This window comes from Mesoplodon densirostris, chromosome 3 (assembly GCF_025265405.1).
Source record: "Mesoplodon densirostris isolate mMesDen1 chromosome 3, mMesDen1 primary haplotype, whole genome shotgun sequence".
Lineage (NCBI taxonomy): Eukaryota > Metazoa > Chordata > Mammalia > Artiodactyla > Ziphiidae > Mesoplodon > Mesoplodon densirostris.
The window spans coordinates 1,000,261-1,070,128 of record NC_082663.1 but is presented as its reverse complement, the minus strand read 5'-3'; the positions used below and the strand labels follow the sequence as shown (position 1 = coordinate 1,070,128).

Below are 69,868 nucleotides of genomic sequence, written 5' to 3'. Positions count from 1 at the left end.
ACCCCCGCAACCCTCCTACTCACTAGCCTATGAAATTACCCAGCCCTATAAAAACTGACAACCCCGTACCCTGGCTCTTTTGGTTTCTTGTTTCTCTCACCTTCCATCGATGGAGTGTGTTTCTCCCTGAATAAACCTTCTTTCCCTTTACTACGGCTCGCTCTTGAATTCCTTCCTGTGCGAAGCCAAGAATCCCCACTCGGCGGCCGTCGCCGGGACTCAGATGTGACCTGGGAGGTGACCATCCTCTCACGCCTCACTCTCTTACCTGCAACACTTTGACCTCAGCTGTGCCAACTTCTTACCCTGCCTCAGCCCCCGGGGCTTGGCCAGGTCCTGGGTGCCCCAGGGGCAGCAGGGGTGCCCTGCTTGGTTCTTTCTCCTTGAGGGTCACAGAGGTCCACGTGGGCCATGGGCCCTGGGGGTTGGGGAGGTCATGTGGAAGCCAGGACCCCACCCAGGGGAGGGGGCACCCACTAGGCCTCCCCCCACATCCCAGAGAACGCTCTGGAAGGGTCAGGAAAGAGGGGCCCTGACGCTTGAGGGTGACTGGGCCAGGAGGTTGCGGGTGAGGACGGGCGTCACTCTATGGCCAATGGGTAGAAGCACCTCCCAGGGAGGCTGTGGCAGGGGGGTGGACACCTGGCAGAGGTCAGTCTCCTCGGGCCAGGCCCTGCGGCTTCCTGGCAGAAAGAGGAAGGAAGAGGGTTTGCTTCTCCGACTTTGGCACCTTCTCACTGCATGGACGCTTAGAGCAGAGGCACCGGGGTCTGGCGCTGCAACTGTCATAGTTGTTACCGGGGCCCCCTTGCTGTCCCCTCACCGTGCTCTGCGGCTCACTCCCCTCTGCTCATGGGGGACCTCGGGGCCCCCACGAGTGCTGTCACTCCCTTCCTCTCACCTCGATCCCCTCAAACCCAGCCCCCAAGGGAGTGCCCTCCTGGCCCAGTGCTGGGGGGTGACCCCGCTGCCGCTCCGTCTCCCCCTCCTTCTTCCTCTCCGGGGCTGCGTCTCCTCTCTGGACACCGCCGTCCACTCCCCCGCGTTCCGCCTGCGTCCTGGAGCCACGCCAGACATCTGGGCATCCCTTCCATGCTTGGTGGAGAGGAAACAAACTGGCTTTGAGGATCTGAAAGAAACCGCTGCCAAAGTAAACCTTAGTGTCCTCCACAGTGACAAATACCACGGTTGGTTCCTCAGACAGCCGCGATTCGAACGTAAACGTGTGGGTCCCAAAGACGCCGTGGGGTGGTCCACGGTCAACCGAAGAAGAGCTTGCAACACCAAACGGTACCATGTCCACAGAGTTTATTTTCTACTGAATCTCCTATTACTGGAAACTTTCTTTACTCCTAGGCTAAAAAAAAAATTTTTTTTTAAGGATTAAGATAGAAAGATTTAAGTTGGAGCCTAAGAAACTTGTTACATAGAGCTTGAGGGACTGACAAAAAAAGAAGAGGGAAAAGGCAAGGATGCTACAAGGGTAAATCTGCAACTCTGTCCTGCCTGCAGATTTTACTGAGAGCTTTCTATCTCAAGGTAGGATACGATTCCAAGGAAAGAAATCATTTCTGGAAAAAGGACCTTTTGAAAAATGTTTGACTAGTTCACATTCTCACAGTGTGTCTTTACATTTGGACTTTGGATAAACTAGAGGAGTGGCTGTGTAACGTACCTGTGTCCCCAGGGGTCCCGTCACAGGACACCTGACAAGGGACTCCACCTCCGAAGCCCTCGGGGCGGGACTGTCCTCTTCTCTCCAAGCCCTAACCCTGAAGACTCTATAGCTTAGACAGCAGGCCCAGACATCTGGGAATTCACTGGAATTCAAATTCACTGGGCATTCTTTCTGTTTGCTTGTTTTGTTTTGGTTTTTTAAGTTGATATGTTGTGTTTTCACTTTTATTCAGTTCAAGGAATTTTTTTTTTTTTTTTTTTTTTTTTTTTTGCCACACAGCATGCGGGACCTACTTCCCCAACCAGGGATCGAACTCGCTCCCCCTGCAGTGGAAGCCTGGAGTCTTAACCACTAGACTGCCAGGGAAGTCCCTGGGCACCCTTTTTGGGTGTGAGGAGACCCATCCCATCGCCCAGTGTGGGAGCTGCAAGGAACTGCATTTTCACACTTCGCGCCTGTGAAGTACGACCGTGGCTGCAGAAATACCTGGGGGAGCAGACACAAGGGCTGCACGGGGTTCCTGTGTTTTTACCCGCGTTCGCTTCATAGGGTGGGTCTTGTCCCCATCACACCTGTTGGGATCCTACAGGAATTCTTCGTGGTTGCTTAGCCACATGGGACGTACGTCCTTAACCCCAGGTCGTGCTGTGCACCCGCGATGCCCTCCCCCACCTCGGAAGAGGAGCTGGATGCCAGGAACGAGGAAGTGGCCCTAAACCATTTGGTTGAAGTCACTTCATGAATCATAATGACGGCTGAGAACAATAAGCCGCATTGTGAACACTGCATGAGTTCACCTCAAATATACTGTGTCGCTGTATGCAGCCTTTCCCCGGATTTCTTTTTAAACAGGGAAGACAGAAGACCTTACTGCCCACCCACGTGTGATTCAATGTCTGTTTGTCTCGGTTGGTTTCATATGCGGGAGGTGGGTCCCTCTGGTCGTATCAGGGGCCTACCCTCACCCCCAGCCCCTCCCCCAGCTCACTCCCCCGGGGACAGGACAGGCACGAGGCTGGACCATTTACTTAGTGGTTACCTCCGTAACCCTCCTGACAACCATCAGAGAGGCGACAAGATCTGGACACAGCCAGTCCCAGGGACTCCAGTGAGAAAGGGGTGGAGTTAGAATCCAGGCTTAGAAGCGGCCACCTTCAGCCCGTGTCGACTTCAACTTCTCACAAAAGCACAGCATGCCTGTGAGAGTCACACGTATGAGCTAATAGTGTAAACTAAAAGTCCACATCACATTTAGAGACAGGAAACAACCTGCAATTTAAAATAATAATAATAATTTGAATAATATTATAAAAAGACGACAGAGCATCGGCGTAATTTGTTCCAGAGAGGCTATGGTGTGGACAGAGACCCACAGTCACGAACACTGAGCAGCAGCTGAACCAAACGCAGGCTATGATGTTCCACCTCGTGGAAGAAGTCCACGCGGTTGGCACAGTGAGCGAGGAACAGCCGGACTTCAGGTTTAGGTGAGGAAGCGGCTCACGCTTTTCATGCCGATGCTGACAGTGAGATCATTCATTACGAACTTCCTGCGAGCCCACCTTTTGCTAAGGCTGGACATAAAGACGCTGTTTGCAATGACCCTTGAGACACGCCGTCTCACTGACCCCCTTAACTTGTCCAAGGTTCCCCTCATGGCAAAGGCCACCCTGAACCCCAACTCTCGGGCAGCCCCTGGGGGGCAGCCTTTGTTCCGGTGCCCTTGGTCAGCAGGCACGTTCATATGTCTAAGTCATGTCACCGTGCACAGGTGCTGGGGATGTATGTCCAGAGAAATGTGTGTGTGTTACACAGGAATAAACCCAAACTGTGAAAATGAAGAATGCAGGGCACATGGTCAGAGTGGGACCCATGGAGCTGCATGTGAATGTGGAGGAAGTCCTTTGCTCAAAGAGAAGGTGGGGAGATGCCCACGTCAAAACACACCACCTCTCCTGTAAGAATTGGGACTCTCTGCTAAACACACAAAGTTGGCAGTGCGTTTCCCCAGTAATCCAGTCAGTAGCAAAAATCACATCCAACTTTCCACAAAACCCTGTTTGCCGTCCAGGACCCAACTCTCAGAGAACTAGGACTGATTCCCTAACCTTCATGAAGCAGTTGACGCTTTGTGTTTTCCCGGCCACATCAAAACAAACTCTACCGAGAACTCAGGGATGTGCTCCTGTCCACCCCAAATCCCCGCTTCTCTGTGAAAAGAGCACTGACTCTGGCAGATGAGCACTGATGAAGACCATGGGGGCTTCAGAGCCCAGGCCATGCCAGGCGCCCTTCCACGCCCTTCCAAGCCCCTCACCTGCGCTCACTCGGTGCTTCACAAAAACCCTGCAGACAGGTTCAGCTCCATCCTTAGTTTGCAGGTGAGGAAGGAAAGTGAGGCAGACAGAGGCGGTCCCCCCCAAGGTCACGGCAGAACCCACGTTCCTGACCCCACTCTGCTGTCTTGCTGTGTCACAGAATGTAACTCCCATGACTAAAAAATACTCTGGACTTGGGTCAACTTGTCCCAACGGTGAGATCGCCATTGGTTACAAGAGGGTTTCCAGGATAACCCTTTAATGCTGAGCCCAGAGGAAAGGGGAATTGCTGGGACCATGGTCAGAAAACAGCCCTGCTCATATCAGACAAGTTTGCCCTATCACGGGGATTGGCACAGCTGAACGGTATGAAAGTATTTCCTTTACAGCTTGAAAAATACAACGGCAAAAGAATTGGGTTCATTTTGGGTTTTCAATGCCTGTTCTAACTGGGGGTCATTTGGGACTTCCCTGGTGTTCCAGTGGTTAGGACTCTGTGCTTCCACTGCTGGGGGCGCAGGTTCCATCCCTGGTCAGGGAACTAAGATCTCACATGCCACGTGGCGAGGCCAGAAAAATGGGGGTCATTCTAAAAATACACGATGAAGTGAAATATATGCTGTTCAACTAGGACTAAACACACTTTCCGGGAACCAAGGGCTGCACGCCCAGTTCTGAGCGCAAAGTCCTGACTCAGAAGCCCTTCCTCAAACCCAGGAGCTACTTTCCACCCCTTGTCTTAAGAGATACACCCTCCTTATTGAGTCGCTAAAATCAAGTGGCTTATAAAAGCCCTATGCTCCGATACAAGTTCCCGGCCTTATCAATTTAAGTGCAGAAAATAGGCACAGGGCTCCTGTTATGACGGACACCCCAAGGTCAAGGAGCCGGATCAGGTAATTCTCTGCAGCCTCTCTTCTCGGAGACCAAGTGCTCCTGCTCAGGAGGGTGCCCCTGTTTGCTGAAGCAAGAACCACTTGTACAAAGTGAGCCCCGGGGCTGCCGCAGCCGGGGCGCCAGTGCACTGGCGGGGACATGAAGAGGACAGGTGTGCAGGCAGGGCTGTGTGCAGGTGTGTGAACAGGTGCAGGTGTGCTTGCAGGTACAGGCTGTGAGCAGCACACCCCCGGGTGCCCATGGCTCCACGGCCCAACCCATCCACACCTGCCATGCCTGCTCACTTCCAGGCATGAGTGAGGGATGTGGCACCAGCCGGCTATGTAAGAGGTCTTGCCAGAGATCCGGTGCCCAGCCCTCATGTCCGCAAGAGAGGACTACAGGGAGGGAGGGGGCAGGCCACCCCCCGCCGCCTGGCACCACATGCTGCAGACACCACGGGGCCTGGAGCGGATGAGGTTCTCACCTCCTCACTCACCACTTTCCTCCTGGACCTCTTTCCAGACTTTCCCAAATGCCCTCTCCTCCTTGGAAACCTCCATGACCTTCCAGTAGGAGCTACTGCTCCCTTCCTCAAGCTTCTGGGCCTTTCCAGCCCCTCTTTTCCCCCAGGCACCTGCTGGGCCCACCTGCGTAGGTGTTATCCCCCAGCTCGGGGCAAACCCACATCCTTGCCCCAACCTCCCGGCCAGAGCTTGGGATGTACGAAGGGTTAGTCAATCATGAATATGAAGATTTAAGCCACTACACCCATCTAGAAGAAAGTTTTTACTTCTCTAAATGAGTCTATTTTCTCTCTCTCTCTCTCTCTTTTTCAAACGATAATGTGATACAACCAAAATGTCTCAGGACCTTAGAGCGAAGGTGGCACCTTTGAGAAACATCTCCTGAATCCCTACGATGTTCTAGAGCTTTGAGGTGAATAAAAAGGTCCGGGAGATGTCAGACCACCAAGGGCAGGAGGCCCTCCTGACAGGAGAGCAGGGTGGGCTTTAGGGAGTGAAATGGTGTGGGAAGGGGTGGAGAGGGGCCAGGCCAAAAGGCCCTGTAGAAATTGGGATGAGAGACAACAAGGAGATTGAAGAGGAAGCAGGAGATAGGCGTATTCAGAGGGGTTTAAAGGGGCCTCTTAAATCTAGTTCAGTGCACAAAGATCAATACCTAAGTCTATTTTGTCGATGCAAAAAGATCAATAACATATCTCCTTGGGCTTTGCTTAGGTTTTGTGGGGTTTTTTGTTTGTTTTTGTTTTGTTTGTTTTGGTTTTGCGTGGGCTTTTTTCAGTCCAAGCATCCCTAGTGGCCTATATATTCATTAGGATTAAGTTTACTTGCAAGCAACAGAAAAATCCAAAACAATAACCACTTAAAGATAGAAGCTTACTTCTCACAACCATGAAGGCCAGCGGTAGCCACCCAGGGTTGGGAGCATCCTCCACATGGTCCGGGACTTGGGTTCCTTCTCTCCGATTGGTCTGCTAGGATGCCTTCCACTCCCAAAGTTGTTTCATGGCTCAAGATGGATGCTGTAGCTCCAGCCATTACATTCCCCTTCCAGCCAGCAGAAAGGCACCCTTGCTTAAGGGCACTTCCCAGAAGTTCCACAAACCTTGTGCTTTTGTCCCATCTGCTGCGGGAACTTAGTCATATGACCACAACTAACTGGCAGGTAGGTTAGGAAATGCAGTCTTTATCCTGGGTGGCCATGCTTCCCTGTGAGACGTGCATAGTCCATCACGATGGAGGTGCAGATGGGTGTGGCCTGGCCTCCACCCGCCTCCTCACGGTGAGCCCCCTCCTTCAGGAATATGCCCCTCTTCCGAAAAGTGAGGCCTCTGTTTGCAACTTGGTAAGAATAATTCGACACAGTATTTCTCAATGCCAACTGGAAACAATTACTGTAAGCAATTTTTTTCATAAAAGATCACTCCTTTGAGAACATATTTTCATATTTGTGCTTTCTTTTGACATTTTGGGAAGCAAAATTACATGCAAACATTTGTTCTGCAAACCCAGTGTGTGAAGAAGCTCGGCCTCTGAGTTCCAAAACCTGTTTAGTTTGCACAGAGGCCCACGGAAGAGCATCATCTCAGCGCATGTTCCACTCCGAGGATCGTTTTCTTAATGCCACAGAAAAGGGAACACTGCTAAGGGGACACTGCTAAGAGAGGGGCCGTGGGATGATGAGACTTTAACCCCCTGGGGCCCCTTACACCTGCATCTCTGTGTAAGTGGCTTCAGATCACCAGCATTACCCCAAGTGGGTTGTAAGTGCTTACCTGAATATTAAATGACAGTCAAAAATTACACATAGGGGCTTCCCTGGTGGCGCAGTGGTTGAGAGTCCGCCTGCCGATGCAGGGGACACAGGTTCGTGCCCCGGTCCGGGAAGATCCCACATGCCGCGGAGTGGCTGGGCCCGTGAGCCATGGCCGCTGAGCCTGCGCGTCCGGAGCCTGTGCTCCGCAACGGGAGAGGCCACAGCAGTGAGAGGCCCACGTACTGCAAAAAAAAAAAAAAAAAAATTACACATAAAATATAGAAAAATGTCAAGTATCTAGATCCTTACTTGATGTCCAATGTCTGTATCTTTGAGGAAAATGGTTTTGTCTGGAATCCAAGTGTTATAAAAATAGGACCTCTCTCTGGAAGGCCACCTGCAGAGATGGATGACCACAGGGCAAGTCCATCCTGACATGCGAGCTGAAGGAACGACGCCTGGAAACATGGCTGCGGCCTTCACTGGTCCTGACTTGGATCTTGACCTCAGTCTCTGTGCCTCCATTTTTCTATCTATAAAATGGCCCTACTTTGGCCCGAATGTGAGGGGAAGGGGGAGGGGAGGGAGGGAAAAAGAGGTCGGGAGAGAAGAGGGAGACTGGCGGAGGTGCTGACGGGGGTGGACGAGGTCAGGGGAGAGTGGACAGAGACTCCAGGGGCGTCTGGGAGCCCAGACAGTAAGGTGGAGGAGGGGCGTGGCCAGCAGCAAGATGCCCTGGAGCGTCCAGACGCCGACGGACCAGGACCCAGCAGTGTAGGCCCCGGGACCGGCCATGGGAGGGTGAGGAGCCGGGTTGGCAGCAGATCCGGGGCGGCCGGGGATGTGGCCGCACCAGCCCTCAGAGAGGACAGACACCTCGGGCCCCTCTGCTGTCCTGCCACCTCCAGAGGGTTCTGGGCCCTCCCCGGTGCCAGAGAGCAGCCCGTGCTGAGGGCACCGAACCAACACAGGCAAGACAGTGACGCTGCTCAGGCCACCAGCTCCGACGCCGGCAACGAGACTTCCGTGGGCGCATCCTCGCCTCTGCCAGGTCTGAGGAGGAGGAAGGGCTCTGAGATCCTCCAACGAGAGGCCAGACCTCACCTGTGTGTGCTGCTGGGTTAGCCCATGCTCGCAGAGATGCAGGAGTGAGCTCCTCCAGAACCTAGGAGACACCGACGCAGCCAGGTTTTCTTGAAGGGACCACGTAACGTAAATTCCTGAGCATGCAAAAGCAATATTTTCTTTGTGCTTCTACGCTGGATTGTGCACCTTGAACCTAAATTGAGTACAGAGAAGATGATGCTCTTCACCGTGTACTGGACAAACCCTGCGTAATAACGCTCAACTGGCTGACGCTCATCAACATTATATTTTGATAGGTTGAAGTCCCCACATAGGTAATATTTTCTTTCTTTTTCTTCCTCCAAATTGCATCAGAGTTGGGTTGAATAAGAAAACACGACGGGGGATACTTCGTGGCCTTAGAAACACGCTCACACACACGGTGCCCACGTCGACACCTGTCCCCTGCCCTGGGGAGGGCCCCGGGGGAAGGACTCAGGCCCTGCAGCCCCGTCCCCACGGCTCACGGGGGCACTGCAGCCAGGACCCCTCCCCACCTCGAACCCTCCGAGGACTGGACGGGCAGCGGGTGCCCGGAGCCAGAAAATCCTCAGTGAACTCGGTGCTTGGGTATTTTATGGCCAAACGCGTACAGAAAACTCTCCCAAAGGGATCAGCAAGGAAATGTAACAAGGAGAGTGGCGGGCATGCAGTGAGACGAGGCCCCAGTGCAAGTGGGGCCAAGAGGCCCACAGAAGAACTTGCTCCAGGGCCGGTGCAGCTTGTGATTTCCTGAGCCATCCTTTGCAGACGCCACCAGGTTGCTTCTGGACGGGGGCGTTTTGGCTGAGCTGCTTCCACCAAGGTGATAACCCCCAGCCGACGGGAAAGGGAGCCCTGAGCCCTGACCTCTGTGGGGTGATGGAGGGGACAGAGGCTGTATTTTATCGTTAACATCTATTCACGGATTTTGCCAAGATTGCCCAAGATGAGCTGGCCATAGTGGGCTGGGTCATGCTCCCAAAAAAAGATGTGTTTCAGTCCCGACCTCTGGTACCTGTGGAAAGTGCGCGACCTTATTTGGAAACAGTGTCTCTGCAGATGTGATTAAAGTCAGACCTGCAGAAGAGACCCTCCTGGATTGAGAGCAGGCCTCCACCCAATGACTGGCGTCCTCTGAAGAGAGAGAAGAGGGCGACTGGAGACCCACAGACACGGCCCTAGAGCTATTACAGAAACTGAATTTCAGTTAAAAACACTCCCAGAAAGAAAACTGCACACCCAGATGGCTTCATGGGAAATTCTACCAAATATTTAAAGAAGAGATAGTGCCAGCTCCACACACACTCCTCCAGAAATTTCAAGAGAACTGAACAACTGCTTCTAAAGGCTAACATCACTCTGATTCCAAATCCAGACACGGATGTTATAGGAAAGGAAGCAACATCCTGCATGAATACAGATGCAAATTTGCTTTTAAAGTGTTTGCAAATAGAATCCAACAACGTAAACAAAGGATAATACATCAAGCCTAAGTGGGAAAAGACAGGGATGTCCATGGTCACCACTTCTATTCAAAAGTATACTCAAGGGCTTCCCTGGTGGCGCAGTGGTTGAGAGTCCACCTGCTGATGCAGGGGACACGGGTTCGTGCCCCGGTCCGGGAAGATCCCACATGCCACGGAGCGGCTGGGCCCATGAGCCATGGCCGCTGAGCCTGCGCATATGGAGCCTGTGCTCCGCAACGGGAGAGGCCACAACAGTGAGAGGCCCGCGTACCACAAAAAGGAAAAAAAAAAAGTATACTCAAGGCTCCAACCAGTAAGAAAGAAAGAAAAGACATCCAAATTAGAAAGGGAAGGAGTAAAACTGTTGTTATTTGCAGAGAACGTGACTTTCTATCAAGAAAATACAGATACTAGAACTTGCAAGTGAATCTACTTCGTTCACGACATGAAATCTGTATTAGAAATAAATTGTATTCTTATATACTAGCAGTGAACAATCAAAAATGGACATTTTTAAACAAGGATTTACTGTATAGCACAGGGAACTATATTCAATATCTTGCAATAAGCTATTGATATAATGAAAAAGAATCTGAAAATATATATTATATATACACACATAAGTGAATCACTTTGCTGTACACCTGAAACTAACACAATATTGTAAATCAACTATACTTCAATTAAAGAAAAAAATTAAAAGGGGCATTTTTAAAGTATTGTGTACAGTAGCACCAAAAATTTAAATACTTACTGATAAATCTGAAAAAAGATATACAAGATTATAACTGAAAACTACAAAACGTTGCTGAGAGAAATTAAAGCAAACCTAAATAAATTGAGAGATAAACCATGTTCATGGATCAAAAGACTCAATATTGTTAAGGTGCTATTTTTCCCAAAACTGATGTATAAAAGCAACATATTCCTAACCAAAATGGCAGAAGGAATTTCCTGTGTAAATTCACAAACTGATTCTAAGATTCACATGGAAATGGAAAGGACCTAGAATAGCTGGAATAACTTTCAAAAAGAAAAACTAAGTTTGAGGACCAATGCTGACTGATGTTAAGACACATTATAAGGCTTTAGTAATCAACATGGTGTAGAATTGGCATCAAAATGGATAAATAGATCAATGGGCAGAATAGACAGTTCAGAAACAGAAGCACATATATGTAGTCAGTTAACTCCTGACAAAGGGACAAAGGCAATTCCGTGGTAAAAGGATGGTCTTTACAATAAATGGTCTGGAACTATGTATGCCATGGGCAAAATATTAAAAAGCCTTATATATATATATATATCTCACATCAAATAAAAAATGTGTTCACAATGGATTATATACCTAAATGTAAAATATGAAATTATAAAACTTCTTGAAGAAAACAGGAGAAAGTAATTTATGAACTTGGCTTAAGCAAGAATATTTTTAGATATAACACTAAAAAGGAGGATTCGCTTAAAAACTGATAGATTAAAAAACAACCATGAAAGACAGAACTCAAAATAAATATAAATATGATCAAGTGGGGGTTTATCCAGAAAAACAAGGTTGGTTTAAAATTGGAATATCAACCAATTTAATTCAACATATTAACAGGATTAAGGAGGAAAAACTATATGATAGATCTTTGACAAAATGGCAAAAACGCTCAGCAAACTGGGAATAGAAAGGAACTTCCTCAACTTTATTCAAGGTGGCTGTGAAAACCCACAGCTAAGGTCGATACAGAATCCCTTCCCTAAGATTGTTAACAAGGCACCACCTCTGCTCAGCATCGTGTACTGACGTCCTAACAAGTGAAATGAGAGAAAATAAGAACAATCGAAGACACACATGTTAAGGAGGCAAAAGTAAAACTACCTTTATTCACAGGCAGCATGACTGTGAATAGGGAAAAGCCTAAGTAATCTACAAACATACCATCAGAATGAATAAATGAATTTAGCAAGGTTGAAGCATACAAAGTAAATACACAAAATTCAGTTGTACTGCTCTATATTAGCAACAAACCTCTAGAGATTGAAATTAAAAATCAGTTCCGGGGGCTTCCCTGGTGGCGCAGTGGTTGGGAGTCCGCCTGCCGATGCAGGAGACAGGGTTCGTGCCCCGGTCCAGGAGGATCCCACATGCCGTGGAGCGGCTAGGCCCGTGAGCCATGGCCACTGAGCCTGAACGTCCGGAGCCTGTGCTCCGCAGCGGGAGAGGCCACAACAGTGAGAGGCTGCGTACCGCAAAAAAAAAAAAAAAAAAAAAATCAGTCCCGGGACTTCCCTGGTGGCACAGTGGTTAAGAATCCGCCTGCCAATACAGGGGACACAGGTTCGAGCCCTTGTCCGGGAATATCCCACATGCCGTGGAGCAACTAAGCCAGAGAACCACAACTACTGAGCCTGCACTCTAGAGCTCACGAGCCACAACTACCAAGCCCATGTGCCACAATTACTGAAGCCCGCGTGCCTAGAGCCCATGCTCCGCAACAAGAGAAGCCACCACAATGAGAAGCCCAACGAAGCAGCAACGAAGACCCAACACAACCATAAATAAATAAATAAATAAATAAATAAATAAATAAATAAAAACAGTCCCATCAGCCCCATTTGGGAATTCCCTGGCTGTCCAGTGGTTGGGACTCTGCACTCTCACTGCTGGGGCCCAGGTTCAATCCCTGGTCGGGGAACTAAGATCCCACAAGCTGAGCAGCACAGTTAAGAGGAAAAAAAAAACAGTCCCATTTACAACAGCATCAAAACATAAAACAATTAGGGGCAGAATTAGAAAAACATAGGTAAGACCTATAAGTGATAAGCAAAATCATGAAACATTGCTGAGAAAAATTAAAGAAAACCTAAATCAATGACATATATACCATGCTCAGAGATAGATAACAATATTACTAAGATGTTGATTTTTCCAAATTAATCAGTAGATTCCACACAATCTCATTAAAAATCCCAGCAGATGTTTTTGAGATATTAACAAATTGATTCTAAAATTTCTATGGGAAGTGAAAGGATCTGGAAGAGGAACACAGCTGGAGGACTTACATTATCTAATTTCAAGGTTTAACACAAAGCTTCAGTAATCAAGGCAGTGTGATGTTAGCACAGGGGTCAATGTACAGATAAATGAAACACTACACGGGGTCCAGAAATGGACCCCATACTCATGTCACAAATTTGCTAAGGTAAGTCAACAGTGCAAGGATTTTCTCATCAACGATGGTGCTGGATATCCAGAGAGAAAACAGTATAAGCCTCTGTCTCCACCCTCACCACAGGGCTTCACAAACATTAATTTCCAATGGAATCTAGACCTACAAGGTTAAAGCTAAAACTATAACACTTTTTAAATTAATTAATTAATTAATTAATTTGGCTGCATTGGGTCTTCGTTGCTGCGTGTGGGCTTTCTCTAGTTGTGGTGACCGGGGGCTACTCTTCGTTGCAGTGCGCGGGCTTCTCATTGCGGTGGCTTCTCTTGTTGCGGAGCATGGGCTCTAGGTGCGCGGGCTTCAGTAGTTGTGGCACGCAGGCTCAGTAGTTGTGGCGCAAAGGCTTAGTTGCTCCGCGGCATGTGGTATCTTCCTGGACCAGGGCTCAAACCCATGTCCCCTGCATTGGCAGGTGGATTCTTAACCACTGCGCTACCAGGGAAGTCTGATTAAGATAATTCTTGAAGCGCCACCCGGAATTCATCCTACTGGCGACTAAGGCACATTAATCCAAAGGTATAGATGTTAGAACAGTGTGGTACCAGCACAGGAACACACAAACCAATGGAATAAAATAGAGCATCCAGAAATAGCTTTATAAACACTTCTCTTCATGCCCAAAGCGAGACCACAAGTGGGAGACACAGATTGATCAATGGTGTCGAAAATATCGGGTCACTGTGTAAGAAGAAAAATCTGTAGATGGGTTAGAAACAGCCATGAAAGCCAGAACTAAAAATAAATATTAGAAGAAAATGAAAGAATGTCTCTTCCTCTCCTGTAAATAACTCTAGAATTCAAAAACTAAACAAACCAAAACTACCTCATCACCCAGGAACAGGCAGGTACCACCTGCGCTCCGTGCATCTGGAGCGCGGGAAGTTGTTCTCTCTATATCCACCTTCACTAAACCGAGCAAAGCAAGAGTGGGGAGCTGAAGGGACACAGCTGTGTCCCCAGAGCACAGCCAGCAGCTCCTGGGTCCCAGTGTCCAGGGTCCGAGGGTTCCCGGGGATTCCAGGCGACTGGCTTTAGTGGTTAAAGGACCCACCTGGTGGTTTTTCCAAAACCAAGAAACTAAGGCCCCAAATGATTGAAAGCTTTCTTTCTCCTCTAGCAAAAGGAACTGCTTATAACTGCCTGCCCGAGACCAGCTTCTCCCAGCCAAGCTTCCAGAGCCCTCTGGGACTTCCAGAACATCCCATTACACTATGAAAATTGAAGCCTAGGTTTGAATGACCAGTGCGAGCCAACAAGCTCCCCAGCCCCTCTTCCGGGCCCGCGGCACCCTCCCCCCAGCCCCTACCCAGCGTTCTCAGTCCCCCTGCACACACGGAGGTCCCTCGTCCCCAGCGGGTAACTGTCCTCCTTTCCAGCTGGAGCAGAGAGGGCTCCCCAGCCCGTCCTGTCCCTTCCCCTGATCCGGGACCCTTCAGGACTGAGATGGGGCCACAGTGGGGGTTTCAACCTCCCCTGTAGGGCTGGCTTTTTGCCTCCTGCCCCCAGCCCTTCCCCAAAGAGACAGTCCTGGATCCGAACCCCGCCCCTCCCCAGGCCTCCGCTTCCCTCCTGCTCCTCCATCACCCAGCTTTCCCCACGGCCCAGTGCAGGCTGGTCTCCACCGCTGGCTACTGCCACTGAGTGGCCATCCCAGTTCTATCCTGGTCGGTCCTGCCGGGGGTGGGGGGCGACTCCAGAGCATCACCCCTCTCTCCCCAGCCCCGCTCTCCTGGCTGTCTTCCGCCCTCGTTGGCCACTCGGGGCCCACCAGGCTTCTGCTCGTTGTCAATGAGTGCAGCATCCCTCCCTCACCCCTTTCCCCTCACACTGCCCAGCCCCCCACACCATCCCACCAGCTCTCCCAGCCGTCAGAGCAACTGACCACCGAACATCCAGGAGGTCAGCAGAGGGACAATGGCCTCAGAGGCAAAGGAGATGGAGCCCACCGGTGTCCACGGTGTCCACCAGCAAACAAGGTCCATCATGACCCCCGGGGCTTTCGTGTGGTCACAGCATGGTGGAGAAGGCAGGCACCGCTCGAGTTGCCTTTTACAGGTGTGACAACCGAGGTTCTGAGGAGTGGTCACTTGTCCAGGTCGAGCATGAGGCTTTGAAGAAGTTTGGACGCAGCCATGCACTTTCCCTTCTGTATTAACAATGCACGCAGGATGCCAGAGACTTCGGGGGGTGGGGAACCACTGGCCTCCCTTCTGGCTCTCCTTGCCCAACGTCTCTCTCTCCATCAAAACACAGAAGGGCCCTCAGCATGGCAAGGCTTCACCACGTCATCCGTGAGGGTATTGGCTGGGTTATCAGAGGGCAGATCACCCCCTGACGTGCTGCCCAGGAGAACGCAGCTGCCCCAGGAGCCCAGGGCTTTGGAGAAGGTCAGCCAGGCAGCCCCAGAACAATGTGGGAAGAGCTGGGGGTCCTCCCCAAAGTTTCGGGAGGCCTTCCTCACCCGCCACCCACTGCCTGCTCCTGCGCTCCGTCACCTGCCTGTCGGGGCCACAAGGAGAGATGTGCGGAAACGTAGCTGTTCTTGATACTAAAGGTTTGCGGTGAGTTTTCGAAATTTATAGACTTTGAACAGGGAGTTATTCTGCATTTGCCCTAGTTAGTACTGTGCCACAAATTAGGGATCCCCTGTGTACCCCCTTCACCCAAAAGAGTAATTCCAAGAACTAGAGTCCTTAGGGAATGAGAAAGAGTCATCACCCCCTTCTCAAACCACTGGGTCCCTGGACCCTGTGGTCTGAGTGGACCCCGTGCGTCTGGGATGAGGCCTGCCCTCAGGGGCTCCTGGTGCAGCCCACAGCCAGGGCTGGCAGGACCACGGAGCAGCGCAGCGTAGCCCATCTGAGGAGGACAGGTGAGGAGGAAGAAAAGCCAAGGGAGCTGGGTCCAGCACGGGGACCCAGTGGAACCTCTCACACGTGCGCCTGGCCAGGCGCTGCTCAACAGCGTCCCTCGGGATTTGGGCTGCCTCCCGCGGGGACTGCTCTGGGACTCTGCATCCACAGCCCGGGGTAGCGCGTGCCGCCCCATCTCCACGTCGCTGCACTCCTTCCGCTCCACAGGCCGCGCCCCGGCTCGGCGCCCGGATTGGCGTAAGGGGCCAACGTGGCGTGCCGCGCCGCGCTGGGGACTCGATCTCCCCTTCTCCGGGACCAGGCCCGGCTCGTGAGTCCCTGTGGTCAGGCCACCGCAAGCGGCTCTCCGCCAGGGCCTCGGCGCCCCTCAGGACCCGCGCCCAGCGACGCCGGCTGGCACACCCGGCAGCAGCGCGCGGAGCCCTGGGCTGTCGGCGCGCGCTGGGGCGGTCTCTCCCGGCCCGCGGGGGGCGGGGCGAACAAGCACGCCCCTCCCCGGCCCGCCCCGCCCACCCCGCCGTCGCCCCCCGCCCGCCCCGCCCCGCCCACGTCATGCAGCCTCCCCTCCCGCGCCTGCGCGGCCGCGCGCCTGGCCCGCTCCAGACGCCGCGCATCCTCTGCCCGCGCCCGGCGCCCCGCGCCCATCTCTGCGCCCGGCTCCGCGACCCGCTCCTCGCCCGGCCCGGCGCCCCGCTCCCCTCGCCGCGGGCGGCGCGGCCATGAGGCTGCGGGGACGCGATCCCCGAGCCGCCCCCGCCTCCAGCGCGGGGGCCGGCGACGCGCGGCGGCTGGCGCCCCCGGGGCGGAACCCTTTCGTGCACGAGCTGCGTCTCAGCGCCCTGCAGAAGGCCCAGGTGGGTGTCCATCGTGTGCCCAGCCCGCCCCCGGCCCGGGGCCGCGCCGAGGGTCGGGGATGCGCGGCCGGAGGGGGCCGGGAAGGGGACTTCGGGCGCGGCCCAGCCCCGCGGCGCCCCGGAGCCCGCGATTGCCACACTTCCCTGCGACCCGCAGCCTGCATCCCCCGCCTCCCTCACCCCATCCCCGGTTCCCGTCACCCTGGTTCCCACCGCCAGTGCCCTGAACCTGGCTCTGCATCCCCTTTCCCCAGGTCCCCGCTCCCGGCTCCATCCCCCTTTCCCTGATCCCTGGACCCCGCAGCCCTTTGCCCTGGCCCCTGCACCCCGATCTCGTACCCGCACCCTGGTCGGTCGGCGCCGCGCGCTGTCCTGGTCCCGGCGTCCACTGCCGCCGCGTGCAGGCCCCGCGCGGTACCGGAGCGGCTCCCCCTGGATGTGACTTCGTCACTTGATGCGCTTCGTGTGTGGGGACCTCTTTGGTCACTTGAGTCAGTGCCGGAGGCAGTGGGGTGCGGACTGTGGGCTCCCCTGGAGCTGCCGGCAGGAGGGTTCTGCGTCTGCGGGTTTCCACGTTGTTTCTGAGCGACTCCCTTGGGGGTTAGTCTGCGGCCAGAATCGGTCGCGTCCAGCCTTGTCCAGCCTGGGGTACAGCGCGCAGGCGGCCTGCTTCTGGCACGTCTTATCTGTGGGGTGGTCTGGTACTGGCTGAGGGACGGCGGCTGCAGGAAGCAGGGCGCCCCCTACACTTGTCCCCTGCCTTCACGTGGCTCCCGACCTGGAGGGATACTTCTCTGAGCTGGTGGGATCTCTGAGCTGACCGTGAGCTGTGTTCGCATTTCTCTAGGATTGCTCACAGGAGGGCCTTTCTTTGACTCCAAAACGATGCGTAGAAGCAGGGAAGTTTCGGGTCTTCAGGGGTTGTCTAGCCGGTGGGGCGTACACCTCCAACTGGGACAACACTTTTTGTGGGAAGATCGGAGTTTTTTAAATGTGTAAAGTAACTCATCTGAAATCATATTAAAGTGAAAAGATCTTGAAGTCAGCCTAAAACTGTCATTTCCCCAGACGCCTGCCTTTTCTCTAACCGCCCCCTTGGTGGGTCCGGTGGTTGTCAAGGTGGTTGTCAGTGGGAGCAGAACCGGGCAGAAGAATGGGGGGGGGAGGGGAGAACGGAGAGCGGCAGCCCCCTGGCGACATGAAAGGACAGGGCTGTCCCACCCCGCCCGCCGTGTGGTCCCCGGTGCCTCCCCCCTCGTCCTCATTGGCTCACACGCCCCCTTGTCTCCCCCAGGTGGGGCTCACAGTGGCTTCCTCTGAGCTCCTGAGTGAGCCCCCGTCACTGTCACACCCCCGCTCCCCCACCCCCCCCACACCCCCGCTTCCAGGGTCTTCCTCCCGCTGCTTAGAGCCCTCGGGATGGGGCTCCCTGGGATGGAGCCCTGAGGCCTTCGGGCAGTTTCCGGTGCCCCCAGGCCCGTCACCCTTGGCCCCCGCTGATGCAGAGCCGTCCCCTTTCTGCTCCTGCCCCCTCTTCTCCTCCCTCAGGTCTGGGGTGAAACATCTCCACCAGCAGGCAGCCCCCTGCGCCCTGGAGGGCCTCCTCTGTGTCCCTGTCACACTGGCAGCCCCCGTTACTGCGGGCGCACGGGGCGTGGGGGGGGGGTCAGGTCTGTCCTGCCCGGGACTGTGCTCACTGCCCCAGGGGACGGAGGATCCACACGCAGAGCCAGCTGGCTGTTGAGGGAATGAACAAGCAAAGGGACAGATGTCCGAGCAGAGTCTGAAACCCTGGCCCCCCTCAGGTGGGGGTCATGGGGCTGGGAATTGGAGGATCCCAGCTGTGGGCAGTTGTTACCTCGGCATCTGGATGAGTTCAGAAGAAGAATAGGTGTGTGGGAAAAAAAAAAAAAAAAAAACCGAACAGGTGGGTGGCATGTTTTCACCTGCCTCCAAGGGAGTAATACTTTGTACCTTGTTGCAGTGTTTCAGAGGCCCGGTCAGAATAATCTTGGTGTATTTGTAACAAAGCCCTGTTTCTGCCCAGGGGTCTGAGGCCCCAGGTGTAGTCTGTAGTCTCCAATTTCCAAGTCCGGGTCTGCAGAAGCATTTTGCTTTTTACCAACACTGTTCTGCAAAGCTACCCCCCCTTTACCATACTTTGTTATGGTAAAGTTTGAGCAGAGTGGACTGGCCTATCCAAGCAAAGAAAGCCCACCTCCCGAAATCAATACATAAATGGATCCTGCAATGTCCGAGACACCCGGGGGCCGCTCAGAAGCTCACCGAAATTCTGAGTTGAGATCGAACAGTAAGTGTGCCTATATTTACCTGCTGGCGTTTGCTGTAGGGGAGGGGCTGCTGCGTGTCTGGGGATTAATGACCAGTTGGCCCATCTGGCATTTAACTGCAGCTTAGTGAGGAGCTTAAGCATCTCTTTGGACAGAAAACAACATGTTGAGACCTGAAAACCCATGGATAGTGGAATATCATATCATCACCCTGTGATGTGGAGTCAGGCGGTGGTTCGATGTCACCGGGTGTTTGGGTACTTCCCGCTGGAAGCCGCGGGTGTGAGCACATCCCCTCCAGCTCTGGTGCTTCCCCATTTCTGAACCCCCTGAACCAGTGTCACCGAGAGTTTACTTCCTGGAGAGCAGCCTGGTTTCCCAAACACCTTGGAACTGAGCCCTGGGAGGGAGAGGCCCTGCGTGCACCCCTCCCCCGGTCCAGTCCTCAGAGAGGATCACAGGAGGGCTGACTCCAGGGACAGACCTGTTGGGCAGCCCAGAAGCGGGCGATCTTTTTCTCCAAGTTCTGATCCAAATGCCCGAGTCAGGGGCAGCCGCTCCGGGGCAGGGGGCCCGTGCCCTGCGCACTCCCCAGCCGCTCGAGGGAAGGCTGCTGTTTACACCCATCGTGGCCCCGGTGCTCCGCCCCCACATGTCCACACACCAGGCCCACCTGCACCCGCTCATGACCCTCACGTCTGGGTGCTTCACTCAGGAGACTCCACGGTGAGCAGCTCTTCATCCAGCGCCTCCCACGGCCCCAGCGCTGTGCCTGGTGGTGGGGTCGGGGGGTCGGGGGGCTGGGGGGGGACGGATGACTGGGGAGGTGGCCCGGCCTAAAGCCGGTGCTCTTGAGGGGCTGGCGATAATAGAAACTGGGAACAGGAGATGGAGGCCTTCCAGGAGAGCACGTGTCCTGTGGAAGGAGCAGGCTGTGTCCCTGGGGACCTGGGAGGCCAAGGCCCCAGAGTCCCCTTCTGAGGACTACTGAGGACCCGGGAGCGCAGCCCTGGAAGGCAGGCGGGTGGAGGGTCGGGGGCCGTGTCCTCATGTCCAGGTGAGGAGGCCGAGGCCCAGGTCCTGTGCTGTCCCCGGGCTCCGGGCAGCACGGGCTGGCTCAGAGCAGGTGTCTGACCCGCCACTTTCTCTTCCAGCTCACCGGGAGCCTCCTGTAATCCGATCCTAATTTTCTGGAAGGATGCTCGTGTGAAACTTCATTGTGGTTAAGGTTGAGGAACGAGACGGGGGGGTTCAAGGGTGCAGGATTCGACTTTTCATTTGTTGGGTTCTTCTGTCCTGAAGTGCGACACACACACACACACACACGCGCACATGTACACACAGTTTTCTCTTTCTCTTTCTCTTTCTCTTTCTCTCGCTTTAATTCCTTAGTGCTGAGCAAAGCGCAGTCTTATTTCTCATTTTTACAAAGCAGGATTTTGTCCCTGAGCGTGGGCCCGGCCCGCCCCGGCCCCGAGGCCCGGGGACCGTCTGAGGAGGTGCCTGGTGGTCCTGTACCCAGCGAGTCCCAGCATGGCCTCCAGGAGCCTCTGTCACGAAGCCGGGCCCTGCCCACCTGCCCCCAGGCTGTCACCCACACAGCCGGGACAAGGGCCACCAGGACAAGGGCCACCCTCCCCAGTGGGCGGGGCCCGAGCCCACTTCTCGCGGGTTCACTGCAAGTTAGGGTTGGTGTTTCCGTGTCCCGTAAACCTTCAGTCTTGCTGTGAGTTATTCTGAAATGAGCCCAGAGGAAAGCGTGTGTTTGGAAATAGCCTGTGGAAATGCGGTAGTGGGTTCGTCCTAAAGCCCAAGTCACTGCTCGGCCGTCAGTGCAAGGTTTGCAGTAATTTGCTCATTCACACGTTCCTTGGTGTCTTGACCACGTTCCAGCCTTGTGGGCCGGAGTGTAACCGTGGCTGAATACCCTTCGTCACCGCGCACACGGCTGCTGGCCTCCGGGACCCCCTTGGGCCCAGCGTCCTCGGTGGTGCTCCGCAGGGGTCCTGGATGGGGGCCGAGCCGGGGCGCCTGGGACTGCGGCCTGTGTACCCCTGACTCGTGTTTCCATGTTAGACCCAGAGGAGTGAGTTATTTTCCCTAAAAAGTTAGTTGCCAGTTAAGAGCTTTTTAAACTACATCTTTCACGCTTTTAACCTTTCAGTCCCCTGGGATGGGAACACGGAGCTGGGCCTCACCTTGCAGAGTCGTGCTCGGGGGTCCTGAGGTCCGGCTGGGGAGGGCGGGCCCTGCTACTCCTTGCCACCCGAGGAGCCCGGGAGCACAGAGCGACCTCAGTGCCCGAGACAGCGGGGATGCCGCTGGGCTGGACCAGGCACTGAATGCCCGCCCCAAGGCGGGGGTCTTTTCTACCGGGGTCTGTTCGCTAGCCCTGGAGGGCTGACAGCTGTCCCACGTACAGAGCGAGTGACAGAACCTCCTTTCGGTAGCAGCAGATATTTCTCCCGAGAGGGCGGGGCCAGTGGTCGCTTTTGTGCACGTGCCTCATAATCCGCACGTCCAGCTGGACCCCTGGTCCCCCACCCTGCGACCACCCGGCGCGGAGGGGTTGATGTGGGATGTGGAGCCCCTCCTCCCTCCCCCCAGAGTAGCCGGGGCCACTCTGCGTCCCCGCCGGGCAGTGGTCTCCCGGCTGCCTGCCCTGGCCCCGCCCCCTCCTTCCATCACTGCCTCACCTGTGCCTCGTCCTCAGGAGCTGTCAGACCGGTCGCCTGCCCGCTTCCCCAGGCTGCTCAGAGGAGTGACTGCCTGGCTGGGGGACGGGCTGCCCCAGGCTCCTCTCCACTCCTGCTACCCTGAGCAGCCCCAGGGCCCAGTGCCGGGCCCAGCCCAGCCCACGCCGGAACTGGCGGGCCAGGGGCTACCTGCAACCGGGGCGGGGGGATGGGCGGAGCTGGGGTGTTCTGGGGGGCTGCCTGCTGCTGGGGGAGGTACAGAATGTACCCGTGGGTCGCCTTGCAGCTAGAGGGGCCGTCCCAAAGCTGGGATTACAGCCAGGATGTGGTTGGGGGGAACCCCTTGCAGTTGGGGGTAGGGCCGGGATGTTCCCTGGGGCTCCCCACAGCCGCGGGCCTAGAGGCAGAATTTTGGTGACGGGCCTCCAGCCGTTGGGCCGGGGTTGAGCTGGGATGTCCTGGGAGTGCTCTCGGTATCTGAGGGTGGGGTGCGTAGGAGGTGCCCCGCTGGGGGGCTGCCTGCAGCTGGGAGCCCCAGAGAGCCCGAGGCTGCTGGAGAGGCTCCCACAGCAGAGGGACTAGGAGACTCTGGCCAGGGCCCTGCCGCTTCCTGCAGGTATTTGCTGAACAGGTGGAAGCAGCGGGAAATGCTGCAGGTCTGGAATTTCGAGATTCTCTTCTTCAAACCCTGCAGTAAGGGCCCTGGAGATAAGGGATTTCCTTGAGCCACAAGCCAGGGTGGGTCTGACGTCAAGGCAGCTCTGAGCTGTGAGCAGGGGGCAGCGAGGGGCTGGGTCTGAGCCTCTCAGGCCCGTTCTGTGCGGGGGCGGGGGGGGGAGTTCTTTGTCATCGGGGTTCTCACAGCATCCTCCATCCCTGCCTTGGGGACCGCCCCAGGCCCCCCTTCCCGTGTGTCCTGCCCCTGTTGGCCACCCGCCGGGCGTGGTAGGATGCTCCTGGCTTCAGACAGTGAAAACATCAGAAAGGGTGCAGGTAGGAGCCGGCCGCGAGAGCCCCGAGGGCAGGGACCGCCGTGTCCTGCGACACAGCCAGGGATTCATAGCCACCTGTGGTGAGCCAGCCAGTCGGCAGACATTACCTCTGGGCCCTGGCACTCATTCGGGTGGCACCCTCCGGCCCAGTGTGTTGTTTGCGGACACAGAGGTGCCCCGCCTCAGCTGCCCCCCAACTCCCCCCTCCCGTGTTTCTCAGCCCCTCGGGGAGACATTCTCGAGGACCAGGCTGCTGGGAGTGCTGGTGGGGTGGGCCCTGCACCCCGGTGCCTGAGCCTCGGCACCTTTGTGTGGGACCTGCAGCCTCCTGGGTCCGCTTCTGCAGGTGGGGAGCTCGGAGCCTTGGAAGCTCCCTTTCTGCAGACGCAGAATTACCGGGTGTCCCAGCCCCACAGGGGAGATGCCTGGGGAAGGAGGTCAGGAGTCGCTGAGCTCCTGAACCAGCACCTGCTCTGGGACCTGAGCCTCGTGCCTGTGGAACGTCCAGCCCAGAAGCCTTACACCTTCCCGCCTGTCTGCCGCTGCTACCCGTCCTTCCCACAGAAGGGCTCCAGCCTGGGATTCACTTTGCTGTGAATTTCACAGCTGGAGCCTGCAGATCGCCATCACGGGGACCCAGGGACAGAGCTCTGGTCTCCAGCAGAGGGGTCCTGAAAACCCGGAGGAGATGAGATTTGGTACAAAACTTGGGTGATTCGGAGGAGGATTGAGGATGGCCAGGGAGGGTGCAGGCAAGACCCAGAGGCCAGCCCGGTGGGCGCCGGCGGCCAGAAGCAGGAGCGGGGCACCGGCTGTGGGCGCCCCCCACGTGTCCGCCCTGCCCCTCCAGGCCCAGCCTCCCCTCCCACACGTGGGAGGCTCTCCCCTGCACTTCCTTCCGGCTTTGCTCAGACCCCACCAGTTATTATCCTAGGGGCCGTTCTCAACTGCCCTGGAGACCCGGAGTCCACGTGGCAGGCGGCTCCCGGTGTCCCAAGCGTCCACTGCCCTGGCCTCCCGGGCGGGCTCCTCTGCCGTCTGCTGGAATGTACTGCGGCCTCCAGCCTGGCCTGAGTGCCCTGCCCGGCCTCCTTCAGGCCCCCAGTGCTGCGATCTCTGCTGCACTGCCCCCGAGGCCCCCGAGCTGCCCCTCCGTGCAGACTGCTGACCCTGGGGCTGCCTTCCCACCTCCTTTGCCTGCGGACCATGGGCCCCACCACCCCCGGCTGCCCGCGGTGTCCGGGCACCAGGGACCGGCAAGCCCCGGCCCCGTGAAAGACCAGTGTGAGTGCCGCGGCCAGACGCAGGCCGAGCCGGGCAGGATCAGCTGATGCGAAGGCTTCGACCTGCCCCCTGGAGCCCTCGGACCCTGGCTGGGAGGAGGAAGGGCCAGTGTGTGGTTCTCCTTGCCGCCTGGGCTGCAGGGCGTCATGCTTCGGGTTCCCTCCGACCAAGTGGCTCTGATCGCTCAGAGCTGCACAGGTGTTCACTGCGGCCTCACAAGATCACCCTGTCAGCTGTGGTTGAAAATGGTGAATATGGTCATCTAGGAAAATCGCTCTGCTTTGGGCTGTGGGACAGATTTGTAAACTCGGTGAATTACCGAAAGACACTCATTTTGCAGAAGGCTCCAGATGAGGCGACACGCGCTAAAACTTGAGTTGAAAGCTCTTGAGTAGATATCACCGGGATGGTGGGGAAGTTGGGCCTGCTTGAGAGTTTGAAAGAAAAAAATAGCTCTTTAGAAAAGCTATATTTAATTTTAGATTTGAGTGGGAGAGCTAAGAAGAAATAGCTTCTATACACAGTCAGCATGGGCTCTGGAAGGAGTTTTCCCAAGTGGAGGCACAGATTATCCTAATAGACACACAGGTAGATGGAGAGCCTCGGAGGTGAGGCAGTGGAGGCCTGAGGTCAAGAAGACAGTCACACCTTAGCAAGAAAAAGACACATGAGTCCAGTGTGAATTTGGGCACAGGATTTATGTAGATGGACAAACCCCCAGAAGAAGCCCAGGTACCCAATAAACAGAAAGTTCTCAATAAGCACAGGACAGGACCTGCGCCCCCTGGGCCCCCACTAGCCATTCCCCCCTCGCTGTTGACCCCTTGGATCTCTGGCCACACTTAGTGTTTTTTCTGATAGTAAAGAGAAGCCTTTTCTGGAGGGCAGCTGTGTGTGTGACAAGGTCCCGTGAACAGCCACGGTTCAGAATGCCAGCTTTTTCTGTTTCGCTTTTGCTTTCAAGTATTTTAACTATTCGAATTAGTTGTGAAAAGGACTGGTTATTTCCTATTTGAAGGCAGCATATGATTTGGACCGGAAGGCATTTTATATTTAATACAGGTGTTTTGCTGATGGGGGTAAGCAGAGGGGATGCGTTTTCAGGTTGATTTGCTGGCTTTGCATCTCAAGCATCCAGAGCTGGTGCTTCTCCTTCCCAGCTGTGACCTCCAAGGGCCTGTGGCTTCACTGTGCCAGCTTGTAGGACTCTGTGGCAATAACTGTGCTTTTTCTAAGAAAAATAAATAAAGTTAGATGTGTCTTTTTCTCTCTCACCTCTGCGTCCAGCAGATGGAGTGTTCCCTCAAGGCTCTGCCTGCTTCCTGCCCGAGCGAGGCTGGGGTGCAGCCACCAGCTGCCCAGGGCATCAGGTGTCACCTTGGCAGTTTGAGCATCTTCTGTCTACTCTAAAGTAGGAGTCTCAAAAACAGCTGGCTTTATAGTTTGTTTGTTTGTTTGTTTTAATACATGTAAGTAACAGCAAAGAAAAGATTGATTTCCTGGGTGAGGCTTTCCTGTGTTTCTCCCACGTGCCTTGGAGATGTTTCTGCAGAATTTGCGAGTCTCATTTCTAACTTGCTCCACGTGGAACAGCTTGGAGGTGACCAGGACCAGGCTCCCAGGAGAGCACAAGACCAGCCCCAGAACGCACTGCTCCCTCCCCTCTGCCCCAGCTGTGCTTGTCTCCAGAGGTGAGCTCTGTGCCCCACCGGGACTGCGGCTGACCTGTCTCGGGAGGCTCCTCCGGGTCGGGGCCGGGGCGCCTGTCTGACTCCCTCACTCCTCGCCCTCTGGCCCTCGTCTGTGGCCGAGGGGTGAGAGGGTGCTGGACCTGGCCCTGCAGCCTGGGGAAGGACCCTCTGCGGTGCCCGTGGGGGAGCCTGGGGTCAAAGGGTGACCCTGCAGCCATGCAGAACTCTGAACCCTGATCTGTTTTGGAGGCGGAGCCAGTAGGAGTTGGTAAGAAAGAGAGGTGGCGTGACTCCCAAGTGTGTGTCCAGGAACAGGCAGGTGGGCGGGGCCCGCTTGGGTGTCCGTTTGGGGGTTGTTGCCAGTTTTCCCGCTGATGCCTCTGGAGCGCTGGGCAGCTGGGACATCAGTGTAGGGGCCTCATCCACATCAGGCCAGGGTCCGAGAACGCGAGGGTGCTCACGGGAGGGAGGGGGTCCCAGGCCTGGGCTGCCCCCGCCCCCTCCGCCGCCAGGGCAGCCCCTTCTCGTCCAGGCTGCTCCTCGAAACTTGGCTTTGCTCCCACCGGCGGCTGACCTTGGGAAGCCGCCCCGCCCCCTGGCCGGGCCTCAGTTTCCTCGCCCATCTGAGCCCATGCACTGTGGGTGCGTTCTCTCTCTGGGGGGTGGCCGGCACCCTGCCTTCCCTGGAAAGATCATTGCTGACGTCCCCTCTGGCGGCCTGTGTGCTGGGCGGGTGGCCAGGCCCTGCCTGCCTGCGTCCTGCACGGGGTGCCCGCGCTGTTTGGGAGGGTGAACTGATGTGCGGGGAGTTGACGGTCGTGTTCCTGGAGCTGCTTCCTTGCATCCTGTGAGCTGGTGAGCCATCCCCGTGGTTCTCTGCACCCGTGCGGGGTCTCCTGGCCTCTGGCACTTCCTGCGGCCACCAGTCAGCCCAGCGCCTGTGTCCTGGGGTCCCATCCTCATCGGTTTGGGGAGACCCACAGGGCAGGGCACCTTTTGTCCTTCACACCTGGGATCTGGGCACCCTGGATGCTGGCTCCGTGCGCCCCAGGCCCCTGTGCTGGCCGTGCGTGTAGCACCCCTGTTAAGCCAGGCTTCACCTACCCCTCAACCCCACCACCGTGAGTGATTGGCCTACTTTCTGTGTGCTCACCGAGGTCCGCCATCCTTGAAAACCCTTCATTCCAGGTTGTGAAGTCATCTAATTGGCTTGCACAGGTCGGTCCGTCTTGTTTCGTGCCTTTTTTACCGACTGTCGCCCTGGGATGTGTCCTCTGTGTCCCGTGTAATTCATCGCTCCTCCCCTGGCTGGCCCCTGGTGTCTGTCACACAGGTGACCTTCAGCGTACCTGTCCCCCGGTGGCGCCCTGGGTGGCATCCAGCTCCGCTGCTACCGGCAGCGCGCCCATGTGAGCAGCCCTTGGGGAGCTGGGCCCGGGCCCGCCAGCTGGCCAGGTGCCCATGCACAGCTCCCCACCCCGACCCCGAGTTGTCCCCTGCAGCGCAGAGGCTCCAGCACCTCCTCACGGCCTGGGGACCAACTCTGAGCTGTGGTTATTCCCAGAACCTCAGGAGCACGTGGACTCCGGCAGAACCGGTGGGCCCTGGGCTCTGCACTCAGTGTCCTTGTGGGCAGCGGTGCAGAGCTCTTGGCCACATGATGTCAGGGGCCAGCGCATCTGATGGTCCACATCTGTTCTATCAGTTCATGGACCTTACCCGCTGCCCGAAGATGGTTTGTGGTGCCTGCGGTAGATCGAGCACCCAGCGCGCGAGGGCAAAGTCTATTCCCTTTTTCTTTTTTTTAAAGTCCTGCTAGGATTTTTTTTTTAATTTATTTTATTTATATATTTTTGGCTGTGTTGGGTCTTTGTTGCCGCACGCGGGCTTTCTCTAGTTGCGGCGAGCGGGGGCTACTCTTTGTTGTGGTGCGCGGGCTTCTCATTGCGGTGACTTCTCTTGTTGCGGAGCGTGGTCTCTAGGCACGCGGGCTTCAGTAGTTGTGGCACACGGGCTTAGTTGCTCCGCGGCATGTGGGATCTTCCCGGACCAGGGCTCAAACTCGTATCCCCTGCGTTGGCAGGCGGATTCTTAACCACTGCGCCACCAGGGAAATCCCTCTTTCTATTTCTATCAGCATGATTTTCAGGAACTTTCTGAGAAAAGAGGTAATGGCCGAGGATGTGGGCTCAGCGCAGGGCTTGTGTGGCCAGCTGGCCCTGTGTGTGCTTGCTTATTACATTTTCTTTCATCATAGGAGGGAGTGAATTTCCCTCCAGCCGCCTGGTGAACGCGGTTCCTTTGGAATGGTGGGATTTCTTCCCGTGATGAAAGCACTGGCATTGGAAGGCGCCTTCGGGAGAGTCTTCCTGTGCCTGCCGGTCAACATGCTGACGGTCCTGATGTGCTGGCACCCAGCATCTGGAACGTCTGCTCTGCCTGTAACACGGCCGCTGTTCTCCAAGCTGCTGGCACCGATTCCCTAGTGCTTTCCTGGCCGCACGTGTCGTGTCAGGGTCTCGCACGGCTGCCTGGGGTCCCTCAGCAGGCGTGTGCTCGAGGGCACAGGCATCGCAGCCCCCTGGGGCCTGTCCTCCCTGGGCGAGGGCCTGGGTCTCTCTAGAGATCTTGTCTCTTAAGTAACGCATTGTGTTTCCTCGTTGGTTGTGAAACATAAGGCACTTGGACCAACTTGGGTGATGCCAACAGCCTTGGTGGCCTTGGCAGGGAGGAGGGGTGATTGCCGGGCTGGTCTGAGCCGGGTGTTGGAACCTCATGTGCTGCACCTGGAGAGTTCTGGACCCGTGGATTCGATGAATTCAGTGTGAACTGGAGACTGTTTTACATCCAAAACAAGAATTGTCACTTTCACAGTTCTTATCACAGGAAGTGTCAAATGTTTGACAACTTCTAGTGGCTTAACCCAAGTGGCTCAGCTGGGCACTCATTGCACGTCACCCTCAAGGGTTGTGTTATAAGCCCTCGTGTGGCCCTCGAGAAGGGTGACCATATAGTTGACCTGGCACTTTTGAGGGTGATGGGCCCCTGATGGTGGCCCAGGGCCGAAGCTGTGGGCACCATCTCAGGAAACCAGTCTCCCCTGCCCGCCGTGGGCTCCCGAAGGGACCCGCCTCCTCCCAGCAATTTCCACGGCCCCCGCGTGCTTGCTGCCCACCTCGTCCCCCAACCCCGGCCCCGGCAGAGCCGAGGTGGGTCCCGGGCTCAGGGCGCGTTCCGTCGGCACCTGCCCACCTCGTCTGTGGGAGGCCTGCCTCTTCGCTGAGGGTCGAGGCTGTGTGGTCACTCACACGTCCTTTCCCCGCTGGCTGCAAAACTCAGACACCAGGACCGTCTCCCCGACGCACACAGAGCGGGCGCAGAGATGCATCCTCTAAGAGGCAAATGTGGTCACATGTCTTGTCCACGGGGAGTGGCCGGTGAGCCAGCTTGCGGGACGTCCTCCGCTCATGAACCAGCAGTCTGCACGGCGGCACTTGCCCCGACTGCAGGGTCACCCCTTCAAGCCTCGCCGTCACCCCAGTTGGTCCGGACAGACTGCGGTGCTACCCCCCGGGGCCTCAGAAGCCGTGGGGAAACTGGGTGCTCTTTCTGGAACCCTGAGACCTGGTGTCCTCTTCTGTTACCTGCAGTAGCAGCCATCCTGGCCGTGGAATGTGGCTGCACGGTCAGGCTGTGTCCGCGACCCATGAGTGCTCTGAGCGTGCTGGCCCCGGAGCTCCTGTCCGGCGCTTTGCTGCCTGTTCGTTCTCTCTATGACACAGGCACCGGCTTTAGGGTCCATTTATGGGGACACACCGCAAACTATCCAGTGACTCAGCTGCCCTGCAACCTGGAGGAGCAGCGGCCACGGGTCGTAGGCTGAGCGGGTACGCGGGGCTCCCAGCACAGCCCCCAGAGCCGGAGCTGCGGGCCGTCTAGGTGACAGGCAGACCGAGAGGCAGGGGCCCCGCCAGCGAGGAGGTGGGGTGTCTCCGCCCTCCCTCTGCAGCAAAGTTACAACAGCAAGGATGGACAAGGACATGTTTTGAAATGAAGGAAAGGCTACCTTTTAAAACTTGTGGGATTGAATTAAAGTCCTTAGAGAAAGCTGCCTTCTCCATGTGAATTTGGGGGAAATAAGGTATTTCTGAAAATAGGCTCCAGGCTCTTCCCTCAAGAAGTTAGAAAGAACATTAGGGTACACTCAGAGCAGAGGAGAGAGGCCCCTGTAAGATACAAAATTAATGTGACTGAATAGGTCACAGCAGAGATAAGGAACAAATGCACAAGTGGTTCTGTAAACAGATTAGTGGAGGGGAGGGCTGTGTATCGGCACAGGCTGAAGGGTCTCAGAAGCACAAACGATATGAACAAACGTAGCACAAACGTAGATCAGGGCAGGGTTGATGTAACTTCAAGGCTGCGGCTTCGCACGATTATCTTGCAAATGCACGATGGGGAATCTGGTGGGAGGAGAAGCCTGCTGAGGACGCCCAGAGATTTCCTCCCTGACAGAAATACTGAAATAACTCCAGAAAATAGGAAATCTAGATAAACAATGAAAAGCATTGGAACAGCCATCAGGAAGCTCCATAGGAGTTCCTCCAATGAGGTGGGCTGGTGTCTGGCGTGGTTACCGCAGGACCCGAGGACAGCGGTGCCCGAGGACGGCGGTGCGGGGGACGTGACCAGGCTCGCCTTCCAGACGCGTGTTGGCAAACAAACCTGGAGAGGCCCTGAGAGAGGTGGCTTCCCAGCGCTGGAACCAAGGTTGTGACACCAGAGAAGCCGTGGCTGCCGTGGGTCACGTGGACAGGGTGACAGATGAGCACGTAATTATCCCGCAGGGAAGACTTGTGGTGACACTCACCCCGTTCACGCCGACCCCAAAGCAAGATGCTTAGAAAACCCGGGGTGGGCGGCACGTTCCCGCCAGCACGTTCCTGCCCTGTCTGACCCCCTAGAGCAGACCCCCCCCCACCATTTAACAGGAAGCATTGTCACCAGCGGCGGCCACGACAGGTCCGGGGTCACCGGCCCTGTTCCACCTTGTGCTGAAACCAGAGGTTCGGCCAGGGGACCCCCACCCCTGAAGGCGGGGGGCAGAGGCTGTTCGAAGTCACCAGCGTCACAGCACATGGAGATCTGGACCCACACCGGCCGTGGGCGGCACAGGCCACACGTGGCTGTGGGGCACCTAGGATGTGGCGCGCGTGAATGAGATGTGCTGTGAGCCCAGAACACACCGGACTCCCTGGACGTGATGAGGAGAGTGTGAACTGGCTCGTCCACGCCTCGTACTACGTACGTGGGGAAATGACGGTATTTTAGGCGTGTTGGGTTAAATAAGCTGCACGTTGGATTAATTTCATCACCTTTGTGTTTTTAAACATGGCTGCTAGAAAGTGTAAAATGGCCCACGTGACCTGCGTTGTATTCCTGTCGGGCAGCGCTGGCCTTGGTGGAGACCGCAGAGGATCAGGGAACGGTCAGCACGCAGGCCTGCAGGTGGCAGAGACGGGCGTGGCGGGTGGTGGTGGTGAGCAGCTTGGACACGGTACCCCGGACCTGGGTCTCTTCCCGTCTTTTCTGTCTCCTGTGCACCAGACCTACGTGTTTCAAGGGTATTTTCTTGCAAATAATCAAAAACTGCATCTGTTCGTTGTAAGGCTCCATGAGTTTTGTCTTGTCATCCCCTATTTTCTAATCGATCGCCTGAGAGCAAGTTCATCACCAAACATGCTGTTCCTGAATGTCGCCCACCCGCAGTGTGGGACCAGGACGTCACTGTGTGTGCAGAGGTGCTGGGACCTCAGTCACAGCTGCCCGTCCACCGGGGCCCCTCCCTGACCCTGACTTGGCCACTACTGAACCCGTGTGTCCCCCCTCACGTGCAGGGCCTGCCCTGCCCATGGAGCCCTAGCCTGCTTTCCCCGCGTCCACCGGACCAGACCCGTGGCTCTGGATGCCCCCCTCCCTCCCTGCTGGGCCCCCATCCCGTCTGTGACTTCCTGGGGTTGGAGAGTCCCCAAGTCCCCGTCTTCCTTGTGGTCTGAGCCCAGTCCTGCCCCTCTGTGCCTGTGGCCCCGTGAAAGCATCCTTGTGTGCAGGGGCTGCTGGACGCACTGAGGAGGGGGCTCGGGGGGCGGGGCTGCCTGCTGGGGGTGCTGGGAGTGAGCGGAGCGCCGTCGGCCAGGAGGACACCCCGACCCCAGGCGTCCCCTCGGTGGCTGTAGGAGGGACTGGGCCGCAGCGCCCGCGGGAGGCGGGGGCCGGGGGCGGCGCGAGGAGCCCAGAGGACAGTCCCCCGAGTGACCGTGCCCTGTCCCCCCAGGTCGCCGTCATGACGCTGACACTCTTCCCCATCCGGCTGCTGGTTGCCGCCGTCATGATGCTGCTCGCCTGGCCCCTGGCGCTCGTGGCCTCGCTGGGATCCGCTGAGCGGGAGCCAGAGCAACCCCTGGCCTTGTGGCGGAGGTGAGTGCACGTCTGTGGGGGCCCTGGCGGGTGTCGCAGCGCCGCGCTCCCCCTGCCAGCATCCTGCCCTGAGGCTCCTTCCAGGGCTCCGCGAGCCGAGTGGCCGCTGTGTTGTGCCCTGAGCACAGGGGCCCCGCGCGTCCCTGTCCCCTGCCCTCGAGGCCGCAGGTCAGCCTGCTGCCGCTCGTGTGGCCTCTGCTTTGTGTAGATGGACACGTGAATCCATCTCAAGTGAAGACCCAACAGGGGCCTCACAAAAGGACTTGAAATCACAGCGTTTTCTTGTGTATTTAAATACCTAAAGCTGTTCCTTAACTCAAACTACATGCCGTTTCTAGTGAAGGAAAACGTTGAGCTATGGGAAGGATTTTGGTGAGTATTTCCTGAGTGTTAGAAGACACCGTTCCGGTCGTAAAACCAAGTTGCTGGCCACCTCCTGTGTCTGCATCTCCGATCAATCCTAAGGGTCCTTGGACGGTTTATTCAGAACAGAAGTGTTCTTAGTTTAGCACAGGGGTGGTGGTCGGCAAAAGGGCCCACAGGCCAAACCCGGCTGCAGCCTGTTTTTGTGAATGAGGTTTTATTGGGATGCCTCCCTGCCCATTCATTTGTACACCATCCAGGGCTGCTGTCCTGGAGGGCAGGGGTCATTGTGGCCAAGGCCACAGGCCCACAAAGCCTAAACTACCTGCTGCCTGGCCCGCAAGGTTTATGGACCAGCTCAGGCCCCTCCTTTCTCTCCCAGTGTCTGAGCTGCTGGAATGTGGATGCCCTGAGAGGCTGTGGAAACTGGCGCCCATCCTGGACCTTGGTTCCCCGCTGCCCACGTGCCGTGGTCAGAACAGCAGTTACATTCAGGGCAGAGACAGCCAGTTAAGGTTCAAGGGTTTTCTGAGCCTTTCATGAGCATGGCGCCTGGGGAACCCTCACCCTCCTCGTGGTAATATTTCACGTCCTCAGACCATCCCCAGTTTCAAGTGAACCATGGTCTCTCCCCCTCCCTAGAAGCCAGAAGGTAGACGTGGCTGTCTCTGTGGGTGTGTCCCCAGCACGGAGCCTTGCCTGAGGGACAGGAAAGTCCCTCCCAAGTGAACGAATGAATGGGTCAGTGAATGACTGAATGAAAGAGGGCATGGGTGGGTAGAGAGCTGGGTTTTCTCATCTCTTTGGAAATCAGGCTTTACCTTGAGGTTTGGGTTTTTTTTTAATGTTTTAACTGTAAAATATGAATTTGGTATCAAATATATAATCAAGCAAAATAAATCCAGACCAAATAGGAATCAGAATTTCAGTTTTCACTTGGTTGAGAACCCGTAGCTAGAAAGCAGAGACTTTAGTTTTTTACACATTACGAATGAGTTGATCAAAAGTGCCTTAACTCCCTGTTCCCCCTGCTCTGTTCTGGGGCGGGGCTCCCCTCCCGCCCCGCCGTCCTGCCCCACGAAGGAGGAAACCTCGCACAACCTCGGCGTCTGTCTTTTCAAAACAGGTGACTCTGGGCTGTTTCCATTGCCCTGTGTTGACTCCCTGTAGCTTTTCTTGTCTGCGATAATGTACTTGGTCTCATCGGGTGATAAATGGGCCACAGCAAACTTTAGTTCCGACAGCCCGCTCACTTCACAGACGCACCGTATGTGTGTGCGTGTGTGCGTGTGTGTGTGTGTGTGTGAGACGTGCACACCTGATGTGCCCCACGTGGGGAGATGTGGGGCTAAGGTTCACGGGAGCTCTGGGTGCTCAGGTACGCGGAGACTGAGCATCGTTCCGAGTATATGTGTATATGGGCGTGTCTGTGTGTATATGTGTGTATGTATATGTGTGTGTGTTTGTGTACGTGTGAGTCTGTGCATAAGTGTGTGTGCACATATGTGTGTGTTTATATGCGTACTGGCATGTACCCCTGCTGCACACGCCACCCACATTGAATTCCCACCCCCTGCAGCCCTTGGGGTCTCCACACAGCAGCGTTTCTCGGGAACTCGGTGCACAGCCCTGGGCTCTGTGGAAACAAGAACAAACACCCGGCCCCGAGCTCCTCAAAGGAGACACAGTGACAGAGGATCCTGAGTTTGGGGCACGGGGAGTTAGGAGGAAACAAGTTTAAAATAACAGGACTCAGGGCTTCCCTGGTGGCGCAGTGGTTGGGAGTCCGCCTGCCGATGCAGGGGACACGGGTTCGTGCCCCGGTCCGGGAAGATCCCACGTGCCGCGGAGCGGCTGGGCCCATGAGCCACGGCCGCTGAGCCTGCGCGTCCAGAGCCTGTGCTTCGCAAGGGGAGAGGCCACAACAGTGAGAGGCCTGCGTACCACACAAAAAATAAATAAATAAAAATAAAAAAACAACAGGACTCAGAGTAGAGGACATCATGTCATCAGCTGCGGCGGTGGGTTGGTTCACGCCAGGCACAGCTGTGCGGTTTTGAGCAGATTTTTGTTTGATCAGGGAGGATTTTTGCTGAATATGAGTTAGTGTCAGTCAAACCTTCCTAAAATAAAGTCTTGGGTTTTCAATGAAAGGAGGAACGACACAATTTCTCATAAGACTTTGTGTTTGGAAACACAGAGTGTTGTAAAACCTATAGTATTTATCTTCTTACAGAACCCACTCAGGCAGGGCAGGAGACACAGCTAGCCAGTCCTGCAGGCCCTGGCCCTCGGCCGACTCGGTTCAGGGGGGTCCGTTCAGCCGTCACAACCGGCTACCATGGCGGGGCTTAGGCAGCAGGATTCGTTTCTCATGGTTTTAGAGGCTGAAGTGGGAGGTCAGGGTTGCCAGCCATGGCTCGTGGCAGGACCTCCGTCCACCTGCAGACGCCGCGTCCTCGCAGGCGAGACCTCGTCCTCTCCTGTAAGGACACTGGTCCCCTGGATCAGAGTCCCACCCTGGGGCCTCCCTGGACCTTAGCTCCAGATACAGTCATGTTGGGGGTCAGGGCTTCAGCATAGGAATGTGGGGTGACACGAGTAGGTCCATCGCAGAGGATGCCCTTTCCTGAGTGCACCGCGTGGGGACATCCATCCCTGGGTCATCTCCATGACGACTCTGAGTCGCCACGTGTATGCTGCTGGCGTTTCTCACTTTTGTTGGAGCAACGCGAGTTGGTGGTTACAGCAAAGTGGTGGGGAAGGGTGGGTGGCCGAGGGCAGGCCCGCAGTCCCTCCTCCCAGCGCCACGCAGATGCCCTCCGCACGTGTGTGTGGCTTTTCTGACGTTGCCTCTGTCACCCTGGGGAAGGAGCCGTGAGCTCTGGGCCTGTCGGGGTCGGACCCCAACCCCGAGGGGCACCGGGCGGCCTGCGCATCTGCACACGCAGGGCCCCGGGGCGGGTGAAGGTGGTGGTCAGCATCGCCGTGTGCTTCTCGCTCACACAGTTTCCCAAAGTCACCTGCACATCTGCCTGCTTTGTGAAGTAAAGTCTGAACTTTACTCCTTGTATTGTGTTTTCCATTTTACAGAATTTCCGATTTTATTTTGCCTGTTAACCAAGAGAATAATGAGCCCTGAGTGTAGCCTCAAAATTCTCCACCCCAAAGTCCTGCGGCCGCTGCCTGGGATTCATTCTCCTCCCAGAGGGTCCGGGGCCCTGACCGCTGCGTGGCGTGTGTTTCTCTTCTGCTGCACTCTCAGCATGATCTGCATTTCCTGGGCCTGTTTTCTTTGTCTTTGTTTTTTGTTCCAAGATTTTCTGGAGTATTGGGTTCTCAGAAGGAGGGTGTGCAGGAGGAACTCATTCACATTTTGTGTCTGGAGATGTCTTTATTGTCTCCTCTGTGTTGGTGTGTGGTTGGACTGGGTATAGAGTTGCAGGTTTCAGGTCATGTGTCCCCAGAGCTTTGGAGATGCGCTGCTGACACCTGCAGCTCTGATGCTGGAAACCCGTTTGTGTTAAAGTCTTCTCTTTGTCGTTGGACATTTGAAAAATTCTCAAAGGAAATAATATGCGTCTTTTCCATAAAATTCATTCTGCTCAGCACCTTGAGATGGTGCTGAAGATCTGGGTCTTTCTTCAACTCTGAGGAACTATTTTCTTTATATCTTATAGTTCCGTCCCTTTCTTTTTCCTGCATGTTCTGGGAGGTCCCCTTCTCTTGTCCTCTGGACCGTTGCAGAGCATCCTGCTCTTCTGGCACGGGAATGTCCTGATGCGTATGGGTTTTTACACATCTCTTCTGATGCCTGCCCTCGGGTCTCCTCAGGGTCATCCTCCTCCTATCCGTCACGTAGCTGGTTCTGCCTACACGTCCAAGTCTGAGGTGTCCGCCTGTGTGAGGAACGACAGATGGAGTCGGGGTGCAGGTCCCGGCCCTTGCGCATGTAGATCTGTCTCCCGATGCCCTTGCCCTGGAGAAGCTCTGGCATCTCCGGTGCTACTGGTGCCCTTGCCTTGGGGACCCTGGTGCTGGCCCTGCACTGGGCAGTGGCCGGGGCTCTGCTCTGAGGCCGGTACCCACACCCATAGGCATCTCTTCCCCACAGGCAGCTTGGGGACAGAATTCCTCCAAGACCTTAGAGAATTATCAGATTTGGTTTTTCCTGTCCCCGTACATCACTGTCACTGTTTGACCTTTGGACCCGAGAGGTGGTGGGTGCGTCTCCAATGGAGGGGCTGAGATTTGACCCCCCTTTGCACCAGCTCTCCTCCTGGACCTGCCTTCCTGGGACTGGCTGTGCTCCCACTGCAGCCTCCCCCGCAGTCTCGTTTCTCTCTCCTTGTGCATCAGTTGACATCCATTGGCTTTTATTTTTGTAAATGACTTGATCGTGAAAAATAACATGCATGCAGAGAAGTGCATTTTAAACTGTGCAGTAGAACAAGCGACTGGAAGTGCATGCTTTGGAGTCACCTAGCTCTAGACGCAGCGCCCAGCGTGGCCCCCGCATTGCATGGGTGACTGTGCAGGACCTGCCCGTGGTCAGAGGACGTCGTTTCCAGGTGGCTCCTTGCAGGCGCGGTGCAGCTTCAGAGACCTGCTCAGATCTGTCGGGGCTCATCTCGGGAATTCTCTTGAGAGGGTTGTTAAGCCCCCTGGGAAATCAATCCAATAAGGATTTAGGCTCTTGTGCTTCTATGCAGTGATTTGTACCCAGTTTGATCACCCACGTGGCACAGCAGCACAGCGAGACATGGGTCGCTCTGAAGGTGGCCCTTCTCCCAAGGGCTCAGGTGCGTGGCCTGCAGTCACTTGCCCGCCAGGCCATCACTCACCCTGGTTTCAGGGACATGACAGTGATGTGGTTTGTAGTATCAGATTCCTGTGAAAGGGAATGTGCCGATTTAGATGCTTAAGTTCTCATATGTTTAGAAAAGAATAAATTAGAAGCAAATTCAGTTAATCTAGCCTGATTTTTACTCTGTTTTCCAAATTTATTGTCCATCTAATTTCATCCAGAAAAGGCTGGTTTCCGGAAGGTAACGGCTGCCTCCCGGAGCCTGAGGCCACCTGTGGGAGGCGAGGGTGCGGCTTCCCCAGCGTCTCTGCTCCTGACCGCAGCTCCGCTGCCTCTGCACAGTTGAGTGTGCAGTTTAGGGGCCGATGAGTTCTTTTCATGTACACCTTAGATCCTTAGGATGCTGAGAGATCACCCGACGTCTCTGCGTCTCTAGTTTTGTCCTGTGGGCCTCACTCCTCACATGCTGCTGGCCCTGTGACGTGGCTGAGACGGCTTCCGTTTTCTTGAGTGAACGGGTGCGACAGCTGCTCTGCTGCCCGTGTGCACAGTCGGAGGGAAGAAAGCTCAGCCTCCTTCCCTTCCCTCCTCGGATGTTTCAGTGACAGTGGCGGCAGGTCTCCTGGGATCGGCACAGCCCCTGACGGGGTGTGGGCAGTGGGGCTGAGTCCCCCGCCAGGCCTGGATCTGACAACTGCACTTCTGTTGCAGGGTCGTGGACGTCCTGCTCAAGGCCGTCATGCGCACCATGTGGTTTGCCGGCGGCTTCCACCGCGTGGCCGTGAAGGGGCGCCAGGCGCTGCCCACCGAGGCCGCCATCCTCACCCTGGCACCACACTCCTCCTACTTCGATGCCATCCCCGTCACCATGACGATGTCCTCCATCGTGATGAAGGCAGAGAGCAGAGACATCCCGATATGGGGAAGTGAGTGAGCCCCCCCCGTCCTGCTGGGAGTGAAGCCCCCAGTGCTGGCCAGTCCAGGTCACGGCGACAGCACAGCCACGTCCACACAGCTCATATACCCACGTGAAATAGGCACCGGGCCTTGCATCCCTGTTTTCTCTGTTGTGATTTCTTCTGTGATATCGTTGATTTTCATTTTTTATTAACACGCAAGTGCCCTTGGCTCTAAGGTGTTGAAGTGCTCCTTGGAGTTCTAACAAGAACGTGTCACCCTCATCACACAGAAGCTCTAGAAGTTGGGGACAACTCAGTAACTGTCCCATTGGGTTAGTGTCTGTACCATAAATCCAGGTGTATGAGCGTCCTCAGACCTCGTAACCCGTCACCTAAGCTGAGGGCTTAAAATCACAGGAATTCGTCCTCTCCCAGCTCCGGGACCAGAAGCCTGCCATCAAGGTGCCCCAGGGCCCCACTCCCTCCGGAGGCTCCAGGGGAGGCTCCTTCCTGCCTCTCCCATGCATTTACCCACCGCTTCAAATGTCTTGACCACAGAGCTGCCCGCTGCGAAGCAGGCATCGGGCCCTTCTTGTCCGGGCTCGGGGCTCGGGGGACAGAGACTGCGTTTCCCTCCTGTCCTCAGAAGCCTGCAGTTCTCGGGTGGGACTCGGGTGGGGTCCCCACAGACACGCGCAGTCGGGGACTCCTGCCGTCCTGAGTCCAGAGAGCCCTCCGGGTTCCCCACCTTGGGCCTCGGGTCCGTCCAGGAATTGGGAAAAGCCTCCTCATCAGCTTTCTTCTCTTTGCCGTGTAGACAGAGTAGCTCTGGCCGGTAAAACCCACCTCCCTGCCAGGTGAGCAGGCCTCCTTCCCCCTCGCCCCCTGGGAAGCGGCGCCGCACTCGGGCAAGACGGTCGCTGGGCTCACCTGTTTCTCTGCGCCCTGTCCTTCTGGGTGATTCCACCGGACCTCCCTTTCCTTCTCATGGTCATTTTTTAGCAGCATCAGGGTAATTGGTGAGGAAGGATAAAAGAGTTCCAGTTTGGTGAAGAGGCAAAATGTTTCAAGACGTGGGAAACACTACCACTGAGGTCCACTTAGATTTTCTGAGTGCCATGGACCCAACTAGATAGAACTTTATTCTTTTTTTAAATGCTTTTTCTTTGCTTTCTGGAAGACCTCCAAGACGTAAAAGTCATGAAATATGACTCTTTACAAGTAACAGAAATGCTCAGAAAAGAAGCTCAGAGCTCATCTCAGTTCCAGTGAGGTGTGGCCCTGCGGCAGAGCGGGGGGGGACGTGGTCTCACCGGCCCAGGAGGGTGACCGACTGCCACGGCCTCTGCCTGCCATCAGTTCAAAGTTTTCTAAGAAGAAGTATCTTAGAAATACCACCTTTACATCCTCGTTCGAGAGGACCGGTGTGCTGGGTGTCGCCATCAGCTTGGGTCAGGGAGCCCTGACCTCACACGCTTGCTGGGGGCCGTGTGTGTGGTGCCGGAATGGGGTCTGTGTGAGTGTCCTGGGGCAGCCGTGACAAAGCACCACAGACCACGGAGCTCAGAACGACAGAAATGTATATCCTCTCACTGCTCCGGGGGCCGGAAGTCCAAAATCAAGGTGTCGGCAGGCTGGTCCCAAGGGAGAGTCCATCCCAGGCCGCCCTCCGGTCTCCAGTGGTCCCGGCTCTCCTGGGCCTCCCCCGGCCATGGCCACATCACCCCGTCCTTGCCTCTGTCATCACGTGGCGATCTCTCCCTCTCTCCTCCTTACGGGGACACCAGTCACTGATCAGGGCCCACCCCAGCGCAGTGTGACCTCATCTGAACTTGACTGCATCTGCAGAGACCCTGTTTCCAAACGAAGTCAGTCACAGGCATCTGGGCTAGGACATCAGCCTGTCTCTAGGAGGGACACAGTTCAGCCCGCAGCGAGGCTGATGGGGTCCGAGCCACGTGCCCCAGGCCCTTCGGGCTCTGGGTCCTCCCCACTTCCCCCCCCCAGCCCCCCACCGGTGACACGGGTGACCAAAGGCTCTCCACTCCCCATGGGGTCAGCCCCATCTGTCTCTTTCTCCTGATGTGTCATCTGTGGATGCTTGGAGTTGTTACTGTTGGCCCCGCAGTTTGCAGGGCTTCTGGCCATCCTCTAAGTCCACTGAAACTTCAGTGCCCCCGCCCTCCCCGATCCCTCGTGGTCCGCGCTGGCTGGCTGCCTGCCCCACGGCACAGCCCTCGGGGCACCTCTGGGGGGCTCACCTCTCACCGGGCGCTGTGGGCAGCCACCCCAACACGAGCACCGCCCCCCTCTCTTTCAGCTCTGATAAAGTACATCCGGCCCGTGTTCGTGTCCCGGATGGACCAGGATTCTCGCAGGAAGACGGTGGAAGTGATCAAGAGGCGGGCGCAGTCCAGTGGGAAGTGGCCGCAGGTGTGCAGCGCTGCTTGCGTTCTCAGCAGTTATTCCAAAAGAGGCGACCTTAGGGATTGGAGGGGAAAGAGAGACACGAGGGCCAGAGCTTGCTTCCCTGGAGGCTGGCTTCCTTGTGTTTCGTTTTATTTTCAATGAGTGCAAATCCAAGAATGTGCCGGATATCAGGTAGTTTGGGTTCTGGCGTTTTAAAAATAAAAGAAATAGGGGAAAACAATTCTCACATGCATCTCAAGTTGCCGAATCGTCTTTTAAGTTCTGTATCGGAAAGAGCCAGCTGCCCGACCCTGGGGTCGGCATGGTCTCATGTCTGAATACTGCGTCAGGCTGCAAGGTGTACCCCGTTGCTTCTCAAAGTTCCGGGCTTGTCTGGCATGTGTCTGGTTCCCTCGGGGCATCGGGAAGGCTGCCCCGGGCCGGGGGGCAGGGGCCTCGGCCAGTGTTAGCTGTGGGTGCGTTTGACCTATGCTGTTTATGTATAGTTTTTCTTTTCACTTGAGCCGACCTTGAGAAGCTGGAAATCCCACAGGACTCTCTGGGTTCTGGCTGCTCAGAAGACATCGAAGGCCTTGCTTGTGGCACCCATGCCCGAGGACGGGCAGCCCTTTGGGGGTTCCAGGGTCTCCAGCTGCCATCCGCACAAGAATAGGTTGACCCCCTCCGCCATTCAGCTCACCTGCCTGACCCTCAGGCGTGCTGGGGTCGGTCCCAAGCTGACTCAGTGCCCCTTGGAGATGATCTTTCTCCTGGGCTCAGGACTGAAAGCAACCTCACGGGCTATACTTTCCACCACGCAGGGGAAAGTTAGCGTACGTTATGTTGCTGGAAGTCAGTAAGAATTGGAGTGATTGGAGGTCCTGGTGAGGAAGGCGTTACTTCGCTGCTGATGCTGTGGGTGTTTGTGTCGCTGGCCGGGCCCCAGCCTCTCCCCCACCCCACCCCAGGCCCCGTACTCAGCCACGGGCTCTCCATCCCTGCGCCTTTGTCCTGCTTTGGGCTCGGTGGCTGCCGGCTCCAGGCAGTGGGATCTCGTCTGCACAGCAGCTGCAGGTGGGCACTAAGGCCAGTTGTTCACATATCCCACCGCCCAAGAGGGCACATGCTGTTTGTGTACCTGCGTTGCTTCCAGATTTTAGTCAAACCAGCAGTTAGAAGGGAAATTAATGAAGGCTTCTATACACATCTTAACTTTTTCAACTGAACATAATTAAAGTACCTAAATCACATCAGGACTAGAGGAAATAGGTTGTGAAGTTGGCCCCTATGAACTCTGAACTGTCCCTTTGATGCTGATTTTTCTTTTCTATTTCAAGATAATGATTTTCCCAGAGGGCACTTGTACCAACAGGACCTGCCTAATTACCTTCAAGCCTGGTAAGTAGTTTTCTTAATTATTTCTTTTTTGCCTTGAGAAGGTGGGGGACACCCTCACTCCCACCAGAGTACCTCAGCCCGGAGATGCTCTTGTGCCTGTTTCCTGTGCCCCTGGGGTTTTCTCTGAGCGTCCACAGCTGGCACAGATGTTGAGGAAACCTGCCCAGCACTGAATGACTGCTGACCGGGAAGGCCTGTCAGAGAAGCCCACTTTGTTCTGAGACCCACACGGGAAGTATGGGCAGGGGACTTGCTGCCACGGAGATAAGAGGTGTCCCTTTCTCCCTCTGCAGGTGCGTTTATCCCAGGAGTTCCTGTCCAGCCGGTGGTTTTGCGGTACCCAAACAAACTGGTGAGTGTGTTTTCCTGGCACGAATGTCCAGTGAATTTCCTGGGCCTGAGAATTGCCCGGTATCTCAGGACACTGTCTCCATCTACCCTGGCATTCTGGAACATTCCCCAGCACTAGCTCACGAAGTCTCGCCTTCATGGATCACAAAGCCCTGGCCCTTCGGCGAGCCTGACGTGCAGGTGTGAGACCCCCGTGTCCTCGGTGGCTCCTGCCTCCCAGGTCGCACTCTGGGACATTTTAAAACTGAGAATGTTTAATTCCCAAAGGCTGGCAAGCAGGAGGGAAAGAGGTTAAGTGCCTCCATGGTCCCTCTGCCAGGTGCACAAGGGTGATCTTGACGGACCCCAGCTCAGCTCGCAGGGTGGGGGGCCTGGACGAGGTTCTGGTGCCTGTGGGCACTCCTCCTGGGCTGCCCTGTCTGTAACCCCCATGTGACATCTGTGGGCACCAGGGGCTTTCAGCCCTCCCTCTTCCGGGCCAGGGCCCTGGGGTCCAAGGTCAATGCACTGACCCTGTGCCCATGGGTGTGGACAGGCCCAGTGTGTGAGTGCCAGTCAGAAGTGGCAGCCACACGGGCCGGCAGACACAGCTGTTCTTACAGCTCTGAAGAGGTGCGTTCGCTAGCCAGTTTCTGAGAATGAGAATCCATCATCACCAGTGTGTAGGATTCTAGATTTTCCCCTTTTTAAGTTTGTTCCATCAGCTTATTTGAAGCACGGCACTGGGTTCTTCTGGGAACATTCAGCTCGGTTGTCGGGGAACGGTGACCTCTGCCTTGAGTTCATGGTCTATGTCACGTGCTCTTTGGCTGCTTAAGGTTTGAGCACAGACCTGCATGGAGGGGGCTGGGCTGGGGACCGCGTGTGGGACGCCCCGTGGCAGGTGGGTTTCCAGGAGCCATAAGGGTGTGGGTGGGTGTCAGGCCTGCGAGAGAAGGAAGCCCTGGTGGGTGACCGGTGTCAGGGTGGAAGCAGGACGTGTGTCACCCACGGTCCTCACCTAGGTGGCTGAGGATGGAGAGCATCTGAAATGTCCCCGTGGGACCCCGGGCAGGCACGGGGTGGGGGAGATGTGGCCCTGTGGCTTTGTTCCGCGCTCCCTGCCCCCATCCGGAGCTGACCGTCAGCGTCTCTGACCAAGTCCAGGCGAGGACCCTGGGGGCTCAAGTGGGTGTGGAGCTGGAACGAGGCTGCCAACAGCATCACCTGGCTAGGTGGTGGTGATGGGCAGGGCAGGGCCTGCAGAGCACAGAGCAGGTCCGGGCGTGGACTGAAGTTGCCCCGGGCGCCCGGAGAAGGCGGAGGCAGAGGGGGGCAGGACGGGGTCTTGGGCGGACGCTGGGATGGGTGAGTCTGGGGGGACCTGCGGTGCTGGGCTCCCCCTTCTCCCCTGCCCCAGAGGGGACGTGGCTGGTAGGGAAGACAGCCCCTCTGCGGTCCCAGATGGCCAGGGCGAGGGCCGGGGCGAGGCCGGCATTCCCGTGGTCGAGGAGGAGGGGCGCGGCACACACACGGGCTTCCCTCCTGACTCATCGCTCCTTTCCTGCCCCCAGGACACCATCACCTGGACGTGGCAAGGCCCCGGAGCGTAAGTCAGACCCCGCCCTGTCTTGTTTGTCCTGTCCTCCCAGGAAAGCAGGCCCGCTCCAGTGACCGCCGTGCTGCTTACTTCAGCAAAGGCAGAAACGGAGCACAGGGCCGCTGCTGCTGGACAGCAGTTCGGTTCGGCCCCGGGAGGCCAGCTGCACGAGGCTGGCCTTCTCCACACTCCTGGATTCCAGGACTGAAGTTAATTGTCCTCGGCCCTGGCGGGAAGGTAGCTGAGAGCTTCTCTTCCGCCTGTGTCTGTCAGCTCGGCGCTCAGCTGCACATGGCCGGCCCCAGAGAGGAGAGGGGAGCGTGGAGCCTCCTCCCGCGCGGCTGCTGGGGGCGTACGGGGGTCCAGGCGCCGGCATGTGGGCTGGCGTTCGGAGGCGGAGGGCCGGGTGGTGAGGCCACGCAGAGCCCCCCGAGGCCCCTGGCGCGCCCGAGTGGCGCGGGGGGTGGGGGGGGGCATTGCTGAGGCTGGAGGGCGGAGTGGGCGGAAGCTGGGGAATGTCTGGGAGGGGGATCCTTCAGGGTCCCGGTGACCTGGGCTTGGGGCTGGCAGTGATGAGGTGGAAGTGGGGGGTGGGCAGAGAGCTGAGGCCGGGCATGGGGATGGCATGATGTAGGGCCTGGGACAGCCAGGAGGGGGTGGGGTCAGGTAGATGAGACTTCCTGAGCCGGAGGACAAACAGGGCACAGCGGCTTCCAGGGCACAGCCAGGCGGGTGCGCGTGTGTTTAATAAGCTCAGTGGAGACTTCTGTTTAATCAAAGTAGCCTTGTCACTCAGTGGTGTGTTTAAGGTTCAGATTTAGGCTGAGGAAGGCTCAGCATCCCCTCCTGAAGGAGACTTGCCTGCTCGGTGGTGCCCTCTGCAGGGGAGCGGGGTCTGGAGACTTTGCTCCAGAACTAGAAGTAGTTTAACTAAAAGGAATTGAGAATCTTTTAACCAGTGCTGTAAATCCTTTCATTTTTAAGGTTGAAAATCCTGTGGCTCACATTGTGTCAGTTTCACAATCAAGTGGAAATTGAGGTTTGTATAGATACAGTGTTACACAATGTTGTATGGGAGTTTATACAGATGCGATGTTATACAATGTTATATTGTCTGTATTGTTATAATGTTATATTGTGGTTTCTATAGATACAGTGTTACACAATGTTATTTTGATGTCTCTATACATATAATGTTATATGGATACAATGATACATAGGGTTATACAATGTCATGTTGGTATCTGTACAGATACAAAGTTATATGTCATCTGTCTTGCTTTGAACTTTTTCCATTTCTCATGGCTCCTTAAAGGTGCTTCCCAAGGGTTTTGCATCAACTTTGTGTCTCTTGCATGACTTTTTATCCATTCAGATAGGATTTTAAAAATCAACAGGAAGCTAAGCCCATCATTCTTTTATTATGGTTAGCATAGCTTAAGGGCATGTAAGGTTGGCATACCTGCGATTAATGATTCTTTTGGCTTATATTTTTACCCAGTACTAACACTGCTGATATCGTACTGCTAACTTATCATACTGTTGTCCTGTTTAATACTTGGTCAGACCAGGTAGACTGCCTCCAGTATTCAGCCCGTTTCCAAAGTCACAATACCTGTCCTCTCTACTCACATAAATATGGTCACATTCATGCAGCCTGTAAATTTAATTGAGTGGATGAGGAATAGAGTTTATTTTCTTAAAAGGGGAATTAACTTGCTACTCCTACACCTGAAAATGAGAGATGAGTCTTACACAACTTAAAGCATTTCATTTGCTACCTTCTGATAAATACTGCAGAGTAATACTGAATTTACAAACGAGCCCGGCTTTCAGCCAGGTTTTTCACTTCAGTAGAACATAAGCCACTTAATTATAAAGGACTGGGCTGAAAGGGCCATGGCCTGAGTCCAAGGGTGGCTGGCCTGCAACCCAGGATATTTTATGGGGCTCGTTTGCTGGTGGCCGAGAGGCAGAGGCGGGGTGAGACTCCAGGGAAGATGCTCTATTTCAGACTGGTTTCTAATTTAAGAGTTGGGAAGAAACTGTATGGCTTTGTGACATCACTCTAAATTCTTTCTTTGTGTCACTCCTACAAGACGCCAGTGCTAATATGAGGAACTGTTGCAACTTACAAAGTTTTTAAAAATGTGGCAGTAAGTGAAAGACTAGAATTATATGATGAGAATTGATAGGATTGGGGGATGTTCCTGTATTCTTGAATATCCATACTAAAGAAAAGGGCTCCGTGATGGTCTTTTTCCTTTTCTACAATGGGGGGTTGGCACAGGGTGTGAGACATAGTTATTTAAAACACGCAAAGACACACGTTCCTGGGACAGTTTATTATATTCCCCAAATGCGGTAGTTGTCAAAAAGCTAATAATAGTCTTTCATGTGGAAATAATTTGTCGTGTTACCCACAGCACAAAACTGAGACTTTAGAAGTGGAAGCACACATGCAGTTCTTTTGATTCCAAAGACTAAGCCCCTGTGTGAAATCATAAGCACGACTCACTGGCTTCTGTGTCGGAGGAGTGGTGCTCCTGGTGAGGAAAGGCGGGTTGTGAGCTTACACACGTGTGTGTCTGTGCACGTGTGTGCGTGCATGGGCAGCAGCGACAGCTCCAGAGACGATTCCAGTGGAGGGCGCTCTGACAGATCTTGATTTGTCCGGGAGGAGCTTGTCATCGTGGTGGTGGGGGGGCGAGGGCAGAGTCTGGTGCTCATGCAGGTAACCGGCGTCTCTGTGTGCACAGTTCCTTCCCGTGTACACCCCCTCAGAGGAGGAGAAGAAGGACCCCACTCTGTACGCCAGCAACGTGCGGCACGTGATGGCAGAGTGAGTGAGCGCCCCTTCCGCGGCGGGGTGGCGGGGTCTGCGGGAAGCCCCGGTGCCCTGGGCTTCCCTGAGCGTTTGTTACTCAGTGTCCTTGTCCGCCAGTGTCGTGGCCTTGCTGTAAAACCAGTCAGCGGCATCGGGGAGGTGGCTGGAACCAGCCCTAGGCTGAGCATCGGCCAGAGTGTGCTTGGCTGCATGCTTTGTCTCCTGATTCTGTTGGAGGACATTTCTGCTTGTTCAACATTTGGAAGATGGTTCGTTGCCACTTAATTCTGCACATTGCAAACATCCCCATTAGCCAGCAGTCCCCATGGGGGCTGCGTCCGCGCGCGTCCCTTGGAGACAGGCAGCGGGGCCGCGGGCGAGAGCACTGGCCTGGGCTGGTGAGTCCTCGACACTTGCCATCTACCCACACAGCGTTACTAAGGTTCTTACTCCGTCCCGCCGAGCTAAGTGTGGTATTTGTGCACTTAATCTTGCGCTGCTCGTACAACAGTGTGTGTGTGGCCAGGAATCTTCTCACCTCCTATTTCCCTGTAGTTGCCGCTTATTTCAGGCCCTGGCAGCCTCAGCCCAGACCCCAGGTGCCTTCCCCCTTCCTCTCAGTCCCAGCCCCTCCCTCCCCTCCTCTCTTCTCCCGGGCAGGGACTGCCTCTGAGTTCGGCCACTGCAGTGCCTGGAGGGGTGCTCGGACGGTGTCACCTGTGGGGACGTGCACACAGCTGCCCTGGTGCGACTTAGGTTCTAAGGGAAAGTCCATCTCCTCACTACGGATGCGTCGTCCCCGCTTTAGTGCATTCTGTGAGACACACTGAGCAAAATCATGCGTTTAGCCTCAGCACATGTGAATTAAATTCAGCCAGGCGTTCAGTCTGCCCAGGCGTCCTCAGAGTGTTAGGCGCTGGGAATGGAGTCCAGCAAAACACGCCCGCTCCCCTCAGGCCCCCCTTCTCCGAATCCCACATGCGGACACAGAGCTGCCAGGATGCAGGAGATTCTCAACTCCCAGCTTTTGGGAAGTCAGGGCAGTGAGTGACACCCTTGATCAACCTCTAGATAAGAAAAGAATATCCAGAGTCACAGACCTGACAGGTTAGGTGTAATTTTTTTTTTTTTTAGTTCGTGTTCAGACAAATTAACTATTAAATATTTTAAATATGTATCCTAAAGAAACTTTTATGGCGTCATATGATCTGTGTTAACAGAGACGCGTCACGTTCAGTGGAAAAGGGCAGAAACCCATCGGGTCTCCCCTTGCCTCGCAGCCAGAACCACGGACGTGGGCCGTCACCTTCCTGGTCTTTAGTCACACCGGTGCTGCACCTGGGACGGGCCCGGGTCCTGACAAGCTTTGCAGGCGGCCCCTGAGCCAGCCCCCTCCCCCTTCCTGTGGGTAGCCCGGGAGCTCCTGGGGCAGTTCTGCCGTCTGTCCCCATGCGACCAGGCCTAAGTGCTCTTAAGGGGAATTGAGCAGCCTCGGAAAGAAGCCTTCAAAGTCGCTGTTTCCTTATTACCTGACTGCACACAGCATTGCCATGGCAACAAGGAACTATAGCTGTGCCCCAGTACCCGCCAGGGACTGGTTCCAGGACCCTCGGAGACCAAAATCCAAGGATGCTCGAGTCCCTTATGTGAGACAGTCTGGTGCAGCTGCCCTCTGTATCCTTGGATGTGGAACCACGGATCCAGAGGGCCGACTGTCCCATCGAAATGAGTATAAACGCCCTTTCAGTTACGGAGGCGGGGTTGGGGGGCAGTTTTCTATATGCGGTCAATTTCCTACCATGAATGCACTTTCCAAAATAGTCAGGAGAAGGCTATTTTTCTTGAAATCTGACGCCGCTCTGTGGAATGACTGGGTTCTGACTCTCCCTCTGACTTCAGGGTGGTGCCAGCACAGATAGCAGTGGTCCCTGCGGCCTGCAAAGATGACTTGAGCTGAACTGAGCACCACTGCGGGCAGCGTCGTCCTCTTTAAGGCGCTAGATGCGTGCTAGTTCCCTAGCGGGCGGAAACCACAGCGATACGAGACTAACCACGAAGCTGGGGCGGCCCCAGCTTCCAAGTAATTGAGATTTGGGGTCAGCTCTTCAGCCTTTATGTTTACTGCTGAATATGGTCTTTTTTATTTATTTGTTTGTTTGTTTCTATTTTGGCCACACCTCGAAGCATGTAGGGTTGTTCCCCGACCAGGGATGGAACCCGGGCCGCTGCAGTGAAAGCGCCAAATCCTAACCACTAGGCCACCAGGGGACTCCCTGAACGTGGCCTTTAAACGTCACCTTTCCGCCCACCTCAGCGTCCAGAGCACTCGCTCTGCTGCCCCGAGGGGGCGGCTGATGGCAGTGCCCTCCTCTCTCGCAGGGCCCTGGGCGTCTCCGTAACTGACTACACGTTTGAGGACTGCCAGCTGGCCCTGGCAGAAGGCCAGCTTCGTCTCCCCGCGGACACGTGCCTTCTAGAGTTTGCCAGGCTGGTGAGGGGCCTGGGGTGAGTTCCCTGCTCCTTTCTCTTGAGTGCCCAGTTGGAGGCAGCGCTCCTGTGGGTGCCTGTGACACCCACCAGGCCGCTGCAGGTCTCCACCTGGGCACTTGCTGACCGAGCTGGAGGTCACGGGTGGCGGGCAATCGAGATAATTAATGGTGCTTTTTCTGAGGTTGGGGTTTTTTTTTTTTTTTTTTTTTCTCTTTTTTTCAAATACCAGCTTCATTCCACACAGAAGTAAGTGTCTTAAACCCTGAATGGTCGGCCCTGGCCGTCTCTGTATGGACGCCCCCACCGCCCCCGTCCGCCATCCCCTGAGGACCTGCCCAAGGGTGGGGCCCGTACACCCATAGGGGTGTCAGTGCTTGTGCGGATGCTCACACAGGACACACTTGTGCCTTCAAGCTCCTGGAAGAGCCTCTTTTCTCGAGGACTGACTGCTGCTTGGTCTATGAATCCTTTTAATGTTTTGTTGAGGTTTAATACATAACAGTAAATCTGCCATTTTCAGCATTTTGTAATTTTATTGAAAAAAAATGTTCCCCTCATTTTTTGTTTAGGCTAAAACCAGAAAAACTCGAACGCGACCTGGACAGACACGCAGACAGCGCCAGGCTGAAGCGGGGCGGGAGGCTGACTCTGCCCGGGCTCGCGGCGCAGCTGGGGGTCCCCGAGTCCGAGGCGCTGGAGGACCTGTTTGCCCTGTTTGATGAGGTGAGGCCTTGTGGGGGGGGGGGGCTTGGGGGCAGCTGTGTCCCTCGACAGAAACGTTCTTCAGGCAATTTTGGAAGCAGAGAAGGGGAGACCAGCCCTTGTTGCCCATCCTGCCAGCCCCCCCCAGTCTTTTGGGGTATTTTCTCCCCCAAAGATGCTGTCAAATGCACATAGAAATTTGGCTTTAAATCAGCGTTTGCTGATAAACACGCCTGTAGTTGGGGTTTTTTTAAGCGGTTGCCAAAAGGCCTGGGACGTCACACGCATGCTCGGGGCGGGGCAGGACTGTCTCCTGAGAGCGTCTCTTCCCAGGGAGGCGGCGGGGAGATGGACGTGCGGGAGTACTTGGTCGCTTTGTCCGTCGTGTGTCGGCCGTCGCAGACCCTGGACACCATCCAGCTGGCGTTCAAGGTAAGTGTGGCGTTTACGTGACCTTTAAGTTGTGGGGTCGGTGAGACCGGGGTCACGTGAGACCTGTGAGGCTTTTCATAGCCCCTTATGACTTTGGTAAACGTACTGTTTGCCTGCTCTTCTCACATAAGCTTGTACTGGCCGTTGTTTGTAAAAAGGCCCACAGACCTCCTCTACTTGATTCCTCCCTGGAATCAGAGCCCTCACTCATAAGATAAGAGTGTGGAGAAGGGTCTTCCTGAGTCCTGAGCAGGACCAGTGGGTTCTAGCTCCCAGCACGGCCTCCCCATCCCATCAGCCTGTTGACCAGAGGAAAGCAGGGCTTTGGGACTAAGGAGCCGCCTGCCCCAGCATAGCCCAGAGCCAGGCCGTTCACCATGGGTGCAGTGAGTCTGGGAGACTGGGGAAGGCCCATGATGGGGCCCCGGCCCGCCCACAGATCCACCTGGCTGCCCTCAAGCATGGCCTCACCTGGTCAGTCCCCTAGGGTGGAGCTGGGCACGCTTTGCCACGTAGAGACATCCTGTCTGTGTCTCACAGGTGCAACTCACATTAGCCAGACTCACGAAAACATGACGTATAGGTCAGGAAGCCGCTGTCACTCACTGCCGGGAAAACCCCTTCTCTCCCTTCTGACCCCAGCAGACCCTCTCCATGGCACACTGGGGGAGTCCCCCACGGTGCAGGGCGGCTTCTGCGGGTCAGGTCACGGAGGTTAATCAGACGGCAGCGGCCCTCGGTCGCGCCCTGTCTCAGAAAGCCTGTCCCCTCCTCCAGCCTTGGCGGGCACCTCCAGGGTGGCTCTTGGGCTCGTCGCCCCCGTGCCGGTGCTGCCTTGGCCACGCCCTGTCTGGTGGCCCTGCAGCAGCTTCTCTGACATCTCCTGGTGGGCTCTGCTGCCACGACAGTGGCTGGCAGGGAGGTGGCCAGCTTGTTTCTCAGTGAAACAGCTGAGCATGAGCATGGCCACCTTCTAGCAGCGCTACCAAGGCCCCCACCTGAGGGCAGGCGCGAGGGCCGCGGGGAGGACGGCGCCGCTCGTGCCGCCTTGTGGGTCCCGGCACTTCTCCACGACGACGTCCCCTGCAGTGACCACCCCTGGGAAGGCAGACAGCCCCATGCCCGGGCATCCGCATGGCGGGGCCGGTGTGTCCTGCTCATGTGGACATCCCGCCGCGGGAAGCCCACCTCTAGGCAGGAGGGCAGAGGGACCGCCCCAAGAAGTCCGGGGGGTTGGGGAGCAGGTTGGTCAGGGGGCCCCCAGCGTGGGGAGGAGAGCCTGCAGACAGCGCAGCAGTGATGGCCCCCAGCTCTGCAGCCCCTGGTCAGGCTGGGGTGGGGGAGGCAGGGGCCGCTCCTCCCAAACTGGGGCAGGAGGAGGAGGACATCAGGCATTTACAGCGCAGGATGGAATGCGGTCGTGTGCTGGTCTCAGCCCGTCGGTAGCCAGGGCTGTGGCTGGACCGGCCCCTGGGGCTCCCAGTGTGACTGCAGGACGCCCTCGGCGACAGCCATCAGGGAACTTGGAAAAGACAGGTCTATTACTCACAGGTCCTGGAGGGCACACGGCGTGCCCTGGGGGCAGCGAGGTCACAGGTCACGGGGCTCTGCCTTTGTTAGGGTTGAGGGTAGGGGCCTAGGGTTTTGGGGGTTCACTCTTTCTTGGTGAATTTAAAGCGTTAAGAGTGGGAATTAGGGCACAGGAGAGGAGAAGCAGGGTCCCTGAGGTGGTCAGTTATGTGGGTCACCCAGGGCCTTCTGGAAGGGGGACCTCACAGAGGCGGGGCAGCCTGGCTCCTTTCCTGGCAGTTTCACTGGTCACCGCGACTCATAGCCGCAGCGTGTTCATTCAGGTGGGCATCTGTGAAGTGGGCACCTCGCAGCCAAAGGCTGAACGCCAGGTCCTCACGTTGCAGTGTATATACCACCCTTTCTTGGTGGGTTTAAAACACAAGAGCAGGGCCTCCCTGGTGGCGCAGTGGTTGAGAGTCCGCCTGCCGATGCAGGGGACACGGTTCGTGCCCCGGTCTGGGAGGATCCCACATACCGTGGAGTGGCTAGGCCCGTGAGCCATGGCCACTGAGCCCGCACGTCCGGAGCCTGTGCTCCGCAACGGGAGAGGCCACAACAGTGAGAGGCCCGCGTACCGCAAAAAAAAAAAAAAAAAACACAAGAGCAGGGAACTGAAGGCTCCTGGCTGCCACCCTGCCCGAGGTGCTCAGTGCTCCCGAGGGCTCGGTCGTGCAACTGAGTTCCAGCCATTCTGACCCTGTGGTATCTGGGCCGGCCGGAGAGCTGGGAACGCCAAGGAGGAGAAGCAGCTGCCCTGGGTAGTCGGGGCTGGCGGGGCCACGGGGTGACGCCTGCCCCTGCCTTGCAGATGTACGGGTCGCAGGAGGATGGCAGCATAGACGAGCACGCCCTGTCCAGCATCCTCAAAACCGCCTTGGGAGTGGCTGAACTGACCGTGACCGACCTCTTCCAGGCGATCGACCAAGAGGAGAAGGGCAGGATCACGTTTGGTGAGTGCTGGGAGCTGGGGAGGCCACCCCTAGTGCGAGGTGGGGGAGGCACTGCCCCTGCCCTCTCGCCAGGCTCTCCTGAAACCTGGCAGGGCTGGGGTGGGAGCTTCCAGTCTCGCTTCTGCAGGCCATTAACAGAAGCACGTTCCCAGCCCAGCTGTAAAGTAGGCGCCTTCCCTGGGGCTGCGGCCGGGCTGAGATCAGGGTCCCCGGTGGGGGGAGGAACCCCATGCCCAGCCCATCAGGACCGATTCCTGGGGCATCTCCTCTCCCGGGGTTTTGGCTATGTCACCTGTCGCCACACAAAGCGGAACAGCCGAGATCCTCGGGAACGGGGACCGGAACCCGCCTGGGGACCGAGGCCGGGGGCGTGGGAGCGGCAGGAGCCCCAGAAGGCGGCCCGCTCAGCGCACTGGCCGCGTGCACATCTGAGGATGAGCCCATAATCTCCCTAAAGTAGGAGGAGACGTTTGCTCAGGAAAGGTCACTGTGCACGTCGTGTTTGGATGTGTTTTTAAATCGCATCCAAATGTCAGGCAGGTGCCGCAGCGCGTTGGTCTGGGTGTGCGCGCGTGTCTGCGCTAAAGGGGGCCGTGCCTCCCGGGGAGCGGGTGCTACTGCTGAGCCTCGGAGCCCTGACCGACCACAGACTCCCTGTGGAGGCAGCTCCGCTCCCCGCGGGAGCATTTCTCTGCAGCCGCTGGAGCTTGCAGTGCCCTGGGCCCGGGCCTCTGAGCATCACCGAGCCCCCAGGGTGCCCCAGTGCGAGCCCGAGGGCGCTCCCCACCCCGACGCCAGGACCCAGGGCCACCGGGAGACACACAGCTGCGCAGGCCCCACGATGGCTCGGGGTGACTCTCTGTGCACCTGGTGTCCCCAGGGCCTAGCTGTGTCCATCGAGGCTCCTGCCTCGGGGGTTATCAGGCCGCTGCCAGGATGCTGAGCACCCAGAATACATCCCTGATTGGATCCTTTAGTTTCCCCAAAGCAGGAGTAGCCGAAAGGACGTGAGAGCCACCCTGGTCTTCACGGGGAATGGGGTACACAGAGAAAACTGAGGTGCAGTGCCTCGTGTGGCCTCCCGAGGGTCCACGTAGATGCCACGATGCCCCCAGGGTGTGAGTGGGGCGCCAGAGAGAGACCCCGGACTCTAGACCTTTGCCCCCGCAGGCCGGTAACCAAGGTGCCTTTGTCTTTCCAGCCGACTTCGAGAGGTTTGCCGAAGCGTACCCCGACTTCGCGGAGGAATACCTGTACCCCGAGCAGACGCACTCCCAGAGCTGCGCACAGACGCCCCCGGCTCCCACCCCCAACGGCTTCTGCGCCGACTTCAGCCCCGAAAACTCGGCCGCTGGGACGGAGCCTTTTCGTAAGAAGCTGGACTAGGACGTAAGGTTCTGGAGAGACGAGGCCTCTCCGCAGCCACCGCCCCGTTTGCTGTGATAGCATCCGGGCTCCACGCTCCCACACGTGCTGTCCCTTTCCTGCCCTCGGGCCCGAGTCCTAGAGCAGCGCGGGCCCGAGGCCGTGGCCGTGCGTGCCCTGACGGGCGCGGTGAGCTCATGGGAGCGGCTCCTGGGGCTCCCTTCCAGGCGGCACTCGGGGGCCGGCCCAGGCATTGCTCTCTTTTCACCTCGAGCCTCCTGTTTTGTTTCCGTGCTCTCCCACCGTCCCTGCTGGCCCGTTCCAGGCTGCTCAGGCCAGCGGCTGCCACACGCACCTGAAAGCGGGACGTGTCACCCGCGTTTCGATTCCGGCACAAAGTCTCTGCCGACCTCGGTGGAATCGGTGGGCAGAACCGCCATCTGATTTTTCAACGTTTCTATATTTGCAGGAGCTCATGAGTATTTTATAAACTTCATTTAGATACTTCAGGAAACACTCAGCATTTTTTTACGAAAAGAGAATTGCTTTTCTACTTCATCTTCCTTGGAGGGTCAGGGGATGTTTCTTTATAGGCCCTTTTCCTGGCAGGCCCTGAGGCTGCCTGGGGCTCTGAGCTAACGCTCCCTCCGGCCTCTCTCGACCAGGGAACTCCCCTCCACCGAGGCTCCCGGCCCGGAACCACCTTTTTGTCTCCTCGGTCCTTTACAAAAACCCCCTTTTTATACCAGCTTTTGGGGTTTCTGTTTCCGTGTGACATGATCTACTTCACCAAAGTGTCCGCTCCGATCAGAGCATTGAATATTGGGGAGATGAGGTGGGCCGGGGTGGAAATGGGGGGGTTCCTGTCTCCCGGGCCGGGTGCCCCAGGGATGGTGACACTCTGGAAGGCCCCGCCTGCGCTGACCGTCCCGCCATTCGCACCAGGGTTCTCGGGGCATCTGGAGACAGACGGATGAGCCTCGGGGAAGGAGGGGCAGGCCTGGGGGGCTCCAGTCCCTCTCCGTGTCTGGGGGCGTCAGTAGGGAGCAGTGCCGCCGGGCTCGGGGAGGGGCTCCAGGTGCTGCCTTCACCCTCATGAAACCACCTTGATTCACCTCCTTGTGACGTAACTAGAAACCTGTCGTCAAAGCACAATGACAACCACACACTGAGTTCCCTGAAGCAAAGCCTCTGGGTCTGTTTGGGAAATTTTTTTTGAGTTTCTAATTTCTCTTGGGGGCATCTCCATAGGAAGTGACCACCAGAGCCAGAAGTACAGGGAAAATGTTTACTAACTTCCTGAGGCTTGGAGATGTGCGTGTCTCCAGTTAGACGTCAGAAAAGGAAACACCCTTAACTTCCGTTCATTCCGAAGCCCCTCCTGCCCCGCGCAGGGTGCGTGCGGGGTGACTGACATCATTCCAGGGCGCTCGCCCGTCAGGCGCAGAGCTTCCCGCACGGCCTTGGTAGCGAACAGGACTGATTTCATGATCGTGGGATGCGTGGAGTTTCATTTTTAAAAGAGAAAAACCCACACCTGGCAATGAAGGAGGTCAACAAGCTGAGATGTTCTGAGGAAGGGCCTGGGCCCTGTGTCTGTGGATGAAGGGTTTTTGAATGAAATGCCGCTGTGCGTTTTCAGGAAAAAATCTCTGATAAACAGACATTGAACGGATGTTTGTTCCTCCAGATACTCTTTTCTCTTTCGTAGCGACTTAGGGTCGCGGGCATCCAGAACTGTGAACGTACAGAGCTCGAGACTGAATCCCCTTGTGTGGGACCAGGAGCCACAGGGGCGCCCGCTGCCTGCAGAGGCCCTGCCGGGCGCGAGGGGGGTGGGACGGGAGCCTCCCAACAAACTCGGGGTTTTCAATGGAACGAATAAAACGCAAAGTCTTACGTGCTTGAGGACGTATTTGTTATGTGCGGTTTTTTTCATCGGAAAGACAACAGCAGACATGATGCAGGCTATGACAGGAGAACCAGTCCCACTGAGATTTCTTAGTGCTTTTCTAGGACGTTGGGGAAGCATCGTAATTGAACTCTGTAGAAAAAGCTTTCTGGATGGCAAAGGGAGGGTCGGAGGTTTCACTGGCACGCAGACAGCGGCTGACGTCTCAGAACTCAACCTCGTAGGCTGTTTGCCGACCTGCTGAGTTGGTTATAATTTCTCTGTGAAACACGCACCTTCTACGTACGTTTTGTCGAGCAGAGAGAGACAGGAATCTTGAATTCGTCCTATTAAATCAGTGAAGGATTTAGAAATAGAAGTGAAAGAGAAAATTGAGGTTGTGTAGCCAGCGGCTTCCAGATGGAGTGACCCTTAGCATCGTGTTCATGTCATAAGTCAGGGAAGCCGGAGAGGGAGCCCGTGGTCTGACCCCATCGGGGCAGTGGCGGAGGAAATGCACCAGAATGACATTCATGCACCAACCGGGGTAGGCATTGGCCCTTCCTAACGTAACAAATAGGTGTTGCCTTTGAAATTGGTTAAAGTTTGCTCAAGTCTTTAAGTAAAAAAAAGGGCCAAAGCAAGCCAGGGTCTGGACATTTCACATTCAAAGCTGGGCACAGCTTCCCAGTCGAAGGAAGGGGACAAGCAGCCTCTGGGAGCTGGTGGGGGTGGGGGGGGAGGGCACACTGCCCTGGGACCTGCCGCGGCTTCTGGGGCTTCCCAGCACCTCAGAGGGGACAGGTGTTAAGGAGGGGGTGGGCGCTCAAGGTGTGCCTGGTGGCGATTCCTACGGAAGCAGAAGGTTCACCTCTGCCCAACCCCCTGCCCCCATTTGCTGATCCGGCGGGAAGCCCCCTCCTGGGGCGGAGCTCCGCACGCGCGGGTGGGTGCCGCCGAGAGCAGCAGCGGCCAGTGGCCAGGACGGCCCGTCCCTCACACACACACACACACACGCCAGGCAGGAAGGCGGCTGCAAGGGCGCTGCTGTCCTCACTTCCGGGGCCGGTTGTGTGGCTGAGGCCAGTATTTACGACTTCCTTCCTCCCTCCCCTCCCCCGTCCCCCGTCCCCCTTCCTCCAGCCTCCCTCCCCGCTCCCCCATCCCCTGTCCTGTGGCCCCCACCACACCTTGGACGGTTGGGTCTTTGCCCAGTGAGACGACTCACATTTTCACTCCAAAGTATCCGGAGCCTGTGGTCTTGCCTCTGCTGGTCACAGGATTTGTCCTGAAAGTGCCGAGAAGCACCCAGAAGAGCCCGGGCCCCCTTCCCCTGCTGCCGTTAGCCCCCGAGACACCCCCGGTCCTGTCACGTCGCTGGCCGGAGGAGCCCAACAGCTGGTGACCATCTGAACTTGCAGCGCGGAGGCTCCGCGGCGTCCCGAGCAGGAGTGTCTCATCCAGTGGAGCGGAGACCTTCGAGACGGACAAGCCCAGAGCTGCAGAGAAGAGAACAGAAGCAAGTGGCTGGTTCTCGGGCCCAGATTCAGGGCAGCGACGGGTTCCCCCTCGCTCACCGGTCCCGGGGCAGCTCCAGCCGCCTGTCCCCGCGCATCCCCGTCTGCCAGCGCAGCCTCTCTCCAGGGTCCCGCCAGGCGGACGCACAGGGAAGAGAAGAGCCCGACGCTTCTGCACGGAAATAAAACCCTTCCCCTGCTCACATCTCCCCGGCCGGAGCGCAGCACGTGGCACCCGAGTCCCACAGGCTACGGCATCCCGCAGATGCAGAATCACACAGGCCACACCCCGCGGTCACCGGCCGTGAGGGTGAGAAGAGCGTTCCCACGGGCCCCCAGGTGTCGCGGACGTGCGTTGTGCGCGACCAGCTCGAAGCACAGCCTGCACGCCACGGGGGCACCCCGTTAGGACGGACCCCGGCCACTGAAGCGTCAGAAGTTGTTTCTCCTCCCGTCAGGCCGGCGGCTTCTGGTGGGGGCTTGCTCGGAGCTGCCAGGCTTCCCTTGTGGTAAGGTAAATCCCTTCCTGACGTAACACAAGGTGGGCGGCGGGGAGTCAGCCGCCAGCTAAGTCCGCAGACCGTGCTGCCAGAGCCGCAGGGGCGGGAAGGAAGTCCACCCCCGGCACAAGTGTGTCAGATGAAGACAAGCATTTCCCCTCGAGGACGGGGGTCTGGTGCGAGCAAGCTGATGCCCAGAGAAGGGGCCGCGCTGGGAGCTAAGTCCTGGGCCCGTGTCTGACAAGGCGGGGTCCGGCCCGGCCACACCAGCTGGGGCTGCTCTGGTCGCTCAGCTCCGGGTGGGGACCCGTGCTTCACCCAGCCCCTCCGTCCCCTGCCGTGCTGTACTCGCTGGGTCGGCTGGGAAGAGAGGCAGACCCATAGCCACCAACCGCATCCCGCCCTGGGCAGGGGCACCTGAGAGACACACTACAGAGAAAACACCATGAGCCCATCGTGTAGCAACATGTGGGCCCAATGGAGCACAGACTGGGAAGAAAGCTGACCAAAAGAAACACCAAGGGTCCTATCACAGGTGACGGGAGGCCCAGGGAAGGGGAGGTTAGGACAGAAAAAACGATTGGACAGAATAACGGCCAGAGTTTTCCCAAATCTAAGAGCTCAGATATCCAAGAAGCTCAACTCGCCACAAGCAGAAGAAATATAACAAAAATACAGCAAGGCACTTTACAAAAAATTCTGGAAGCCACTGGTAAAGAGGTAATCTTAAAAGCAGCCAGAGAAAAAGAAAATATTATCGTGGAACAGAGGTAAGAGTGACATGCATGTGGAAACCTGGCTCTGCAGAAAGAATTAGTGTTATTTAAAGAGAGACCGTGAACACTTAAAAACGTATTGCAAGCCTTCAGAGAAAACAAAATAAAAACAGAGAGGTATTATTAGTTAATAAGCCTATAGATAAATAAAATGGGATAGTTTAAAATAAAAATTTCACTCAAACTAAGCAGGAAAGTAAGAAGAAAAAAATAAAGAACAAAGGGCAGATAATACAAACAGAAAACAAACAGCAAGTGGTAAACTTAAATCCAACCGTACTAGTAATTACATTAAATATAGACTAAAAACTCCTAAATGACTGTTGCTAGACCAAATTAAAAATCCAACAAAAAACCCTAACTATATGCTGTTTAAACACATATTGAAAGTTTAAAAAAAAAAACAGAAAATGGAAATATATGTAATGTGCAAACATAACCGCAAGACAGCTGATGTAGCAGGATTAATAATATCACACTAAGTGACCTTTAAGACGAGGAGGATTACGGTGTCAAAGACAAATATTGCAGAGCCATAAAGGGTTCAGTTCACCCCAGGACACAGTCATCCTAAAGGTGTACATCCCCAGTGACATACCTTGAAATATACTAAGCAAACATAGACAGAATGAAAAGAGGAAATAAATAAATCAGCAAAGTTGGAGGTTTTCACACAATTCTCTCAGTAGTCTATAGAGCCACCAGGGAAAGAAACACAGTTTTGTAGAAACTTTGAAAAACCCTGTTTACCAAATTGACTTAATTGCCATTAAAAATGCACATGAAGCAGTTGGCAAAATAGACTCTATGGTTGGCTCGAGAGTAAGTCTCAAAATATTTAAATCATACAGTGTATGTTCTCTCATCCAAAGGAAGCCGCCCATATTCCAGGGGCAGAACCGACCTCCATGGCCCCCCAACCACATGAGAGTCCGGCAGGGGTCTACCACAGGATTGTCAAGAGCTGCTCGGGCTCTGATTAGTTCTTTTAAACTTAATAAACTTTAAGGAGTCCACAATTTTGCTTCTAGTCACGATGGAGGGGCAGAGGCTGCCATCCTGGAAGGGGTGCTCAGGTGGAAACTCAGATGGGTTTTGCCTGAGTCGTGAAGAAATCGTAACCCCCTCGGCAAAACTCGACTCTGGTCTTGCCACGCAAAGCCTAAAAGCAAGACCTGAAAGAATGACCAAACTCTTTGTAAGTAGCTTGCCTGCAGTCCAAAGTTCGAGAATATTCAGAGGAATATACAACTACCCAGCATCCAAAGGGTCAAATTCACAATGATTTGCATCCCATCAGAGGTCACCTAGATGCAAAAAAGCAGGAAAGATGATCTGTAATCAACGAAAACAGACCCAGAAGTGACTCAGGTGATGGAATTAGTAGATGAAGGCATTGACAATCATTATGCAAAATCTGTGTCCAAAGGCTAGCTGGAAGCAAGACTAACCATGTGTAGTTATGACATGGCAGGTGTCTTTTAAAAGACACAAATCTAAATTCTACAGATAAGAACTACGATGTTTGTGACGCAAGATACCCTGGTTGGGATTAACGGTGGCTTTGACATCACAGAGGAGACAGCAAGTGAACTTGAAGAGTAGCAGTATGAACTATTCAAAACAAAATAGAGAAAAATGACAAAAATTTGCCCAGAGCACCAGTGAGTGTGAGACTTCAAGTTGCCTGATATGTATACCACTGGAGTCCCAAGGGCAAACAAAAATATTTGAAGAAATACTTTCCCAAATTCAGTACAGACTATAAACCCCTGGGTCCAAGGAGCTCAATGAATTCCAAGCACAAGCGCCATGGAGGAAACATACCAGGAGCATCATAATCGAATGCTTAAAATAGATGATAAAGAAAAGGTCAGCCACCAGAGGAAAAGGACACAGAGCAACAACCATGTGCACAGAGCAGATTCTTCATCAGAACAACAGAAGCCAGTGAAGCGACGTCCATAAAATACGCAAAGAAAAAGAACACAGTCAACCCAGAATTCTTCATTCGGCAAAAATATCTTTCACAACAGAGAAATAAAAATGTTTTTAGACACAAAAGCTAAAAAAATTTGTCACTGGCTGGCAGACCTCACTACACAGTGTGTGAAAGTAAGTCCTTACAGCAGAAGGAAAGTGATTCCATTCTGAAATCTGGATCCACACAGAGGCCTGAGGAGGCTCAGAAGCTGTAATCATGTGGATAAATAGAAACACTTGTTTCTCATCATTTAAATCTCTGTAAAGGATGATTGAGTATCTAAAGTAAAACTGACAATGCATTTTGGGGTTCATAACACATAGGTGACAATGGCACAGAGGCCGGGAGGGGTGACTAGAAGTGGCCCCAGGTCCGTCCTAATGACATGTACAGCAGTGTGATGCCACTTGAAGGTGACATGAAAATGACACAGCAAAGAGATACGGCTAAGAGTCCAACAGGGGAAGCAGAACATGGGACTTGAAAACTCCTCAGTCTGAAGGACAGCAGGCATGGTGGTAAAGGGGGACAGAGGGCACAGTGTAGCAGATGGTAGATTTAACGCAACTGTATCAGCACTACATTAAGTGTAAATGGTCAAACACCCCAATCAATCAGCAGAAATCGTCAGATTGGATGTAAAAGCAAGAACCAACCACAAGATGCCTGCAAGAAGCACACTTTATCCGGCCACCAATGGGCCAAAAGGAAAAGGACAGTGCCAACTCCATCAAAAGAAGGTAGGGTAAATGTTGATCTCAGAGACCAAGTGGTCAGCGGGTGTAAGAAAGGTCATTTCACAGTAAGGATGCAGCTCCCAGGGGGACGTGGCAACCCTAAGATGTGCGCCTGACAAGAGAGCTTCCACGTGAACCATGCAAAGACAGCAGAACCACAAGGACTATAAGACCAGTCCACATGGCTGTGCCTCAAGGTTTCAACACTTCTCTCCCAATGACCCATAGGACAATACCTTACACCATGGTAATTTAAAATGGATCTTATACATAAGGGTAGAACCTAAAATTTTAAAACTCTTAGAGGAAAACTTAGGAGAAAATTTTTGTGATCTTGGGTTAAGTAAAAATTTCTCAGATATGGCACTAAAAGCAGGATTCATTTAAAAATTTGATAATTGGGCTTCATCAAAATTAATAACTTCTGTTCTTCAAAAGACTCTATTAAGAGGATGAAAAGGCAATCCAAGATTGGGAAAGATATTTACAAAGCACCTGATAAAGGACTTGTATCCAGAATATGTAAAGAACTCTCAGAACTCAATAATAATATAACAATATAATATAACAAACCACCCAAATGTGCAGAAGATTTGAACATCCACTTGACAAGAAGTGACTGATGGTGACCACACACATGAAGGACTGCTACAGCACTTCAGTCATTAGAGAAATGCCAATTTAAGTGGTAATGAGCTACTACCGCACACTTACGAGAATGGCTAAACTTTAAAAGACCATTCTAAGTGTTGACAAGGACGTGGAGCAACGGGAACTCTTGCACTGTTCACGGAAATGTCAAACAGTATCACCACTTTGCAAAACAACTTGACAGTTTTTAAAAACAGTTAAACACGCATCAAGCAAATGACCCAGCCATTCCACAACTAAGCACTTAACTCAAGAGAGATGAAAGCCCATGTCCACACAGAGACTTGTGCACAAGTATTCACAGGGGTTTGTTTTTTTTTGTTTGTTTGTTTTGTGTTTTTTTGGTTTTTTTGTGGTACGCGGGCCTCTCACCGCTGCGGCCTCTCCCGTTGCGGAGCACAGGCTCCGGACGCGCAGGCCCAGCGGCCATGGCTCACGGGCCCAGCCGCTCCGTGGCATATGGGATCCTCCCGGACCGGGGCACGAACCCGTATCCCCTGCATCGGCAGGCGGACCCTCAACCACTGCGCCACCAGGGAGGCCCCAGGGGTTTGTTTTATTTGTAAGAGTCAAACGTCCATCAACAGGTGAATGGATGAATAGATTATGCTCTATCTATATGATGGAACACTACTCAGCAATGAAAAGGAATTCACTGATTCGTGTAACAACACAGATTCAGCTCAGACATGCGGAGTGGGAGGAAGGGACCAAAAAACAGTCCTTACTGCAGGTTCCATTTATATAAAATCCTAGGAAGAAAAAAGGAATCTATAGCTGGGGGACGAGCGGTTGCCTGGGTGGGGTGGATAAAGATGGATACACAGGAGCGCGACGATTGTCTGAGTGGGATGAACATTTTATTCTCATGGTGCTCGTGTCCTGTGGCCACATAAACGGCCTCCCAAATTGTGCACTTGAGACCCACGCAGTTTATGGTATGTCGATTAAACCCCAATAAAGCTGTCTGTAGAGCGAGGACACAAATGGCAAAATAATCACAGAAAATAAAGTTAAGTTTTGTGCAGATGGTGGGATTACAAAGTTTCCTTTGTCCTCCAATCTCGTTCTTTTTTGGCATTGTTTTGGCTACTCTGGGTCCATATGCATTTTAGAACCAACTGGTTGAGCTGTTCAAAAGAGCCAGTTAGAATTTTGGTTGAAACTGGGTCGAATCTATAGTCAGTTTGAGAAGAAATTAACATCTTAATGATACTGAGCCTTTAGATCATGGACATGGTCTTACCACTCCACTTCCTTCAGCCCTTTTAGTTCTTCAGCAGTGTTGTCTAGATGTCAACATTCATGTCTTGCACGCACGCATTTTATGCCTAAGCATTTTGTTTTGGATACTGTTGTAAATGAAATTATTTTAAATTTTATTTTATAGTTGTTTCCTGCTGGTATATAGAAATACAATTGATTTCTGTGTATCCTATGACCTTCTAAATTCACTTGTTAATTCTAGCTTTTGTTTTGTAGATTCATTAAGATTGTCTCCATAGGTGATTATGTCATCTGCAGATAAAGGCCTTGTCATCAATTTCCCAATTTTCTTTGAATCTCTTATCACACAACCAAACACTAGCCAATGTGTAAGAATCACTGAGACCCGTACCTCTGACCGTCCTCTTCTTGGCTAAGGAACAACCCTGTCCACTGCTCAGGTATCTGCCCACCGGGAAGATTTCCCTGTGTCTTCCGAGCGTGGCTGCAATGCTGCAGCCTTCCACTCCCCGGTGGGATTGGTACACTGTGGGATCCATGTTTCTGCAGTCAGATGGTCATAAGAAACGCCCGTGAAGCCCAGGTACAGTTAAGGGGGTGATACCGATGCAACAAGGGGGGCACCTGTTCCTGCAGCTTAGTTGTGTCTGCAGCACCCGCCCGAGCCTGAAAGCGTGTATATTGCCTCCACTTGATGATAGCAAATTGCTGTCTGTACCAAACTTTACGGGTTGGCTGGTTAATTTATGACGGGCAGCTCAGCTTATATGCTAACTGAATTTCCATGAGTTTCTACTATGGCTCAGCGGTATACTAATTCAAACGGAGCATAAGGATTTTCAGAAGACTGTTTGGTTATTCTCCAAAACTCCAAGTGTTTGCACTGAGTCCCTGCAGGGGCTGCCAGGGGCTCCACGCTGCATCTCTATCTTCCAGAACCTTCCACCCCCCATGGGTCCGGCCAGGTCAGTGTTTCTCAGGGTGTGGCCCCAGAGCCCACAGCAGTGGCATCCCCCGAGAAGCTGTTAGGAATGCAGGTCCCCAGGCCCCCCTCAGACCTGCTGACTCAGAGTCTCTGAGGGTGAGACCCAGAATCCTTGCTTTGGGTGCGGGCCAGGGTTTACGCGGGCGACTTGGGAACTGCGCTGGGCCGCAGCCCCCTCTTGCCAGTGCCGCTTGCTCTGGGCTCCCCTCGAAATGAACCCTACGAATAACGTGGGAAGCAGGCCCGCCCACTGGCCTCCTGCTCGGTCTCTGCAGCTGCCCCTGCGGGAGTGGCCAGGCTTCCCACCGCAGACTCTGAGCTGGCCTGACGGAGGCCCTTTGGGAAGCTCAGTCCTGGGCTCCAGGCTCGGCACGTGGGGAGCTTGGGGTGCAGGGTCCAAGCATTTATCCGCACAGATGGCCACAGCAGCATGGAGTGCCCGGGGGCGCTGCCAGGCTGCTGGCGGCTTTTCTTTCCGTCTGCTCACTGCCCTTTGTCCCTCGGTGAGGAGCAGCCAGGCCAGGGTGGCCAGGAGCCTCTGAGGGCAGGAGGCTGCTGAGCACAGAGCCCGGCGCTGCCCTGAGGGTCACTGCCAGAAGCGATTGTTATTTCGGTCCCTTTCACACCATGTGAGGGTGGTCAGCAAGCAGAGGGGAGAACGGAGGCTGGGACACCTCATGAACGTCGTGTGACCTGTGAACTTGGGGTGAGGCCTTGTCCGGCCACCTGGAGCCCTGGCATCCTGGTCTGGTGTCGATGCCTGCAGCAGCATAGGGTCAGAAAGGGCGAGGGAGCTGTAGCAGAGATGCTCCCATGGGCTCCAAGCCCAGTGCCCAGTGAGGGTCCAAGCACCACGGCTCTGCTTGTCCCCTTACGTCTAAAGCAAAGCCAGAGGGAGCGAGGCCTGAACTGAGCCCCAGGTGCCCTGCCAGTGCCCTGAGCAGGGCATCCTCTCCCACCCTCTGCTGGCACCGCCCCGAGAGTCCCTTCTTCCCTGAAAGCAGGACGCCTGATGCCAGCTCTCCTGCACCCCGCTCTTCCCACTCCAAGACTTTGCACATCCAGATTAAACTAGCCTGAGCTGCTGGGACCACGTGTCGGGAGGCTCTGACATGTTCTAAGCTGCTCCCCTCGAGAACAGGCCTGTTAAGGTTCTTCTTTGTTGTGGGTTGAACTGTGCCCCCAAATTCAGATGTTGAAATTCTAAGCCCCAGGACCTCAGAATGTGGCCTTAATTGGAGCCGAGGTCTTTGCGGAGGTAATCAAGCTAAAATGGAGCATTAGGTCCGGCCCCGATCCAACATGACACAGACACAGACACACACACACAGACACACACACACACAGAGAACACCATGCGAGCGTGATGGCAGAGATGGGGTGATGCTTCTACAAGCCAACGACGCCAAGGATGCCAGCAAACCCCCAGAAGCTGGAGGGGGGCCTAGGACAGACTCCCCTCAGTCCTCAAAAGGAGGCAGCCCTACCGACGCCTTGATCTCAGACTTCTGGCTCCAGAACAGAGAGAGGAGATGCTCCTCTGTTGTTGAAGCCACCCCATCAGTTATGGCAATCACTCTTTTTTTTTTGCGGTGCGCGGGCCTCTCACTGTTGTGGCCTCTCCCGTTGCGGAGCACAGGCTCCGGACGCGCAGGCTCCGCGGCCATGGCTCACGGGCCCGGCCGCTCCGCGGCATGTGGGATCCTCCCGGACCGGGGCACAAACCCGCATCCCCTGCATCGGCAGGCGGACTCCCAACCAATGCGCCACCAGGGAAGCACGGCAATCACTCTTAAAATCTAGCCGGGGACCGACCTCATCACCAGTGTGGTGACACCTGAGCTCTCCAGCTCTTCCTAACAGAGCTTTGGGGTGGCGTCCCTCCATCCAGGCACCGCCTGGCAGACGTGGATCTGGGGATGAAAAAGCACCTCCCCTGCTGTTGAACTGCTGTGCTCACCGGGCACCACTACCCCGCCCTCACCTGCAGGTGGCTTTCGGAAGCTTGGATAGGATTCTGCATTTATCCACCATGGCTCCAGCCTCTCGGGAATGTCGAAGGCCTTAACATCAGCGCATGGCCTTTGTCCTCCCGTGGATGGGGCACCTGTCGGGGGAGCACCCACGCTGCCTTCCAAGTCAGGGTGAAGCAGGCTGCTCGAGACAGGACACAGGGCAACGTCCAGCAGCGACCTCCTCGGTTGGCGGCACCCAGATGGGTGTCACCAGCGGGGCAGAGCCGCTCTGGGGCAGCAGCTGGCAGCCAGAGCCACAGGTTCTCCCCTGGGCCCTCCCACGGGCTCTGCGGCTGCAACGGGTGCACAGCAGACAGCGAGCGACTGCCCTGAGGGTCGGCAGGATGATACTCTGAGATACTCCGTCCATCCAGGGCTCAGCCAACAGCAGCCACGCCGATAATAAACTTCGGGCAAAGTTCCAAGCATGCGAAGGCCGGCTGTTGAATCAGCTCTAACCCCACAGGTTCCACCCGTACAGGTGCCGACAGGGAGGACCCTGCCGGGGACGATGGAGGTGCACAGGAGCCGGGCAGCTGCCTGCTCTGCCTTCTGCGGCCAGGCTGCGGGCCCAGCTCCCACGTCATTGTGCTCCGGAGCACCCGGGCTCTTCATCCTGAGTCACTGGTAGAAGAGAGGGTCGGGTGGGGCGGGGTGGGGGGTGCGGTGCTCCTGGACGCATGCAGGACTCTTCTCGGTGCAGGTGCGCTGTTGGGCGTGGGCCACAGCTGCTCCCACCTCCCCGGCCCCGGCAGGGTTTGCTCCGCTTCCCAGGGGTTTCCATCTAGTATGTGGGCTTTTAACATACACATCTGAGCTCACTGGCTCTGCTCTGTGTTCCCGTGACCCTGTCCATTAGGCCCAAACCTAGGACCACTCCTCTTTCTTGAAACTCACACTGTGGAGCATCTGTGGGGAGAGCCCGCCTGCTGTGATGGCCGCTGGTCACACATTCAAGGTGGCACATCACCATCTTCTGAAATCCCTGCCCCCTCCCCAGGTGTACGGAATGAATTGCGTTCCCAAAATTCATGTTGAAACCCTAACCCCCGTGCGATGGTCCTAGGAGTTGGGCCTCTGGGAGGCGGTCGGGTCATAGGGGCTGAGCCCTCATGAGTGGCACCAGTGCTCTTATAAAGGTGGCTCCAGAGCACTTCTGGGTGCTTCTGCCGTGTGAGGACTTGACTTCCAGCCAATATTTCCATGTCCGTAAGCTGCCCCGCCTGTGGCGTTTCTGTTAGCATAGCCAGCGGAAGCCGGGACCCTGAGTCGTGGCTTCTTCCATGGATCCCAGTCCTGCCTGGAAGAGCAGCCCCTGCCGGTTCTTCCCCGGTACCAGGTACCAGCCCTGTCCTGGGCACCAGCCCCTGGTGGGGAGGCTGCCGGAGGGGCGTGAGGCGTGGTCCCCGGGATGAGCCAGGGTGCTCCGCGGGCCCCTGGTACAGGGACACTGCTTCTGTGGCCCTGCCGAGGAGGGACATACGGCCCAGACAGAGTGGAGAGCGGCTGGCGTGGGCACCCCCCTGCAGCCACCGCAGGGCAGGAAAACCAAAGCTTACACGGGGGGGGGGGGGGGGGGGAGGGGAAGGTTACGGCCCAGGCTTGGGTCACCAGGGCCTCCACCATGTGCAGAGCCAGGGTGCCACCTACCTTGATGCTGTCCTGCACCTGTGGGTCCTGGGCCTGCTTGGTGGTCTGGGGACTCCATTCCTCCGCATCATGAATGTGCAGTCTTGCTGGGGGTCATCTCAGCAATGATTCCGAATCAGTCCGTTCTGAGCCAGTATCGACAGCTGTGGCTTTCCGGGCTGTCCCTGGAAATCGTGTCCCGATGCGAGTGTGATTCGAGCCCCTTGGTTCCAGTCGATTCGCGCTCCATGTGGGCAAAGCGCGGCGACGCTTCGCTCCTTGCTTGACGCGCGCGGACACTGGGTCCTGCGAGGGGTCGGCTCTCGGACCACAGAAGGACCCGCGTCTCCGCAGCCCGGATCCGGGCGAGGATCGGGTACCTCGCGGCCGGGGCGCAAGGCCGGAGGAGAGAAGGCAGAGACCCCGGCAAGGTCTGAGCCTGCCCGTCAGGGCAGGAGCAAGGGTCTCCGCGGCCCGGCTAGGGACGCCCACAGGACCCCAAACGCCAGGCGCAGGATCCCTGCCCCCAGGCCGGCCCAACTCGAGTGGGACTGGCTGGTGGAGGAGATGCCCCCAGGGCGCCAGACCTCGGGGGGGGGGGGCGGCCGCGGCGAGAGGAGCGGACGAAACCGACGTCTGGGGAGAGGGGTCGGTGCAGCATCGGGAAGGCGGCCCCTTCGGCAGCGGCGGGAAGAGGGAGAGTGGGCAGGAGAGGGTAGGGAGGCAAGACCCGGCTCGGCCCCGCGCGCCCGCCGCCCAGCTTCCTCCCCGGGCGGAGCGGCGGGTGGGCCAGGGGAGCCCCGCCCCAGGCAGATGCGCTGGGCAGCCCCGGGGCGCGCAAGCTTGAGTGGGAAGGAGACGGAAAACCACCCGTCTCGGTCCTGCGAGGCCTGGGACCCCGAGGTGACCCTGCTGCCCCTCGCCCCAGGTTCCGGGCGCGCGAGGCCTCGGGCAGAGCGCGCTGCTGGCAGCTGACTGGCGCCGGCGGTCGGGTCCCGGGGGGCGGGGCTCGGAGCACGGAGGCGGAGCCAGGGCGGGTGAGCGCCCCCGGTGGCCGGCGGGGCGGGTCCCGGCGACAAGATAAGAGCCCGGAGCGCAGCGGGACCCGAGCGGGAGCTTCCGTGGACGCTCGGTGTCAGGACCCCAGCAGAGACGAGGCTGGGGCGCGCAGGTGAGGCCGGGCCGCCCCGTGGCCCGCTCCCCGCACAGGTGCCCCTGCGCATCCTCCGGGCGCTCCGCTCCCGCCTCTGACCCCGAAGGCTGCGGCCGAGGGGCGCCCGGCCGGGGCGAGCACCGTCGGGGGGCGCCGCCTCCCGCAGGCTGCGGCGTCTCCAAAAGTCGCCAACAGTTGGGGTGCACAGCGCCGCGGCAGTGCCATTGGCGATCTTAAGGTGAGGTGGCCGAGAGGTGCGAGCCCCGGAGCGGGTGCGGGGCTGATGTGCGCCCCCGTGGCCCCTGGCCCCATCCCGCCCCAGGCTCGGAGAGACGGGGTAGGGGCCGGCGGTCCCCGGCTTCCCTGAGGCGCTGACCCCTGGGCACCGCGGCTCTTTGTGGCTGACCCCTCCCTGCTGAACCAGACCTGCCCGGGGTTGGGGGCACCTGGGCAAGCGGCCCCCAGAGACAATAGGGGTGATTTTCTCAGCCATCGCTTCTTCTCACAGGGCTTAGTCTTTGACTTTTAAGATGGGGCAGGGGTGCAGGGTTGTGGGGT

General features: G+C 56.0%; 1 protein-coding gene across 1 annotated transcript; it reads left to right on the top strand.

Annotated features, from left to right (window-relative positions):
- Positions 1 to 16,417: 16,417 nt before the first annotated feature.
- Positions 16,418 to 56,156, top strand: LPCAT1 (lysophosphatidylcholine acyltransferase 1). Its single transcript, XM_060092699.1, has 14 exons — positions 16,418 to 16,670; positions 31,959 to 32,101; positions 37,983 to 38,197; positions 40,491 to 40,603; positions 41,917 to 41,977; positions 42,271 to 42,329; positions 43,882 to 43,916; positions 44,892 to 44,946; positions 46,667 to 46,749; positions 49,114 to 49,239; positions 49,794 to 49,947; positions 50,260 to 50,358; positions 52,739 to 52,880; positions 54,082 to 56,156. Exons 1-14 carry the CDS (start codon positions 16,536 to 16,538, stop codon positions 54,264 to 54,266), a joined length of 1,605 nt encoding a protein of 534 aa, XP_059948682.1. The 5' UTR covers positions 16,418 to 16,535; the 3' UTR covers positions 54,267 to 56,156.
- Positions 56,157 to 69,868: the final 13,712 nt, after the last annotated feature.

Coding starts and splice junctions, on each gene's coding strand:
- LPCAT1 (XM_060092699.1), top strand. CDS start 16,536: ATGAGGCTGCGGGGACGCGATCCCCGAGCCGCCCCCGCCTCCAGCGCG. Junction 42,330..43,881: donor TGCGGTACCCAAACAAACTG/GTGAGTGTGTTT, acceptor TCCTGCCCCCAG/GACACCATCACCTGGACGTG. Junction 52,881..54,081: donor GAAGGGCAGGATCACGTTTG/GTGAGTGCTGGG, acceptor TTGTCTTTCCAG/CCGACTTCGAGAGGTTTGCC.